At 34.2% G+C, this 72,089-nt stretch overlaps 3 protein-coding genes and 1 pseudogene across 3 annotated transcripts in view; 1 reads left to right on the top strand and 3 right to left on the bottom strand.

Annotated features, from left to right (window-relative positions):
- AFM (afamin) overlaps positions 1–4,325 on the bottom strand; it is a 19,539-nt gene extending 15,214 nt beyond the window's left edge. Inside the window, exons 1-4 of the mRNA XM_023530852.1 lie at positions 4,227–4,325; positions 2,001–2,049; positions 1,568–1,700; positions 715–926 (exon numbers count right to left, since the gene is read on the bottom strand). Of these exons, the coding sequence (XP_023386620.1) occupies positions 715–926; positions 1,568–1,700; positions 2,001–2,049; positions 4,227–4,314 (482 nt within the window). The 5' untranslated portion in view covers positions 4,315–4,325. The remainder of the gene's footprint in view (positions 1–714; positions 927–1,567; positions 1,701–2,000; positions 2,050–4,226) is intronic.
- A 13,885-nt stretch (positions 4,326–18,210) lies between these two features.
- Positions 18,211–36,366, bottom strand: AFP (alpha fetoprotein). The gene is made up of 14 exons (XM_011360524.1): positions 36,253–36,366; positions 35,396–35,447; positions 34,343–34,475; positions 32,176–32,387; positions 30,934–31,066; positions 29,599–29,696; positions 27,106–27,235; positions 25,285–25,499; positions 23,632–23,764; positions 22,992–23,089; positions 22,302–22,440; positions 20,494–20,717; positions 19,221–19,353; positions 18,211–18,266 (listed from the first exon to the last, which is right to left on the bottom strand). Exons 1-14 carry the CDS (start codon positions 36,332–36,334, stop codon positions 18,222–18,224), a joined length of 1,827 nt encoding a protein of 608 aa, XP_011358826.1. The 5' UTR covers positions 36,335–36,366; the 3' UTR covers positions 18,211–18,221.
- Positions 36,367–38,209: 1,843 nt separating this feature from the next.
- Positions 38,210–44,031, top strand: LOC105292409 (annotated as a pseudogene).
- A 5,065-nt stretch (positions 44,032–49,096) lies between these two features.
- ALB (albumin) lies at positions 49,097–63,819 on the bottom strand. The gene is made up of 14 exons (XM_011360523.1): positions 63,741–63,819; positions 62,982–63,039; positions 62,011–62,143; positions 59,671–59,882; positions 58,930–59,062; positions 58,092–58,189; positions 56,481–56,610; positions 55,344–55,558; positions 54,014–54,146; positions 52,809–52,906; positions 51,633–51,771; positions 50,786–51,009; positions 49,757–49,889; positions 49,097–49,138 (listed from the first exon to the last, which is right to left on the bottom strand). The coding sequence occupies exons 1-14, from the start codon at positions 63,817–63,819 to the stop codon at positions 49,097–49,099; spliced, it is 1,827 nt and encodes a 608-aa protein (XP_011358825.1).
- Positions 63,820–72,089: the final 8,270 nt, after the last annotated feature.

Below are 72,089 nucleotides of genomic sequence, written 5' to 3'. Positions count from 1 at the left end.
AAGCAGGAAAGAAATGAAAGAATGATAGACAATTGAAGGAAAGAAAATGAAAGGGAAAAGAAAGACAAGAAAAGACAAGGAGATCCAGTTGTAAAAATGAAATTACAGAAAAGGCTTTCTCATCATAAAAGTCTTAAATATAAGGTAGCATTATCCAGTTTCCAATAAAAATTTTTAGAGTCTTATCATTGAAATTGGCACCTCCAAAATAAGAGTGATGATTGCAGCTCTAATCCTGAACACTAAGATGACTATTGACCTTTCCTCCCAATGCTGCCAGATGATCAGCAGCTCTCTCTTCCAAGTTTAAAGAATAGCTACCTAGATACACTCCATCTGAGATTCAGGAATTATATTCACTTATGTTCAAATGAACTAGTGATTTAGGTTTCAATGAGTATACCAGCTTTCCAGAAAAAGTCTCTGTTTCTTTAATTACTGCATTGTTGATAACAGATTTTTGCTAAACTTCTGTTCTAGGGCTTATCACGTTATGAAATTAACATCATTAATGAAAGAATCTTGAAAGCAGATTTTATATCGTATTCATATTTATATCCTCAGCACTGAATACAGAATCTGACACATAACACATGTCGAATGAATTAATCCATCAATGAACACAACTATGTTCTTTTGTAATAGAGATTAGATACTCGTCAGACTAAGAATATTTCTTCAATTAGATCATTTTTCTACTAAAATGAAACTTACTTGTTTAGAAAAGATTCACTGTTATTTTTATAAGCCTGGCATTTCTCTTCAGGATCCAGAGTAAGGGGAGAGGGCAGAAATTCTACACCAGCTTTCTTATTACGAAAGAAACAAAGTCTTCTTTCAAAGTCAACCTTATTGCAGCAGTGTGAAAAATTATGCTTTTGTGGCAGCCCCTCTATAGCACATATCATTTCCTGTAAAACATCATTCTAGACAACAGAGAAGTAAAGAAAGTTTTCATTCATTGTAAAGTTTCTCAACCTTCTGAGATGACATAATAATTAGTGAGTATCACCCTTTAGGAAATAGATTGTAATTTTCTCAATATCATCAGCAGATCATCTTAACCCACACCCTTGACAACTATTCCACATTTTGGGAAACTTTCTATATCTATCCTGAGGTTCATCAAACTCTTACTTTTTATTCGCTGCCTATATTTCTCTTAAACTACAGCTTTTTTTCTTCCTCTCCCAAGGTGACAGAGTCAGAGTGTGAATGTAGTAGTAAAGTATTTAGTAGTGATGTTTGGTAATACTTTTCTAGAGATGCAGATGGTGACTATAATTGAGAAAAGCCAAGAAAAAAGGGTATGATAGTAGATAGTAGACATTGAGACAGGAAGCTAAGGAGGATGCCTCTGTACTTCTGTGTGTTTTGCCAGGTTTTTGGCAAGCTCATGGCCAAGTTCTCCTGTGCATCATAATACCGAATTGCATCTCTCCTAGGAAACTAACTTATCCTAAATACCTAGGCCAGGCAAAATAAAAATGAGGGGTACAGAGCATCTCTCTTTTTACATTTTCAAGCTGTAAGAAATTTGTTTAAGAAATACAAACAATTTACTTACAGGTAATTTTGAGCACATTGGGAGTGTCATGTTAGCCAAGCATTGATCTTTGTATTCTGTCATGGCTTTCCTCAACATTTCTGCTTCTTCAAAGGATGCCTCCTGAATATACTGAGCAAATGCAATGATGGTGCTACAACAATCCACACAGAGTACAAAATGATTACCTGTAGAATTTCCATATATGTCCAATAAAAACTCACAGGAGCATCTACTTGTTGACTAGCCTCAGGAAATTATCAAAGTGTGGGGCTGTAAATTCTACAACTTCTTAACAATTCAATTGCTTCATCTGAATTTTATGATTAATGCTGTATTTACTTTTTTGATATGATTTCTATTTAATTGAATTACTTTTAAGAAGCATTAACATTTCTGGAATATATCAGATATGATTATGGTAAACATCATCATCATCATTAGAAAAACTCACATATATCCAACATTCTCCTCTATAAATTTCTGGGTAATCCTGAAGTCATCTGAAAAGCAAAGAGTTTTAAGTTATTATATACCCTGATATTTTAACATTTTCCCAATAAATAGCTACATATGATATTTAAATTTACAAAGTATGAAATAGAGAACTGATGGTAGAAAATAATTTGACATATTTAACAAGAAGGAAAAAAGTCATATGGACCAAATACAGGATTTTGATCACATCTTATTATGACCTCGAGATATATTCATTAAATTGAATTGACTTGAATTAACCTCAAACTGACCAGACTTTAGATTTGCCATTGATGGCTCCCCAGCCACAAATGTCAAATACAAGCACCACTTCCATGTTAAGTATTCATCATGTATGAATAGAAAAATAATATGAAAGTTAATTGATATGTGATGTAATGCTACAACAAGACACAACAAGAGATGCCATAGCATGCTGGTGGTCAGTTTACACAGTTTACAGGGCTAGCCCAATGTCAATATTTAGGTAATTTCTTAGGACTAGTCTCAGAGCATTGATTCCCTCCCAACAAGCATATACTAATCAGAACACATTTACATTTGTCCATGTAGACAACTTTTATGGAATTCTTACTTCTGAAAATCATCGTGCTGGACACTACAAGGCAATCAATAATGAAAAAGACATCTTCCCTAGACTTCAGGTCGCTAAGTACTTTCACAATGCAAGTAACTCTTGAACATAAGTATAATCTAATTTAGAATGTAAATGGCATTCTAAAGTAATGTAGGTAAGCATATGACAGGCTTTCTTCATGGGCGAGAAACGAGAAGTAGATTACAGGAGAAATGGCATATGAGTCAAACCTGAAAAATATACAAGATTTCAGCTAGCAGAAAAATAAGTCTCATCTTTCTGTGTGGATAGATGATGTGAATAAAAGCACAAAGGTGAGAAATCTTGAGATTTATTAGGAAAAGTCAATTAATCCACTACAATGAGAAAGTGAGTCATAAAAAAGAATAATGGAACCTAAGATAGAAAGGACCTGGGTCGATATTATGGGAGTCTTGCATGTAAACCTGGGAGTTTGGGCTTCAATTGGAAGCCATGAAGAACCAGTGAAATGTTTACATAAAATAGAAATATGATCGTTTCTATATGCTAAGAAATACCAGCCAGGTAGTGGTATAACTAATGTGCTAGGATCTCTCATAATGCCTGATAAATAAAGAGGGATAAGAACTATGTCAAGTAGATGGAAGAATGAATGGATGAATAGAAAAAAGCAAGAAGCCCATTAGGAGGCTTTTGCAATTTTTCTATTGAGAAATCAGCAGGACACAAATTTTGGTAAAAGTAATGAATATACAAAATGGATATGCATGGATGCAAAAGATATTAAAGACAAAAAATCAACAGGAGTTTTGAACAAATTATAACAAGGGGCACAAGAGAAAGAGAACTCAAGAATGACCACTCTTCTTCGAGCCCTGTGACTAGTCTCACTAACAGGCACTATGGGAGGTACCAAATTCAGTAAGATATAATCCACATTTTCAGGGCCACTGTGACACTTATGGAACCTTTGTGAAAGTTCCAACAAGGTGCACCTTCCGGTCTAGAAGAAATACAAAAAGACACCTCCTCCGAAAGATGAAGTTCAAAATGTTCTCTTTTGGGTAGAAGATACATAAAAGTCACCCTTTCCTCTAGGCTGATATTGCCTTTGCCAGACTTAGAAGGGATGGGGATGGGGGATGGGGAAAGCCTTGGGGAGATTTATAAACTGTACAGCTGGAGAAAGCAGGGTCCTGCATACCCTAAAGGTGTTTTCCACCTGATCGAGAGATATGTTAAACAACTAAAGGTTCCACAAAAATCCCAGCTCAAATTTAGTGTTCAACTGTTACCACACACTATACACATTTGCAAGGAATATAAATATTTTCACAGCCAAATTATACCTCTCAGCAACACTTTCTCTACTGACATAAGGCTGGTGACCATTTGCTGGGTGTGATAACTGTTTCTGTCTATAGATTGCTTAATATGATCACAAAAACACCAAAATACAAAATCTGGGAAGGTTAGTTTAGGATATTTGATCAGTATTTATAAACTAGTGCTGTGGGGGGAGGAACAAGTGAAAAATTAAGTTGAAAGAAAACAAAGTTAAAAGAAAATAGAAATTATCCCAACTTAGTCATTACTTAGCTGGTATAGAAGTAAATTTCTTACCTACATCTTGAGGCTTTGTGGGCAAGGTTAGGGATTCAGTCAAATAGAACATTAAAATAACAAAACCTCTGAGTTCTAACTGTTTCATTGCTTTAGAAGTCACATTCACAAAGGAAAATAATGTGATTGAGGAAAGTCAAGTTTTTATATTATTCTTTGACACTATTAGTAAAAAAGTAACCCGTTTAACCTATTTCTCACAAACCTCATATTTGATTGTTATTTGATCACGCTGCAGAAATTTTGCTAATTATTAACTAGGAAAAAATTATCTCTGTGTTTCACTGGAAAAATCTATAGAGTTAGAAAAAAAGTCCACAAGTTAAGTATATACAGTACCTAGTTAAATAGACAACTACAAAAAAGTCTTGAAATATTGCAAATGTTAAAGGAAAAAGGGCTAGAATAAATAATTTGCCAAAGAGAAACACAACTAGAAAGATGTTAAATTTCGCTGATAATCAAAGGAACCTCAAAAATAATAATTTTTAGACACTTAATAGAATTTGAAAAAAATAAACAACTAATATACAACATATATATAATATATAACAAAGAAAATGCCCATGTAACCAAAGCTTTCAGAAAACAAGTTTATAGTAAAGATCAATAGTCTTAGAGATATTCGCATTATTTGAATCAATCATTCAAATTTTTAAATCTTTCCTAAGAACATGATTCTAAATATGGAAATATTTTTAAGTACATGACAAAGAAAAATAAATCTATTTCTTAGTTACATTTACTAAAAGGGCCTGAAAGCAATGGCAACCAAGTAGAAAGGAGCACATTTAGTGTCCACATCTTGGGTTCTAAACATAATTCTCTACTAAAAGGATACTGGGCTTCTAAGAAAAATTCATGGTTCCAGGGCTGAGATATGAAAATATAAGATGAGTTGAGAACATTGTGTCAGAAACTAAGGAAGTGATCAAAAATTGAGGGGAGCATGTCAAAAGGAGATAGAAGCCAATGGGACAACTTGATAACTAAAATAAATAATAATAGGAATGCATTATACTCATTAAGTTTTTGAAGAAGAATTTATGAACCTATATCAATATAAAAGTAAATAAAAATGGAAATAGGAAAAGTTCTTCTCTACAGAAAAATGCCAACTAATAAATGCAGTTAAAAATAAAACATATTTCTATATAAAACATATTTGTAACTAACTACCATAGTAATAATTAATTTAGGCCAGTTTCATGAATGGACACTAAAGTTACTGATGAGAAATTATTGGGCAATAGCATATTTACAGTTTCAAAGTATCACTCTACAGATTACTTATTCACAATAAATGGAAAAAGACATCTTTATAGGTATATAAACAAACAGTGGTATAGTCACTCTATAGGTTAATATTTGTCTTTATAACTAATGAATACAAAGAATATGTAATAACAGAAGGAAATAGTTTCTATGTAATATTTGAAGAAAAAGCAGAATCTAAAATTTTGTATGTTATGTGTAGAGGATGGTAGAGTTAATAGACCTATTAAACCAAAAGGAAGGGGCTAGGAGTGAGAGTGAGAAAGAGAGGAAGTGGAAGAGAGAGGAGAAAAGAGAGAGACTTATTTTGTCCCCAGACTGAGAACCAGGCAACTGGTATGGTCAGCATCTAATATGATCGTTTCTATATGCTAAGAAATACCAGCCAGGTAGTGGTATAACTAATGTGCTAGGATCTCTCATAATGCCTGATAAATAAAGAGGGATAAGAACTATGTCAAGTAGATGGAAGAATGAATGGATGAATAGAAAAAAGCAAGAAGCCCATTAGGAGGCTTTTGCAATTTTTCTATTGAGAAATCAGCAGGACACAAATTTTGGTAAAAGTAATGAATATACAAAATGGATATGCATGGATGCAAAAGATATTAAAGACAAAAAATCAACAGGAGTTTTGAACAAATTATAACAAGGGGCACAAGAGAAAGAGAACTCAAGAATGACCACTCTTCTTCGAGCCCTGTGACTAGTCTCACTAACAGGCACTATGGGAGGTACCAAATTCAGTAAGATATAATCCACATTTTCAGGGCCACTGTGACACTTATGGAACCTTTGTGAAAGTTCCAACAAGGTGCACCTTCCGGTCTAGAAGAAATACAAAAAGACACCTCCTCCGAAAGATGAAGTTCAAAATGTTCTCTTTTGGGTAGAAGATACATAAAAGTCACCCTTTCCTCTAGGCTGATATTGCCTTTGCCAGACTTAGAAGGGATGGGGATGGGGGATGGGGAAAGCCTTGGGGAGATTTATAAACTGTACAGCTGGAGAAAGCAGGGTCCTGCATACCCTAAAGGTGTTTTCCACCTGATCGGGAGATATGTTAAACAACTAAAGGTTCCACAAAAATCCCAGCTCGAATTTAGTGTTCAACTGTTACCACACACTATACACATTTGCAAGGAATATAAATATTTTCACAGCCAAATTATACCTCTCAGCAACACTTTCTCTACTGACATAAGGCTGGTGACCATTTGCTGGGTGTGATAACTGTTTCTGTCTATAGATTGCTTAATATGATCACAAAAACACCAAAATACAAAATCTGGGAAGGTTAGTTTAGGATATTTGATCAGTATTTATAAACTAGTGCTGTGGGGGGAGGAACAAGTGAAAAATTAAGTTGAAAGAAAACAAAGTTAAAAGAAAATAGAAATTATCCCAACTTAGTCATTACTTAGCTGGTATAGAAGTAAATTTCTTACCTACATCTTGAGGCTTTGTGGGCAAGGTTAGGGATTCAGTCAAATAGAACATTAAAATAACAAAACCTCTGAGTTCTAACTGTTTCATTGCTTTAGAAGTCACATTCACAAAGGAAAATAATGTGATTGAGGAAAGTCAAGTTTTTATATTATTCTTTGACACTATTAGTAAAAAAGTAACCCGTTTAACCTATTTCTCACAAACCTCATATTTGATTGTTATTTGATCACGCTGCAGAAATTTTGCTAATTATTAACTAGGAAAAAATTATCTCTGTGTTTCACTGGAAAAATCTATAGAGTTAGAAAAAAAGTCCACAAGTTAAGTATATACAGTACCTAGTTAAATAGACAACTACAAAAAAGTCTTGAAATATTGCAAATGTTAAAGGAAAAAGGGCTAGAATAAATAATTTGCCAAAGAGAAACACAACTAGAAAGATGTTAAATTTCGCTGATAATCAAAGGAACCTCAAAAATAATAATTTTTAGACACTTAATAGAATTTGAAAAAAATAAACAACTAATATACAACATATATATAATATATAACAAAGAAAATGCCCATGTAACCAAAGCTTTCAGAAAACAAGTTTATAGTAAAGATCAATAGTCTTAGAGATATTCGCATTATTTGAATCAATCATTCAAATTTTTAAATCTTTCCTAAGAACATGATTCTAAATATGGAAATATTTTTAAGTACATGACAAAGAAAAATAAATCTATTTCTTAGTTACATTTACTAAAAGGGCCTGAAAGCAATGGCAACCAAGTAGAAAGGAGCACATTTAGTGTCCACATCTTGGGTTCTAAACATAATTCTCTACTAAAAGGATACTGGGCTTCTAAGAAAAATTCATGGTTCCAGGGCTGAGATATGAAAATATAAGATGAGTTGAGAACATTGTGTCAGAAACTAAGGAAGTGATCAAAAATTGAGGGGAGCATGTCAAAAGGAGATAGAAGCCAATGGGACAACTTGATAACTAAAATAAATAATAATAGGAATGCATTATACTCATTAAGTTTTTGAAGAAGAATTTATGAACCTATATCAATATAAAAGTAAATAAAAATGGAAATAGGAAAAGTTCTTCTCTACAGAAAAATGCCAACTAATAAATGCAGTTAAAAATAAAACATATTTCTATATAAAACATATTTGTAACTAACTACCATAGTAATAATTAATTTAGGCCAGTTTCATGAATGGACACTAAAGTTACTGATGAGAAATTATTGGGCAATAGCATATTTACAGTTTCAAAGTATCACTCTACAGATTACTTATTCACAATAAATGGAAAAAGACATCTTTATAGGTATATAAACAAACAGTGGTATAGTCACTCTATAGGTTAATATTTGTCTTTATAACTAATGAATACAAAGAATATGTACTAACAGAAGGAAATAGTTTCTATGTAATATTTGAAGAAAAAGCAGAATCTAAAATTTTGTATGTTATGTGTAGAGGATGGTAGAGTTAATAGACCTATTAAACCAAAAGGAAGGGGCTAGGAGTGAGAGTGAGAAAGAGAGGAAGTGGAAGAGAGAGGAGAAAAGAGAGAGACTTATTTTGTCCCCAGACTGAGAACCAGGCAACTGGTATGGTCAGCATCTTTAGTTGCAGCTAGTAAATGTTCCTGGTCATGCTGACCTCTAATTGGTCTTTTGTCAGGGAATAAAACTTGCTTTTAGGTATATTCAATGATTAGTCAGAGATCAATTTGCTTTTTATTTTCTTCTCAGATATGGTAATCCCCTCTCATCAGTGGTTTCACTTTCTGTAGTTTCATTTACCCACAAACAATCTCAGTTTGAAAATATTAAATGGAAAATTCCAGAAATAAACTATTCATAAATTTTAAATTCCATGTCATTCTGAGTAGTGTGATGAAATCTCACACTGTCTAACCCAGGGTGTGAATCATCCCTTTGTTCAGTGTGTTCGTGCTGTATATGCTCCCTGCTGGTTAGTCATTTAGTAGCCTACTTGGTTATCAGATCAGTTATGAGAGAGAGAGAGAGACACTACACTCACATAACTTTTATTACAGTATATTGTTATAATTGTTCTATTTTATTATTGTTGTGAATATCTTCCTGTATCTGATTTGTAAATTAAACTTTATCTTAGGTATGTATATATGGGAAAAAACAATATATAGGATTCAGTACTATCTGCAGTTTCAGGCTTCCACTGGGGGGTCTTAGAATATAAATAACCCCTACAGATAAGGGGAACTACTGTAATTATTGTTTGTGATTACTGGTTCATGCCTGGCATTTATGATAAGAGAGCTTCAATCTACCCATTTCACAAATATAACCCCCTGTCACTGATAAGAATGGATTTTTTATAATCATATAAAGTAAAACTGCAGTCTGTGCCTAGTTAAAAACTTAAGGTTTTTAAACTAAGTTTTCGTCCTGGTCATTTTGAATTTGCTTGGAATTATCTAACTGCTAACTCCCTCATTCATAGGTAATAAATTTTGAAACAGATAAACATGCCTAGGAAATTTTGCTTCAACAATATAGACACATACATTTACATATAGACATTTGAGGAAAAAAAAAAGAGCCAGACAATGATATATTCAAAAGATTAAGAAAATCCTGGAAACCATAAAACAGAGGGGATCAAATTGATGAGGAACATAGATAAGGAACTTCAGCTCAAAGTGTGGAAGTTGAGATCAGTTTTCCCAGGAGCATGTCAGAGAAGCTCTGAGTCTGAAGAATATAAAGAACATATATAGGATATAGGGAAATAATCAGGAGACTAAAAAACGCTAATTCTGAGCAGCTAAGTAGAAGATGACACTACTTCCTTTCTCTGCCTTCACACACACACACAGAGATAACAGAGTTGGGCAACTATGGTTGGTGTTTTTTAACTTTAGATCAAAATTCAAAAATGACTCTTTCTTAGTTTGAGTTTCCCAAAAGCAGCCCTCCAAACAAAGACTTGCAATTTGGAAGGTGATGCAAGGAGACACAAGTGAGAAAGTGAGGAAGTGAAACCAAGAAGGGAGAAAGGTAATAAAGCAGGTGTTAAGAAGAGTAACAGTGTAGGCACCTGGGTGTAGTCCTATTTGGAACTGTCTAAGAAGTGGAAGATTTCCTAGAATTGTCCTTCCAGAGAATTAGGAAGCTAGAGAATTTATCTACTGACTGAAGTATACATGAGCAAGAAGAATAATCATGAAAACCCTAAGAAGAAAAAAAAAAAACAAAACGCTACTGGCATGAGGGGTTGTGCAAAGCAGCACTACCCGATAATAAAACACATTCTAAAACATCATAATAATTAAAATGATGCGGCATTGGCAATCAAGAGAGAGACTGATACAATTAACTAAAAATCTAAAATTATATTCCAATACCTATCCATCCAGTGGGATGATTCGAAATATACCGGAGATCAAAATGTAAAAAAACAACAACAAAAACAAAACATCAAAGTACCGGAAGAACTACAAGTGAAGTGGAGAAAATTTTCCCAACTGTGATGCAAAACCTAGAAGCACTAACAAATCAACAGTATAAAATTTTTTTCTAAGACTTTATATGGAAAAATGCTAAAGGCGGAGTCAAAAATACAGAGGTAAAACCGAGAAAAGATAGCTGCAAACTCTACCATAATATATAGAGTTCCCAAAAATTTGAGGAAGAAAACAGACCAACAGTCTTATAGAAAAATAGTAAAATAATATAAACAGGTGGTACACAACAAGAAAAAAAAACTAATGGAACTTAAACATTAAAAAATGCTCATAAGATAAATGTACATGTAAACAACACCCAGTACAATTTCTTACCCATCTGATTGGCGAAAGTCAAAAAGTTTGACAACGTACTTTGAGGATAAAACTCTGGGGAAATAGGTCTTCTCACCCATTGCCGGTGAGAATGCAAAATTGTGATGCAAAATCTATGGAGGGGGATTTGGCAATATCTGAAAAATATGTTTATGTCCTTTGAGACAAAAATTTTCTAATGGGTACATATCCAAAAATATACAGCCACTATTACTAAATGACTAAAACACTAGGTTATTCATTGTGGCATTATTTGCAGTAGTAAAAGATTGGAAATAATCCAAATGTCCATCAATAGAAGGTCGGTTAATAAACTATAGCATATCCACACAAAGAAAGTCTATGAAGCTGTTGAAAAAATTGAAGAAGAAACTTATGCATAATATCAAGTGATTACCAAGATTACATTTTTAAGTGAAGAAAGCAAGATAATATGTAACTTCTTGTGTAATATAGAATAGTGTAATAGGATCATATTTATATACATATTTGTTTGGATATTAAAAATAAAGAACAGATGAGTAAACCAGAAACTTAAAAAAGCTATTATTACCAAAGGAGAAGAACAGGGTAGAAGGGATAGTGTCTTAGTTCAGACTGTTCTAAAAAAATATTGGGTGGTTTATAAACTACAGAAATTTATTTCTCACAGTTCTGGAAGCTGGGAGTTTGAGATGAGTGCCAGCATCTAGTTGTATCCTCATGTGGCAGAGAGAGGGTATCAGGGTAGTGTTACCTCATACAGAATGAATTAGAAAATATTCCCTTCTCTTCAAGTTTTTTGAAGAGTTTGTGTCAAATTAGTATAATTTCTTCTTAAAATGTTTAGTAGAATTCACCAGTTAAGCCTGGAGTGTTCTTTGTGGAAATGACCTTAACTAAATTTGCCATTTCTTTAATATATACAGAAATAATCAGATTGTCTGTTTTTTCTTGAGTGAACTTTGGTAGTTTGTGTCTTTCAAGGCATTTGCCCACTTCATATAAGATGTCAAATTATTATTGGAAAAATATTTTTCAAAATATTTCCTTATTATTATTTGAATATCTATGGTGATATCATCCCTTTCATTTCTAATATTGGTAATTTGTCCTTTCTCTTTTTTTCCACTAATAAATCTGGCTAAAGATTTATCAACATTATTGATAATATTCTTCTCAAAGAACTAGCTTCATTGATTTTATCTATTTTTTGCTTTCTATTTTATTGATTTCTGCTTTTATCTTTATCATTTTATCTGTATTATTTTCTTTCTTATGCTTATTTTTTAAATTACTTTTTTTTTTTTTTTTTTTACTTTCTTAAGGTGGAAGTTGAGTTCACTGGTTTGAGACTTTCCTTCTTTTATAATATGTTGCCCAAGGATAACAGAGGGTTATAAATTATAAAAAAGAATGCCTTCCATGCTATAAATTTTAATTTCTTTTTTAGTGGCATCCCATAAATTCTTATATGTTGTATTTTCATTTTCATTCAGTTCAAAGTATTTTTAAATGTTCTTTGTACTTCTTTTTTGATTTATGAGTTCTTTAGAAATGTGCTATTTATGAACATTTTGGTATTTCCAGACACTGTTATTATTACCAATTTAATTCTATACTCTCAAGCAATTCTCTGGACACTCTCTTAACTCTCTGAAAGTGACATCATTGGAAGGAGACAAATTTCTTATATGCTAATCAACCATAGGAAGATAGAGGGGAGAGCTAATTCTTTTTTAAAACTTTTTTATTTTTCAGTTACAATTGGCATACAATGTTATATTAGTTTCAGGTGTACAACATAGTGATTAGACATTTATATAACTTATGAAGCCAACACCCTGACACTGTACATAGTTATTACAATATTATTGACTATTTTCCTTATGCTATACATTACAACCCCATGGTTATTTTTTAACTACCAATTTGTACTTTTTAATCCCTTATCCTTTTTTACCCCAACCACCTCCCTCCATCTGGCAACCTCCAAAATGTTCTCTGTATCTGGGAGTTTCTTTCTGTTTTGTTTATTTATTTTGTTCTTTAGGGTACACATGTAAGTAAAATGACATAGCATTTGTCTTTGTCTGACTTACTCCACTCAGCACAATACCTCCTAGGTCCATCCATGTTGTTGCAGATGGCAAAATTTCATTCTTTTTTTCATAACTGAATAATATTCATTGTATATATGTACCACCTCTTCTTTATCTATTCATCCATTGATGGACACCCAGGTAGCCACCATTTCTCGACTATTGTAAATAATGTTACAATGAACATACGGAAGTAGTGATTTCGGTTTCTTAGGATGAATATTCAGAAATAGGATAACTGGGTCCTTCTTTGTCTCGTATACTCTTTGTTTTAAAGTCTATTTTGTCTGGTATAAGTATTGGTACCCCAGGTTTTTGTTTGTTTCCATTTTCATGAAACACCTTTTTCCATCCCTTTATTTTCAGTCCGTGTGTGCATTTTGATCTGAAGTGAGTCTCTTATAGGCAGTGTATGTGAGGATCTTGTTTAGTTATCTATTCAATCACCCTATCTTTTGATTAGACCATTTAATTCATTTACATTTAAAGTAATTGTTGCTAGATATATAGTTATTGCCATTTTATCATTCATTTTTTAATCTTTCTTTTCTTTCTTTTTCTTCTTAAAGAAGTCCCTTTAATATTTCTTGTAATACAGGCTTGGTGATGATGAACTCCCTTAGCTGTTTCTTGTCTGGGAAGCTCTTTACCTGTCCTTCGATTCTAAATGATAGCTTTGCTGTGTAGAGTAATCTGGGTTTTCATCACTTTGACTATTTCTTGCCAATGACTTTTGGCCTGCAAAGTTTCTGTTGTGAAATCAGCTGACAGTCTTATGGGAGCTCCCTTGTAGGTAACTACTTTTCTCTTGCTGCTTTTAAAATTCTCTCTTTAGCATTTTAATTATGATGTGTCGTGGTGTAGGCCTCTTTGGGTTCATCTTTTTTGGGACTCTCTGCACTTCCTGGGCTTGTATGTCTATTTTCTTCACCCGGTTAGGAAAGTTTTCAGTCATTATTTCTTCAAATAAGTTTTCAATTTCTTGTTCTCTCTCATCCTTCTGGTACTCCTATGATGTGAATGTTGGCATGTTCGATGTTGTCCCAGAAGCCCCTTAAACTATCCTCACATTTTTGGATTTTTTTTCTTGCTGTTCTGATTCGGTGATTTCTGTTATCTTATCTTCTAAATCACTGATTTGATTCTCTGCTTCATTTAATCTACTGTTGATTCCCTCTAATATATACTTCATTTCAGACATTGTATTCTTCATTTCTGACTGATTCTTTTTTATATTTTTTATCTCCATTTTTATGTTTTCTATTTCTTAAAGTTCTCACTGAGTTCATCTACTCTTCTCTTAAATTTATTGAGCATCCTTATAACCAGTGTTTTGAACTCTGCATCTGGTAGATTCCTTGTCTGCATTTAATTTAGCTCTTTTACTGCAGCTTTGTTTTGTTGTTTCATTTGGGACATGTGTCTTTGTTGTCCCATTTTGGCTGCCTCCCCATGTTTGTTTCTATATATTAGGTAGAGCTGCTCTGTCTCCTGATCTTAGTAGAGTGACCTTATGTAGTATGTATCCTATGGGGCCCGGTGGCACAGTCTTCCCTGGTTACCTGAGCCAAGTGCTCCAGGTGTGTCCCTTGTGTGGGTTGTATGTGCCCTCTGTTGTAGTTAAGCCTTGATTACTGCTTGCACATCAATGGGAGGGATTGACATGCAGGCTGATTGGTTGTAAAGACTGGCCATGACTACAGTAGAGTAGCTGTCCTGCTGGGGCTGACCTTATGGAGCAGGATTTGCTTAAGCAGAGCTCATGTGCCTGCCCAGTCTGCCTTTTGGGTGTGTCATTCTCGATGTGGCCTGGGGTGGTGCTCTGGCTCAGACCAAAGTTGGCCACCAAGTGTGCAGGCTGGGGCCTCCTAGGAGGGACCTTGCTACAGGCCAAGTTTAGCTGCAGCATATACCCTGCCCTGGGCCACCTAGCATGAGCCATCAAGCAATCCACAGATGGCCTCTACCCACATTGGGCTTGAATATGCCTGAAGCGGGCAAGATGCAAATTGAAGCTGGCTGTCATTAGTGCTGGCCTTGAGACTGCTTAGCAAGACGTATGGGGCATGCCAAGGCCAGATGCTGCTTGTTCAGGTTTTGTGAACCTTTGAAAGATTTTAGGAAAAATTGCAGCATGAGCCAAGACAGGCCATTTGTAAGGAAAAGTTACTGGAAGCAGCTCTGGTGGGCCTGCAAGTTAGGTGGGGCAGGATCTCAGGGAATCACCAGGGCAGGTGGAATGGTGTTAACTAGGTGATGGAGACTCAGATATGGTGGCCTCCCAGAACAGAATGCCGGGAATGGGGAAAGGCTCAACAAAAAAACAATGGTTTCTGCCAGCACTTCAGTTTAGTAGAAAGCTGCCTCTCTAGTTCCTGACGTGAAGCCAGACAATTCAGTTTCTTTTCGTATGTCCCTGGAACCTTTTGAGCTGTTGTCCCTGTGCTGGAGCTCAGGGCAAGTGAGTCTGTCAGCAAGTAATAGCACAGGGCCCTTTAAGAGGAACACCTGGGACTAGCAGCCCTCCTTCTCACTAAGCCACAGCCTCCTCTGGTTTTTATAATCAGGAGTTGTGGAATCTTTTAGAAGAGCTAATTCTCATGAGTAGCTACTCTGTGCTTACTTGTTTTTAACAGTTTGTCACTCCCACAGGAATTTTTAATATCAATAATGAGCAAGGTAACATCACTATTAAAAGGATAACATAGGACTAATTTGAAAAAAATTTTGCCAATAAATTTGACAACTTAGATGAAATAAGCAAATGCCTTGAAAGACACAAAATACCAAATAATAAAGTACTATAAATAATCTAATTCCATTGACACCAGACAATCTGGGCTACTGCTTCTGATTTATGTTTCACAGTGGTAATGGGGCAAAGGACAGTCTTCTTTGCAGTTTAAGAGCACAAGTTAGAATTTCTTACCCACTCCTATCCACCTATCCGCCTATCCACCCTTTTTAAAGACAGCTATCCTAGACTGCCTCCTCTCCTCACACACGCACACACACACACACGAGATCTTAAGAGGCTTTAACCTCTTTGATGGTTTCTTAGATATTTTATGTTAATTTCTCAGACCCAGGCTTCTCTCTCTTCCTGATGTAGGTTTTAGAAGACGGAGCTGGCAACTCCTTTGGTTCCTTATAAGAATATATGGCCGTGTGGTGTTCACCTACATATCCAACGAATATTTATAGAATAACTGTTATGTTCCTGCACTGTTCTGTATGCTGAGGAGAACAAAAGTGAGAACAAAACAGACTGAAATGTCTGTCCTTATGGGGCTTACACTAGTGGAGGTAGACAGAAAAATATACTAATAAGCAAGTAAAATCTAGTGTATATCAGATGATGATAAGTGTTGTGGGGAATAGGGATAGGAGTACTACTTAAAACAGGGCAGTATAGAAAGACATCATTATTTAGCAGCTAATAATGAGCCTGAGGAGTTGATGGAGTGAGTCTCACACATATCTGAGGGCAGTTTCCCAAGCAAGAAGACTCACAAGGGCAAAATTATGAGCAGGAAATTAATTGGTAACTTGTTTTTTCTGTATAATGTTTTCATATTCAATTCTACTTTATCTTATTGTGATTGCTAAATTAATACTTTTCATAATTACCACAAAATCAGACAAAATCCACAGATGTTGCAACAGAATTGAAAGAAAAATGTAAAGTGCGAAGCAATTGATTTAGAACTGAAAGCTTATTTTATTGCTCTGAACCAATTGTTTTCTCCTGGTGGAGAGGCCAAAGCCTGAATGTAATTTTTAGGTTCCTATTCAAAGCTGATACAATAAACAACCTCCCTACTGGTAGACTGATCTTTTTGTCACCACTCGCTGACCTTGCCCCTCTCTACTCCTTCTCCTCTCCCTACTCCCTAGCTTCCATATCATGAGTTATCTTTCTAAAAGCTAACTACTGATGGCTCTCCTCTGCTTAGACATCACCTTGGTCCTCCATTACCTATGAAATATTGTCCAAAGCCCAGGAGAATCTGGCTCAATCTCACATATACATAGCTTGCATATCTTGCCTCATCTTCCATACCTATACCTTTTCTACCCAATCTGTCCTCCCCTAAAATTATTTATCTTTTGTGATAAGCTGTTATACTCTTTCATAAACTGGGTTTCTCTTTTACTTGAACTGATAAATACCCACTCATTTTCTAAGACTCTTTTTAAGTGTTTGTCTCTTCCAATGAGAAACTTTCCCCAATCAGAATTGGTCTCACCTACTCTTTGATTGTCTCAGCAATGTGTCATCATATCTATTATAACACAATTCATTGCTATTAGCTGCTTCCTTCTGTACTGAAGCAACAGGAGGACTGTGACCCAGAACAGGACCTTGTACCCAGTGATTGTTCAATAGATATTTGTGAAATAAAAGTTAATTGATAAAAATATTAATTATGTTCACTCAAAACAACTACAGTACAGTTAACAATTATGTTTTAAAATGTCTGTGAATAGAAAACTGAACAAAATTGAGAAAAAAGTAAATATTAAACTTTGAGTAGCAGCATTTTTGATGGATCCTCTAAAAATATAACAATTTCTTTTCTCATCCCTAGATTATCTGTTAAATGAAAGTGGTCATTTAATGAACGATGTGCCACAGCAGCACCAAACAGTTCCCAAACAGCTTAATTTGGGAACATTTTTTTTATTTCACCAAATAATGTAGCCTTAAGTGTTATAAATCCATCCTTGAGAGGATTTAATCTCCTACAATAACCAATGCTCAATACTTTTTGACTGCAATCTGCTTCAGACTATGGTATACAAAACTATTTAAAGAAATCATCTTTAAGTTTTCATAAATAAGCAGCCTAGGAAAAAAAAATCAGTTGAAGATGTTTTATTTCTAAGGTAAGGAAATCTCACATAAAAGTTTTCATCATTTTATTAATTCATAAAAAGTACTAAGTCATTTAGAATTAAAGAGAAAATTTCACACCAAACCATAAAGACGTATTTTGTCTTCTCTTCCCCCTGTAATATGAACAAAAATACATTAAGTACTAATTAAATGAATAGATGCAGAAGGTAACTGGTTCTATTATTTTATTTCAGAAATATATTAGAGAGGAAGGTATTCTGATGTCCTTTTTCTGAAGCCTTTGAAATACCCTAAAGAATTTCAAGTTAGTTGAGTCACTAATTTAACATTGTGGGCATAATTTTGTTTCAGCATCTTTAAAATAAATTTTTTTATTAAATTGCATTTATTTTTTAATGATATTTAATGATAGCTCTTAGTATATATTTCATTATGAATTGATAGGGGGAAAGTCAACATATAATTTAGCCTTGTCTAAATTTTTTGTTACCTGAAGTCATTTAAACTTCCAAAGCTGCACGAGTTTTTGAAATCAGTTTTGGACCCTGCAAATTAAGAAAAGATAAGAATCATTAGATAAAGAAATAAATGAATGTGCCAGTCATACAGTTAATTCTCTACTATCCAAGGGTGAATTCACAGATTTATAGATTAACGAAATCAAAAATCGAGATATACAATTCTGATGCCTACAAACTAGGACAATGAAAGCCAGAGAGAAAAATAATCTACTCATATCAATAGTAGATTTTTTTTTCTTGTACTAATCTCTAAAACACTGTCACATACTTATAAGTGTACACACTCAAACACACTTAGTTATATTGCCTATTGAAAAACTCAACACTTCTAAATGTTACCTATCTTTATATTAAAAATATAAACTTTTACATTATAAAACAGATAAAATTGGCAAAAAGGCTAAGTTATAGAATATATTTAAAAATATAGTGATGCTATAGTCAAATATATTAAGTAACACAAACTAAAGGCTTACAAAATGTAGCCAGTTTCAAATATAGCTAACATTGCTAAATATTTACATTAAGATAATTCCTAATTACTACTCTGTTGATATTTAAAGGCATGCTTCCAAATGAGTTCAAATATATTTTCTATAAATATTCCCCCAGTATCCTGTTTGGACAATTCATTTGTTATTAAATCTTTTTAATCCAATTAACTAAACTGATAAATTTTAGGTCAGAAATTAAATTATTATCAAGTAATTATATATTCACTTTATCATTTTCTCTACTAGAAAATAAATCAAAATTACTAATTTTATTAATGTGTTTTAAAATTATATTTCTTTCTAATATTTGTTGAGAAAACTAATTATTTTTAAATGTTATAAAATTCTTCAATCTCTTTCTAAATGACATTTAAATCTCTCTGGCATTTTTTTAAAGGTATAGGTTAGTGGGGTATTCTTTTCATTATTCATTGTAGAAAATTCTGTACCAAGCATTTTGAGTGTGAAAATGAGTTGTATATACCTCTTCTGCAAAGCAGACTTCCTGTTCATGACCCTGGCAGCACTTTTCTAGTAGGGCAGAGAAATCTGAAATGACAGCCTCAAGTTGTTCTTCTGTTATTTGTGGCTTTTGCTTCACAAGGTTAATGAGAAACCTATGATTCAAAACAAAACAAAATACAAGAGAAGTCTGTTATTCAATTACATTTTTCTAAAATCTTCTTAATAGAGAATTTTCAGAGCCCTAGAAACCCTCACTCTAAACCCTCATTCCATCAATACATCGTCAGACTTAGCTCATATATCTAGTCTAACACTCTCATTAGAAAGACTGAGGCTAGAAACATGGCCAAGTGTCTCACTGGTCTGTACTGGTGCAGATTATAGATGAAACATGATTTCATAGTTTCACCATTCCTATATGTATTGAAATACAGTCTTTTTCTTACTTACCCAGAATATCCTTTCCAGTTCTCTCTTCTAAATTATGTCTTATCCATACTCAAAGGTCCAGATTTCCAAACCCCTGCCATTCATAATTATCACATCCTTACCTGAGCACTGGCCACACTAATTGCCTGCACTATTCATTTAGCAATACTTTCATATTGGAATTAATGTTGAATAGGACAATAGAGAAGACTTGCCAGAGGAGGTAGCCATCCTACTGTACCTTGAATCATGCCCTGAATTGTGACAGAGACAAAAGGGAAGAACAGGTTTTCCAAAATGAAGGAAAACCATTTACAACGCAAGCAGTATTAAAATGCATGGGAATTTGGAGAACATGAATTGCATTGACTTACACCGCCATCACCATTTCGGAATGCCTCCCACAATGAACTGAAATGTGCCTTCTATTTCTTAACACTCATATTTCATAGTTCAATCAAATATTATGATTATTCTCTTCAAAGAGTAAATAATGTAAAACTAAAAAGGATGCAATAGTATTTTTCTAGTACTTTGGAATGGAAGTACTCAGATTACTGCAAAGATATTTCCTAATTCCTCCAAATAGATTTCCCATTTTCTCTCAATCTCTAAATGTATTACAATAGTTATAATGGAGACTATTTTTAATAACAGGAAATTGTCCTCTTTAGTGATTTTTTCCAGGCCCATGTCTCGGTGATACTGCTGACACTGAGACAAAACTATTTTAAAAGCCACTTTCAGTGATTTGGGGGTACTTCTCCTAATGATGGCAAGAATGTTGAATGTGTAAAATGGAAATCTCAACTGCTATTTGATGTTGTCAGTCTTCTCCATGCTGGCAAATAACAATTTCGTACCGTTGCTTCATAGTTTGCAGTGCTACACCCTGAGCTTGGCACAGATCTTTATGGAAGATGAACTTGTCATCAGAGAATGGTGGAGGGACATATGTTTCATCTACCACCAAGCTGCTGAAGCATGGCCTCCTACTGGCATATGAAGAAGTGCAGCACTGGCCAACACTAGGATTTACAGGAGTCTCTTCATTCCTGATGCATAATTGTCCAATAATAAGGTCAGCCTAGTTAGGAGAATGAGAAAAAAGAAAGAAAAGAGGTTGAGCATTAGCCATAAGATTGATTCAGGTTTCCAGAAAATTGCTTTCTTCATTCTTAATGTCTAATAATTTTTAATTAACATTACAGGAAAATTCGCTGTCTGTGCAGAACCGTGTGCTGCCACATTGTGGGTTCTTGTTTATCCATTTGTTTGGAATAAATCTCAACAACATTTAGCGACAGATGTTCCCAGGTGATGTTGAAGAAAGTCCCTTCAGCTATTTGTGTCAGCTATTTGAAACATGCTTCCAAAGAAGAAAAAATTTCTGCCCTGACCTAGGAAATCAATACACGGCTTACATTTTCCATGTTTATCTAGCTGAGTTTTCCATTTTACTTCTGAGATCCAGAAAATCACTTTCTGAAGGTAAGAATAGCACAAACCTGGTCCTTTCATGTATGTATAGAGAGAGTCCTAACTGAATAGAGTGTGTGTGTATGTGTATGTGTATATGTATATGTGTATGTTTAAGGCTTTCCTAATGTAGAATCCTCTTACCTTCCACTACTCAGAAATATTTCTTAAGTACCTACTAATAACTTGTAATAAAGGCCAACATATTTTGTGTGCATACTATATATCAGGCTAGTGCTGAGTGAGTTAGGTGGATTACCTTGTGACAGCCATTCTATGAGGGTGGTACAATCTTTATTCTCAAAGGTCTGATGATAAAGCTCAAGCTCAGTGAGATAACTAACTTCCCCAGTGTGACATGACTAAGTGGTGAAAGCAGAATGGGATTGTAGACAGGAATACTCCAGAACCTACACTTCTGAGCTATTACATCCTGCATCCTCCCAACATGTAGAATTCAGTAAATGACAATGATGATGCTTAATCACAGGAAATTCTCCTTCTATTTACTTTTAGTCTTTGGTAAAAAGTTCCAAGCTATGAAGACTAAATAGCAAATAACTCTTCATCATCAAAAAGAGGATAAGGAAAAAAAATTATATAGAGTTTTGTTCACATAGTGACTTTAAGAGAAAAAATTAATGAAGAAAATCAACTTGTAATCATATGTATGATGTTAGTGACATTAATTATTTAACTATTGGGAACATGAAACTTACCCTGTTCTGAACCTTATACCCTGTACAAATTGTTCCTAATATCATAAGATTATACTACAAAAAGTAATAAAATGGGTATGGCTAAAAATAAAATGACTAATTTTTATCTATCAGAGATGAAGTTTTTCTTTTTTTCTTTTTAAAGTTAAAGTTAATATTTAGTGAATGAAAAAAAAGAAATCATGAAACGAATGAAGTGTTTGGTCATTCTACCTTTCCTGTACATAAAGCTTCCTCAGACATTGTTGAATACACTGGTTGCACTTCCACCAGCCAATCTAGAAGGACAGAAAGCCTGGACACATGCTAACCATTCAGAGCTGAGTTCTTGTACTCCTTCCAACTGTAATTAATTAAACAAGTCTATTAAAGTCACCTCTACCTTGGTTTTTGCCATTTTCCCTAAATGAGAATTATGAAGCTATTTTAATCAAACAAAACAGAAACAAGATGGGACTAAACAAAACACTCACCGCTCCCTCACCACAGGCCAATTGTTTGTCCTCACTGAGCTGGCAACAAGTGGCTGCTGCGATTGCCATTTTCCTGGTGGCAGCCATCAGTTCAGGTGGGGTCAGCTGAGGAGCTTTCTTTGTGTAAGCAACAAGAAACCTGAAAAAGGCATTATTTACCAAATCCTGCTGAGCCATTTATGAGCTTTTGGACTCCTCACTTCTTCTCAAAGACCCTCTGTTGTTATCAGAAGACATGAACTCGGCTCATTTTTTTATCCACATGGTATCTGTACCAAACTTTTGAGATGTATTTACTCTAACAACCACTCCTATACTCCTGTTATACCAACAAAACACAATGGGAAAACAAACTCTGGCCAGGTGGACTCCTATTCCCAACCTCAGAAGCTTCATTGATTTTGACTTTGATCTCTTGGTGTTTTAACTATAATAGACTATGACAGAATGGCTTTATTGCAAAAATCTGCATGACTTAGTGAAACCCAAAGCTAGTGCCATAGATCAGATTTCATGGGCCATTGTCATTTCCTAAATGAGGGGAATGGGAAAAGTTGTCTTCTCTCAGGTGAAATTGGGTGATCGACTTCCAATCTGAAATACAGGCTGAAATTAGAATAGCCACGGTGACTAATTTACATGCAGATTCCCCTCATCAATTCATAATTTTAAGTTGCTAAAAAAACATACGCATTTTGTAAGTAATATTCTCCTAGTTTCTGGAAGAGGCCACAGCTTCGCTTTGCCAGTGCTTGGCTCTCCTGGATATATTTCTCTAATTCTTCTTCCTGAAAATACAAGCATTATTAGGTATATTTTTTCTCTTCCTGGTCTTATAACTTTGTACGTAAAATTGCTCAATAATATTTTATTCTATTATGATACTAGTCTTAAAGAAAGCAATTTTGGAGGGTTTTTTTTTTTAATATTAAAGATGGCAAAGTATGAATTGTGAGAATTAAAGCAAATGGACTTTGAGAATATTAAGTTTAAAACTTTGTGAATCACAAAGTTATTTGATGACAGAATTTAATCTTTGGATAAAGGATTACATTTCTTTCTACAAAAATTCTTGCCTTTCTGGAGCTGTTCAAAAATTATTATTATTTTTATTCTGTGTGTCAAAGAAATTTTGGGTAATATTTTTATTTATAAAATAAGCCACTAGTGGTTGACTGCTAGTTAATAACTATTTAATATCTAGGTGACTAGTTAATAGATAAAACCAGCTAACCACTAGATAACTAGATATTTTCAAACTAAAAGCATTTTTAATGGATAATATCAGTCCAGTCTTTCAGATTCTCCCTAAAAAGCTAAAACAATTTACCCCTTTATCCTGGCATTCAAGAGGGTTTTCAGACTGGGAACACTTCTCCAATAACTCCTGGTATCCTTTAGCAACTCTGAGAATTACCGGGACAGCAAGCTTAGGATGTCTTCTCGAATATTCGTAAGTAAATCTGAAATACGTGTGAAAAAAATCATGTTATTAGAATTAAGAGAAAAACTATCATTTTGTTATATGGCATGCAGAAGTTAAAATTCATATAAACAACTCAGAATATCAAATATGATTTAAACTATATGCATCGCAAAACTATTAGTACGAATTATAATCCCTCAAATTGTTTTCAAATGATGCTTTCTTTTCTTTTGCACCCTTCACTTTGGATTTTTAATTGTGCACTTCACATTTATTTATTCAACACATATTTTTCCAGTGCCTACTCTACGCAAGCATTTCTTTAAGCAGCTAAACTGCCTGACCTCTCAAAAGCATATGTTATAAGGAGACAAAACGGAATAAGCAAGAAATAGGTCATCTAAGTTCCGGTAGTGATAAATCTATGAAGAGAAATGAAGATAGAAGAGAGGGAAAAGGGTGGCAACTAAGTCAGAGTGTGTAGCCAAGGAAATTTTCTTTGGGTAGCTCTTTTGGACCAGAAACCTGGGCGAAGGAAGCCACATGAGTGTCTTAGGAAAGATCATTCTCAGCTGAGAAAATATCTACTGCAAAGAACCTTTTCAATGGAAGAACTGCTTCTATTGGATAACTTTTTTTTTTAATTAGCTGTGGATGTGTATGGATATTTAAATTTAAAGATAATTCTTGAATTTACTTATTGTAATCCAGATTATAGAAATATGTTATGTTAGTTCTGCCACCAATAATTTGTCAGTATGAGTTTCTTAAATCTGGATTCTGTTCTCATTTGCATAATTTTATTTAGCTATGCAAACAATGTGTGAATGTCTAACTTTAATGTAGCAATAGAGTAATATCCTCAGGGAATATTAAAGAAAAAAATGGGCCATTATTTTTATTACTACATTAGAAGCAGACTCTTACATTTAGAAAGACCCTTGGAGATCATTAAGTATAAGAGCTGCAGAAATCCCTCCTCTAATAGTGTCCATAGATACACACTATACAATAAAGGAAAATGTATAAACTGCTTGCTTCCCTTAAAGGCAAACAGAATGAGAACATGTCCTATCAATTACATCATAACAAACTACCACACTGTAAGTGTCTCTAAACACCATTTTATTTTCTTACGAAAGCAAACGTGTTCAATAAATAGCAAACAAACTATTCCGATAAAAGCTCTTCTACCTAGCATTATCTATTGAGTTATATTTTGGAGAAAGGTTTTTAAAACATGCACAGTGAAAAAGCACACACTTAATCATCAGCCCTTTTTATTACAAAAATATTAATATCTCATGTAGAAGTTCAATTGTGGTCTTCATATGAGTAACCCATACAGTAATGGCCATGCTTCTGATTCCAGAGAAATTCATACAAAATAAAATACAACCTAAAAAGCCAGCCAACTAATTATAGTAATGGCGAAAGTCTCATCACTATAAGATAGGCTCAAAAACCATAGCCTTCCTTCTCCATTTCAACAACACAAAGCTATCAACCACATAATAATCTTTACTTGTGTGAACATACATTTACAAAGTGTGTTACCTTGCCATGAAGAGATCTTTATCTCTTGAAGAAAATTGGTTGAAATCTCTCTCTCCTAAAAACCTATTTATAGTCGGAGATAACCCTTCAGGTTTGTCATCATTTTCTGCATGTATTATGCATTGACCGAGTTCAAGAATGGGCAATTTGCAGCATTCTGCTATTTTGCTTGACAGAGTAGCTTGTTGAGAGCATATGTAGGACATAATTTTTCCCTGTAATAAGAAAAATAAAGTATAAGATTTTAAGATTTGTTCTTTAATTTAGGACCTCGGGGTCATTTTAAGGCAGGAAGCTTGGAAAGAGGGAAGGAAGGAAGGAAGGAAGGAAGGAAGGAAGGAAGGAAGGAAGGAAGGAAGGAAGGCAGGCAGGAAGGAGAGATGGAGGGAAGGAGGGAAGGAAGGAGGGAGAGAAGAAGGGAGAGAAATAGGGAAGTAGGGGTAGGAAGGAAGGGAAGGAGAAAAAGAAAAGAAAAGAAGGAAGGAAAAAGAAAGAAGACATTTTACCTCATCTCCCATTTTTGCACTTTGTCCCTACTTTGCATTTCCTCACTCCTTTTCATTTACCCGTTTGCTCAATTCTTTTCATAGTTGTCACCTAAAACCTACTCTTTTATTTTAATAAGAAATTTTTTAAAACAAGAGAGAAATGTACTCTTCAAATCAAATGACATGCACACTGATGTATATCTTTCTATTAGTGTTGAGATTTGCTAATACATAACATTTGCTGTTGTCATAACACATAGAGCAAATTTTCTGTTCCATCTTAACAGAACAGTCTGCAGTGACTCACTGTGACCTCCAGAGGGCAGTCTATAAATAATGAAATGGCAGCACACCTAAGTGGCTAGAAAGAAGCAGAAGTTATATATTCCTGTCACAGGACTGAACATTCTGTGCATTCTCAGTAGGGACAGTTAGAACTCATTATTCAGCCGTTAAAATTCAACTCACATACCATACTAAAATTAATTTTTCCACTTTAAAAGAAAAGGTGATACTGAGGTCCAAAAATTGAAAAACTAATATTTTTAATGACCATACAAATTAATAAATGTATCAATTAAAACTGAGAAAACAGACTTCAAAGAATAGCAAAATAGATCTTATTACTGTCCTAATATGCAGATAAATATTTCTAAAAAGAAAAATAAATGAAATAGGTAAATTTGTCTTTGAGTTGGCCGCCTTTCAGTTCATCTTCCCTAACTCCTTACGCCAGGACCTCTGTCTGTACTCAAGCCTGTCACTCTCAGGCCTTTCCTGCAGTCTCAGCTTTTTTCTGACTTCGAAGACTATCTCAGCCAAAGTGCCACAGGACTGGGCTGAAATGAGCATTTAATTCTCACTTTCGACCTTCTGGAAACCATATTTAAGCCTCCTTGGAAAAGAAGGTATATCACAGGGGACCAGAGAGGGAGTAATTTGGGAATAGACAGGCCTCTTGTCCTTCTCAGTGGCTAGTGCATAGAAAGTATTCAATATATATTTGTCAAATCAAAGAAAAAGTGGATAAAAAATAAATACATTAAAAGTAAAGAGTCTGTTCCCCAAGATCTGATGTGGAGGCCTTCTGAGAACTTACTATCTTCTTCGGAATTAAGAATGAGCAGAGAATCCCTTATGTAAAAGGCAGGATCAATAAAACAAAACAAAACAAGTTTGTTTCTCTATCAAGAAGTCTGCAACTTCACTGAGTCAGCTACTTGCCATAACCTGTGATGAACTCAAGTCAGATAGCCTTCTCCCATTTATAATGAAAGCAAAAGAAAGAAAAGGGAGTGAAAATATCTCTTTTTTAGGAAGCAAGACTTGTCACCCCATCCTGCAGACACTCCAGCACGTTTCCTCTGCAACATTCCTCATGTGTGTGAGCCACGTCCAGGGCCAGTTTCTGAATTTCAGTAAAATTAGCTTTGGAAAATTTTTGACTCAGTTTTGTAATGGTTCTAGAAGGGAAAGAAGAATTAGAAATCAATCTTGGTTATCTATCAAAATTAAATAACATTTATAGAATATTCATATAGTTGAAACTCCAAAATAAAAAAAAAAAAAGAAGTGAAATGTTCTTATTGCTTAAAAAGAAAAGGAAAAGTGTAATAAATCTTGTTGATTCCAGCCCTGTTTTTCAAGACAGTGGCTCTATTAACTGAGACTGGCCCTACCAATGATTTGGAAGTAATTTATCTTTCCCTAAAACCTTTCCTGTAAATGAAAATAAAATTTATCTTTTTGCTATTCGACCCTGACATTAAATGTTTGGAATCATTGTAGTGAGTTGCATGGAAAAAATAGAAAAGGATAAACATTAAGCAATGGTAAATTCCATGAGGATAATAATCATTTTTTGCCTGAAAGGGAAAAAAATACTTCTGAGAATATAGGGAGAGGTGCATATGTGCAAATCAATAAAATGGGACAAGAAAGTGGAGCAGACTAAACATTCAGATGTGTCATCATGCCAGATATGTAGTGTGACCCAAAAGGAAGTAAGAAATAAAAAATTCTTATTCCTTCTGCATATTCCATTATGTTTAAGAGCTGTCTAAGTAACACTGCTGCTGCCAGGGAAGTTGGTAGTGTTGCCGCCACTGATGAAGATGGATTGTCTTCATAAATTTACAACATTTAAGTTTAATCACTTATGGATATCAAATAATAAGTCATTATAATAATATCTAATTTATATTTTATTACTAAGATAAATTTAAATAAACCAGTTCATGAGTCAATCTTTAAGTTTCTAATAGAGAGGGTTAAGCATAAGGTTGATCTCTTCCTAGAAGAAATTCCAGTTAATCCTGGAATTAACTCCATGACTAAAAACTTTAATCTAGGTCTCCACTGTGTACAATATTTTTAAATGTGTCATTTAACAAACAAATAAAGAAAGAAAGAAACTTCAAATGCATATACTTAATACTCTGATTAGCAGCTCAGATGTTTTCCTATACTAGAAATAATTCATCATAAAATTTGAAGAGTACTTTAAACCAGATATGTAATTTAAATTTTTCTTGTAGTCCCGTTAAAAAATAAAATGGAACCGGTTATATTCACTTTAATAATATATTTTAACACTACATGTCAAAAATAATATCATTTTAATATGTAATCAACATAAAAATCTATTAATGAGATATTGTACATTGCCTTCTTCATACTAAGTCTTTGAAACTGGTGTATATTTTACACTCAGAGCACAGTTCCTCATTTGCACTAGTGTAGGAGCTACATGTGGCTGATAGCTCTCATATTTGATAGCACAATTCTAAACCACTGGTAATTCTGATTTCCACATCTGACCTCAATGTCTCAATTGTAATGACACAGACAGTTAGAGATTACTGATATAGTAGACAAACAGGAATAATGAAAATAAATTATGATAAAGAACTAGAAAAACTGGCTTCTGATGTCCAGTACTGTGGTCTTTAGCAAATTATGTTAATATCTCTGGCCCTCGGGGTTACTCATGTGTCAAAATGAAGACGTTGAATTAGATGATTTAACTGGGTTTATATTATATTTTTTTCGCCATAACAACAAAGATGAGAAAGAGGTAGATGAGAGAGAGAGAGAGAGAGAGAGAGAGAGAGAGAGAGAGAGAAAGCGAGAGCGAGAGCGAGAGAGAGAAATAATTGGTAGACAAAGACAATTAAGAAAAAAAGGAGAAGGAAAAATGTAAGTGCTAACATGGGCATTGAAAAATTCCAAATTTCCCTTTTAGATTTTTAGCAGCTGAGACAAGAAAACAAACTTCAGTGAGTCACATTGCTTTCATCAGCTAGGAGAAAGAACACATGCTAGTTCTTCAAGCACAATTTTTTTTCTCCTGACATTAGATTCTAATATTATTGACTCAAGTGAACATTTTCATAGTAAGCAACGATTGATATAATGGACTTCATAGGAGACTAGGAAGCAGAATTAATATAAAAAAGTTTCTTCTTAAGCCGAAAATATTAAATGATGCACATATAATAATTGATGCACATTTAATAATTTGAAGGAAGTTTAGGAAAATGTTGTCTATGTGGTATAAATTGATTATAAGCCAGGACTTAAAAATATCTAGAAAAATAGTGTAATCTCAGAAGTTCTCTAAGTATTATCTCATCTGGGTTAACAAGTGTGAAACAGCAGACTGATCTGTTAGCTTCCTTCCAAGCCTAAGATTTCATGATTCTTAATCACACTAGCTCTGATCAAAGAAAACATCATTCTCTATAATAGTGACAAAGAGAAAATGGACACAAACTGCAAAATGGTAGTTCTGCAGATCTCCTCTTCTTCCCTAGAGAGAACTTACATGGCTTGGAAGGTTCGGGGTCCAAAATTTCTCATTACTGAACATATATGTTGATTTAGCAAGCTGCTTTCTTTCAATTCTTTTGTGATTGATGCTGCCTAGATATAGAAAAAACAAAGCATTAAGAAAGCATGTATTTTCTTTTACAAGTTCTAATAATTATAAAAACAACAGATAGCTAAAATATAAAACCTATAAAAAATTTTTACTAAAAATTGTAAATGTAACACATTTTTACAGAACTGTATTATTTATTCATTCTTTTGGGTTGGTTTATATGCATCTATGCCAGACAGATTTTTGAAAAAATACCTTGAAACAAAGCTTTGTAATTTTTATGTTTGAAATAATGAATAAACAACTACTTTTAAACAACTTTAAGACAGACTTGTAATTTAAGGCTTATAATTTAAGGCTTATAATTTATTAAATGTTTAGTCACAAAACATAAGATTGTATCATAGCCTGATATTCTGAGAATAGTCAAATTCTTAGGGAATTTTTATTGTAGGACTTCTGTGACAAGTAAACTGTGGATATTTTCTAACTCTCTGAACTTAAGTTTTCTTGTTTGTTAAATGACAATAATATAGTTGACTCTTGAACAACATGAGTTTGAACTCTGCACGTCCATTTATACGTGGATTTTAAAAATAAGTACCTGTATTGTTTATGGTCCGTGGATGTGAAGGACTGACTATATGTGTTGATCTAGGCCATTTTACATAAGGGACTTGAACATACATGGATTTTGGTATTTGGGGGGGGGGGTCCTGAAACCGATCCCCCATGGATACCAAGGATAGTTAAGTTTTGGGAGAGTCAAAAGTTATGTGCAGATTTTCAACTATGGGGATCAGAATCCCTAATCCCCATGTTGTTCAAGGGTCAATTGTACTTACACTTTAAGTTTGTTCTAAGGATTAATAGAAATAGTGAATATAAAGCATTTATCATAGTTTTCTTTTCACTGTTTTCTCTCTCCTTCTGCTCCTTCTACTCCATCTTCTTTCACTTCCTTCTTTTACTTTACTCCTCTCTCATTTATGTCATTATATATATTTCATTACCTTTACTTTTGTCTTTCTTTAGTCCCACAAAACTCACTTCCTTAATAACAAAATAATGTTGGCTGAATGAATGAATAAATTAATGATTAAAAAGAAAGCAAATCTAGTTTTTTTCAGCCCAAAGAATACCAAACTGCTGAAATGTGCTCTATTCTGGAAATAATATTCCACGCACAAAGCATATTTCCATTTTTAACTGTGCTTGGTTTTCATGAGTCATAGCCAGATGAAACTATTGGTTCAGATATTCACACAAATATAACACCTTTGTTTGGAAGCATTCAACTGCATTTTCAGCTTTGCAACAAGGTGGAATTATTTTGTCATAGTGAGAAGCCAAAGAAAGAAGTGTAGGTGCATACAGGAACGGATGCCTTCTTGCTATCTCATAGATGCATCTGTAAAATGAAATAGAACTGTAAGATTTACAATCACATAAAATAAGACTACTGCTTGGAACTGGACTCTGGACTATGTTTAAAATTTCATATTTTTTCCGTGTGCTGACAAAAATTTTCCTCACTACAAAGCATGGGGGCGGAAAATCTGACAACTGATACTACATTCTAATTCAAGAACAAAATGGTCAGAAAAGCTGACTATAATTCTTATTAAAGTGTCCTTTTCGATAAGCCTACTCAGATATGTTTCAGAGGTCAGCAAGGTCAGACCGCCACCAAGTAAAACAGAAAGGTAGATTTTTTTTTTTTGTCCCTCATCAGTGTGGAATAAAATTATCCAACTTGGAGACTGCCAAAGCAGAAATATTCTAAGGGCAGTCTCCCTAGTTCTCTGGTTTAGGCAGCAACATAGGAGGCAGAATTGATTAAGCGTTAGATACATGCTTCCCCAACAGAGAATCTGAGTTCAAACCCCAGCTTGGGGCTGTACTAGCAGTGTGCCCTCAGCCAATTGTTCTAACTCTCTAATTTTAATCTCCTCATCTGCAAAATGGGAAGAGAAAGACAGGGGAAGAAGAAGACAAGGAGATGTCAAAAGTTGTTTGTGAGCATTAATCTTATCATATGTGCCAAGCCCACATCTTCCTATAACATCCTAAGTGCACAATTAGTGTTAGCCATGTTTGTATTTCTTAAACATTCCTGGATTGTTGAAATTGTTTAATTTCCAATATATTTGTTCAACACATACACCAAGTATTTGGCTCCAGAAGGAGCCAAATTTGTGTGGTACTGATATATTCTTGTGCAAGCTAAAATTGAAAGATTAGAAGGGAAAAATCAAGGTGTAGCTCGAGACTAAAGAAACAACTGGTGGGTCTGATGCGAGGTTTCTACTGCATCTATCTAGCATGCTATGAAACAGTAAAACACACTGAAAGTTGCTCACCTAATTTCCTAGTGCAGGACCTCAGCAGATCAAAGACCAAACATTACTTCTACTTCTCCATGTTTTAGAGTACATCTGTAAATTGCAGAAATACTAGATTCTGCTTGGTACTGCTCCCTTTCTGGGGTGTTAATCTACTTTTAAATTGGATCCTTACCGGTTCATGAATATCTCCCTGCTTTCTTCATATGCTTTACAACTTGTGACAGGTTCTGGAACTTGGAAAGGTGGGATGGATGCTGGAGCAGCATTTTTGTGTGTGAGTAAACAATTATGTCTTTCCTCTTCACGTTGGCTGCAGCAGTCTAAAAGTCCATACTTTTGAGGAATTTCCTTCTCATGGCAAATTTCTTCCAGAAAGGCAGAGAGCTATAGGAAAATTTTATTTTTAATGAAAAACAACTAACATTAGTTAAAAATTCTGCAATACACATGAAAAGTTTTCTAATATCTAAAATAGGGACTATAAATTAAGAAAATAATTCTCCATACAATTGAATATATTTAGTTTTAGCTTGATGAGATAGCTTTTTTTTTATGCTTTTTGAGAAATGGAATTTTAGTTTCCAATCTTGAGTAACACACAGGACTATTAAACAAATTTTTTTTATTTTAAAGGAAAAAAGGCCATGCAATATTTTGTTTCCCCCCAATTTTTTTGAAATATTTTGTTTTTTCCTTTTACATTATCACTAATTTGGCCTCATGATATAGGTTCTTCTTTTTTAATATAAGCCACTTTTCAGACATAGATTCTCATTCCACATGGAATTCTCATAAGACATTAATCTAAAATTGTATATTATTTTTAGATAAAAATAGAAATAATTTGAAACGGAATAAAAATAGCATCAAACACTTTTCATGGGTCATAATTATAGATTTAGCTAAAATGTTTTAAAATGTACATTTTAAATATTTAAAATCCTTTTTTGTTGCCTGAATTTTACCAAAATCAGGTGACAATACCAATATTATGGAGAACGACCATGAGGAATACATGTGTTTTCATTATTTCAGGAAACTTTATTTAGCTTTTATAACTGCTGATATTTAGAGAATCCTGGATATCTTAAGACTTCCAGTTCCCAATCTACATAAAAATCATGACTTTAAGTCATGAAGATAAATCACCAATCTGTAACATTACCTTGAATCTCTCCGTGGAGGTTAAGTTGCAATATGGATTTTATATTGTTTAATTTATACTCATTTTTAGAAAATTATCAGGACAAGCCATAAATAGAGATGCAAAACAGAGATTTTTATTAAATTGTCAAATTCAGAGTTGGAAATTATATCTTTAAAAGGGCATCTCCTCTGCAATATTTCAAACACATGGTTTTCTGGCCACTTTATCAACCCACCACAACAAAGGCTTCGCTGGGCATTTTGTTCCATACTTGGGTAGCCTTAATCATTATAAAGTTCTTTTCTATATTGAGGTAAAATAAACAATAGTAATTATTATTTATTAGATTTTCTACATTAGGATATCCTTATACAAAAAAGTATTCATTATTTATCTGAAATTCAAATTTAAGTGGGCTTCATGTTTTGTTATTGCTGTTTGTTTGCTCAATCTGTCAACCACACATATATGCTATGCACCTCATATTCACTATATTGTAGGCTACCAAGGTTTTTAGTTCTGGAACTTGATGGCCTAGTTTAAATCCTGGTTCTGGGCTCCCCTAAGCAAGTTACTTAAACTTTCTGGGCCTTAGCTTTCTCAACTGGAAGATTAGCATCTATACCCTGGGATTATTGTAAATTTTTAATAAATTTATATTTGTAAACAAAGATGATATTCTTCTAATAAGCCCCAGACAGAGTCTCTTGGCTCACTGGACGTCCATTCTGATTCATCAGTGCTGTGTTCTATGTCTAAAACATTTTGATTATCAATGTGTATATATCACTTCCTAGAATAATACCTGTCACTGTGTGTTTAATAAAAATCAACTCCTACTATTATATCAATCCCCATGACAATCCTGAAATGCCAGCTATTATTATTCCTTATTTCATAGATAGGAAACTAAAACTAAAAGAAGTTAAGAAATATGCCCGTGGTTACGCAAATACTCTTATTTCAGAACCTTAGCTCTTAGTCACTATACTTATATTCTCTTTACAGTAGGCACTCGTTGTTTTCTCTTTTACCATCTTCACTTCAGCAATTCAGAATTAATCTAATGCCTCTTTCATATAACAGTTCTTCAAATATTTACTAGTATTTCTCATGCCATCCTTATATCTTCTCTTCTGCATATTAAATTTTGGTCAAATATCACAGTGTTTTTTTAAAATAATTCACTCACTTGGTTTTCCAGACATCCTGAAGGTTGCTCACTGCCATTCGGTTTCTCAATTACAGTCAATACATCTTTCACCATTTTGTTTACTTCCTTATAAGTAGCTTCTTGAACAAACTGGGCAAAAAATATGGTAGCTCTAAAAAAAAGTACGTATGAATGCTTAAGGAACAGACATAACAAGCTTCTTCTTCTGTTTTTGTTTTCTGTTATGTTTTGACCTGTTTAGGGGGGTGACCATTGCTAAAACTTTATGTGAAATTAGGTTCTACTCATCCAGGAAAAATGTCAGTCTTTTTCTTGACCCTATGCCCACAAATATAAATATATCTGTTAAGAATCAAAATAAATGTATTTCCCTTAAGAATAGTTCTTATTTTTTTTGTAATGCAACTCTAATTGAGTTTATCTATATTCTTTATAGTTCCTCTTAAATTTAAGCAAAGAATTGGTCATCAGACCTCCACCTGTGTTTACTCCCAGCCTAATCAAGTTATGTTCCAAGACTATAGAACTCATGGTTTCACCCAAAGCACTGCTTTAGCGGGATTCTGTGTTCAAACAGTAGTAGTAACACATTACTTTAAATTCCCTTATTAGAAACTTCAGAAGTGTGGAACAGAAAGATAGCATTCAAGAGAAAAAACATAACCTCTACACAAAAAATAAAATAGAATATTTTACCGCCTCTTTTTTTACTACAAAGATTTGAATAGTATTCAGAATAGAGAATATTGCATATCATCTTATTGGTATTGATGAGAAAAATACCTGAATTCATATATTGTTGCCACTGATCAGATACTAATCTTCAGTTTCTAAAATCTGATTTCTCTCATGGAATTGCAAGGAATCTAGAGGTTCACATCGAAGGCACAAACCAACAGCTCGACCTCTTCATTGTCAACTCAATATTCAACATAAATGACTTTTTTGACATTGTCCAATTTGCTTTTATACTTTTAAAAATTCATAGGGTTATCCAATTTCATTTAATTACTCAACTTAAATTATCATTCCTTTGCATATTTAAAGTGAATTAATACAAGCAAAACTTACAGGTCAACTAAATTCACTTCTGCAGAACATTGGGAAGAATTCAATATGGAAGCTAGAAAGAAAAATAAACTTTATGAGAAATGATGTTTTCGATTGCAATCAGGAAATTAATCATTATCACATGTAAATGTTTGTGATTATAGTTAGAACTATATAATTTTCAAAATGAGAAGACATTAGGGATCATCTATCCAAACATCTTAATTTTGTACCTGAGAAAACTAAGAATTAAATTAAAAATAATTTATAGTAGACTTGGAACTAAAATCCAAATTTTTCTATCTTCCAGTTGTTTGGTTCTCCCCTGTACTGTGACATTCTAATAGGCTTGGAAATCAAATGATTAAAAATATTAATTTTAGTCATCCTTTAAACATGTTCACACCACAGTTTGCTGCCCGTTTGTATCCCAGTCACAGTTTCTCTTCAGTCAAATAATGACCCTTTTTTTCTGAAGTAAAGAATAAAGGTGTTGCCTACATTACTCATTTTACCAGTCTGAAGGGTTTTTTTATGTGAAAGAGCCAGGATTGTGGCCTAGTGTGTGTGTGTGTGTGTGTGTGTGTGTACACATATATATCAAAATAAATATGTATACCAATTAAATAATTTACCAAGAAAATTAATTCAATATGGAGCATACAAACCACTCATAGATAATGTTAAACAATGCCATACTTTGTAAATTTCTCATAAATTTACAGGGTTATCATTCATTTAAAGATATTCATTAATTAAATATTTTTCCTCTGTGTGGAACAGTGTGATAAATAAATCAAGACAAATGAACAAATTCAAATTTAAGAATTTTGATATAAACAAAAGACAAAAAAAAAAAATGCCACAAAATATCTTACCCATTCCATACATATTGCTATGCATTGTTCTGGATTCGGTAATATTTAGTAAAATTAAAAAAATTGATAAGGCCCACTTCATGGTCGTTGGTTATTTCGTTGTTGTTGGCAATGATGAGGACAGAATATTGAAAATCATGCTGAAATTCTTTTATACCCTTCTCAAGCAATACCTGTTAACTAGTAATCTTTTATTGGTATATCTGTTACTTTATTTCCTTGGGTTGCAAATGGACAACTTGCCAATAATTAACAGCACAAGGATTATTTGTATTTAATGTTCAAGGACACAGGCTTCTTTGGGGCAGAAAAAGAAAAAACTTGTAAATTCATTTCATGTTGCATGTATAACAAATATTCCTCTCAAACCACAGAGTATTCAGAGATAATTTTTCCCTAAAGTGTACAATAATCAAGTTCTTTCAAATTAAAAAGTTAATGAGGCTATAAAGAAAAAAAAAACAGATTTTATATGAAATTCAACTAAATGAATTAACTCATTAAAAAATATTATTTGACTACCTATCATATGCCATGTGCTGGATACATTATTTGACCAACTCGGATTTTAACTGAAGAATCTATTGCTTGATTATTATGTCGTTGTTTAGCTTAAAAATCTTTTTCACCCAAGTTGTCAATAAGGTCCATTTTTAAGTATTCAGTATACTGTGTATGGCTTAACATGGAAAACTTAGAGCACAAACCCTGATGAACCAAGTCCTATAATTTTGTTTGTTACAAAATAATTTTGCAGGTGTGTCAAACTGTGAAATAGGTCAGATTCACTGTTCATTTAGCAACTCATAATATCTAGTATTATGTTAATAATAAATATAGGGTACTTACAAATGCCACCTGATTCTAGGAGTGATTCACCTCATATCTCCTCTATCTATAAAGGTACTCAGTCTTGGCTGCACATTAAAATTGTTAGAGGAACTTTTAAAATTCCCAATTGCTAGACTGCACTCAGCCAAATTAAATCTGTTTCTTTGAAATTGGGACCTACACATCACTATTTTCTAAAGCTTCGCAAGTGATTTACTATTCTAATTAATATTAATATTAATGCTAATGATATTGATAATTAATATCTGTTAATGTTAAAAATAAAATAAGCTACAATAGGAAATAAATAAATATGATACATTCATAAGATGGAATAATATGCAGTCAGGAAAATAATTTTGTGGAAGAATATTTAATGACGGAAATATGCTCAAGGTTAGGCAATTCGATCTCATCGTTTCATCAAAAGCTTAGAGGGGACATATGTAAAAAGCCTGGCAAATAGTAGAAATTTATGAAATGGTGATTATTTCAATATTATAGATGTACATATAAATAGACATGTAACTATAAGTAATATGCGCACATCAAGCTAGAGGTTGTTGTGTCAGCCACCAGTCTCATTCATTGAGATGCCAATGAGACTAAACCAGGAGTAACCACCTTACTGTCAGTCCAGGTCTGATTTGTATTTTTGCTCTAATATTGTGCTGGTTTTGTGTCTTCCTTTAATCTTCTTTCACATTCTCCCTTACCAAGCAGATCTCTGTAATGCCCTGCCATATGGCCAGAAAGACAATGCAATATCCTAGTTAAACAGGTTTGAATTTTTCCCTGCCCCTATTTGCTATATGACTTTGGTTGAGTTATTTAATTTCTCTGGGCTTTATTTTTGTCATCTATAAAATGAGGATGGTAATTGGACCTCCTTCATGAGTGAATTAAATAAATTAATGAGCATAAGTGGCTAAGAACAAGGCCTTGCACAGAGTAGTACTTAATAGATGGAGTTCTATTTATTCTTTCAACAAAAAGATGAGTCTGCATACCAGGCACTGCAATTTGATGTGAATAATCAGCAACAAGAAGCAATCACCATCCTGCTTTCACTGCATTTACCATCTCATACGAGAGACAGCAATCACAATGTAGTATGATAGATACAATGATAAGTGAAGTGAAAAGAGAAACACCTGACATCTTCGAAGGGTGTCAGGTAAGAATTCCTGGAGTAAGTAACATCTTACCAGAGACAGGAAAAAAATTTGGAAGCGAGACAAATAAAGAGGTAAAGAAGAGTGTCTGGGCAAATGTAGGTAAGAGGAGACTACAAAAGGAAGCTAGTAAAAATTACAGTTGTGTTTCGAAAGCATCTCTCTTGTTACGGAGAGGGACGAGATTGTGATAAGGAGACAAGCTAGGAAGTTTTTGCAATAATCCAGTAAGTGGCCTGGATGGAAGTAGTGCTAATAGGAAATGAGAGTTATGGATGAAGTTAAGTGGTATGAATGAGATAAAACCAAAAGAACTTACCTATTGAATACGTGTTCAGTTTGGGCTGTACTGAGCTTAAGACAGACCAGTTTATTCAAATAGTCCTGGTTTATGCCTGTTGACTTAGTGTAACTATTAAGCAGAACGCTGGGGTTTGCATGTTCAAGTGTCTTTAAGACCCTGAAGTGGAGAAAATGGGCATTTGAATAGTATTTCTTAATTGTAGCTATAAACAGAAATTCAGAAATTATTGTCTTGTAGAGAGTTATTGTAGCCATGTGATTGGAGGAGAGATTGCAGTGAAAAGAGGGACCAGAGGAACACCAAGGTTTAAGAGACAAGCATTAAAGAGGAGCTTTGAACCAGAGTTTGTCTACTAATTGCAAACAACCCTTGATCTGTAAGCGTCTTTGCTCAAAGTTTAGTCTAAGTACATAGTTCACATCAAATGCTTTTCCATTGCTCTAATTCTGACTTTGTTTACTTTTTCATAAATCTATGAAACTGCTCAGAAGCATCAAAGCACAGTAAACTGGACTTTGGTATCAGACAGATTCTAATCTTGACTGTGTCAATTATTAGCCATAAAGCTGTATAAAATTAGGCAAATGATTTAATCACTCTGTTTCTTCATTTTCTCACATATATAATAAAAATAATATTTCCCCTGAAGTTTTTTTAGATATAGATGAAATCATGTAATTAAAGTATCTGATAACCTGACAGACATTTTAAAAAGATAATAATTACTTCTATGATTAGCATTGCTATTAACGTTGAAGATTAGATATACTCTTCTTCACAGAAGTTAAACTATACACGTGGTTGCTAGAAAATGCCATCTCTTCAGATAATGATGGACTACTTATTCTTTCTGGGATCCATCTTTTTTTGTTGTTGGTTAGTGTGAGTGGTTGGTTATATGAAAGTTTATTTGTTTGTTTGTTTTATCTCTTTTTCCCTTCCTCATTGATGCTCTAAAAAACTTTATTCATACTTAAAGTTTTCTATAAAATAATTCTTCTTGAATGTATATCTGATTACTCCCTAACTAGAGTATAACCTTCTTAACTTTGACAACTCATAACACTTTTTAGATTGCTTTTTCGTGGTACTTCTTGTGTGAACTTATATCACAGTCACTTATAACTTTATGTAATTCTTCCTAGATAGGTGACTTCTTGGATTCAAGGACTCATCTTTGTGACTCCTGTAGTGCCTAGTACAATGCCCGACACAAAGCAGAACCTTAAGTGAAAAATGAATGGCACCGAATTAGATTGTTGTAGTCAGAATCACTAACTGCCCCCACTTATTCATTTTACACAAACACCCTTCTCACCACAGAACATTACTAAAATGTTTGCATTTATATTTTCTCTGATATTCAGGATCTAGAAGCCCTGGGACAATTTTGAGAAGTAGACAGTGCCTTGAGTCTTCAGTGGAAGCTAACGAGTCTGGTCGCAAGTCGTAGAGCTTAAAACACTCCATAGAGCACAGAGAATTCACATTCTAGGAGGACGAATGTCCTCCAGCCCAAGAGGGTCTTCTTGTCCCTTTAGATTTACTACTTTCAGTCCCATGCTGATCTCATCTATGGAGAGCATCCAGAATTGCCAACATCACCCTCTCCAAATTTCTAAGAATTCAGGAATCAGGGAGGACTGCTTGCGTTTATCTTTGGCACCTCCCGCTCTTATTTCGTGGTGCTGCAAAAGTCTATCTTTACCTAGGCTTTATCCTCTCTCCTATACATGCTATCTCTTCTTTGTCATAAGCCCTATATTGGTTACCCCTCAGTCACTTTTTCAAAGAACCCGCAACACAAGTTTGTATCAAGGAACTTAAAATCAAACATGAAGAGGCTTGTTTTATCTTGTGTCAACACTACCTGACTCTCCTCATGCTGAACCCTGACCGATCTCCTTTCCTAGTCTCTCCCCCTCTTCCTTTCTTATACTTTCTCAACTAGTCCCAGCTTTTACATTCCTTTCCTATTATTGTTGTCAGGCAGAGCAAACAATCTCTCCCTGTGTTTAATCTGAGCCTTTATAAATCATAAATCATGCTCTGGAGGGAGGAGACCACCTATCACATTTGCTGCCACCCAAAAGTCATGAAAGTATCTTTCTCAAAAAAAAAAAAAAAAAAGACAGTTTTCCTTCATCAAAAAGATTTTACTTCTTTTTTTTTTTTTTTCCAGGAGGAAAGAGCACTTTTTACTCCCTTCTACAACAGGAACAAAGTGAGAGGGATTAAAGAAAGCAGCTAATCTGCCTGCCACATTTAGAAGACAGAAGTGTCACGAGGTCAGCAAGGTGAAGTAAGACATCAATATAAGCAAATCAAGCAGAGATAGAGCAAAGTAAGTCAAGGGCCAATTGGAAATAAATTTCACTAAAATCTATGATCCATTAATAGCATTTCTCCTTATATGTGTTGGCTGCTCATGCTAGGCTAGACATGGGTCTGTAGCTGAACTGGTCTACAGACTGTAAAAGATTATAAACTGCTTGAGGAAAACAATATTTTGAAAACATCTCTTAAAAGTCCTAGAATGATAACTTACACAGAAAAAGCCCTTTCTAAATACTTTTTTTGTAATGATATATACTTTCTCTGATAAGGAAATATTATAAAACCTCTCTTCCCAGCTTCTATAGCAATGACAAGGTACGAGAAATGACAAAGGAAGTCTCTGGCCTTATGCCATCATCGGCATAATTGCTGGAAACTCCCTTTTCTCAGCAAGGCCGAGAGATGTCTGATTGTCATAAGAGATTCAGAAAAACCTCCTACATGGTCCAGGGATTTCACAGACTATTATGAGTTAAATGTTTGTTCTCCCAAAATTCATGTTGAAGTCCTAACCCCCAATGTGAACCCTGCAAGAAACTTGATCTTGGACTTTCCAGGTTCCAGAAGTGTGAGAAAATAAATTTCTGTTGTTTAAGCTACATGGTCTATGGTATCTTGTTATGGCACCCTAAGCAAACTATCACACACACACACACACACACACCCTGTATAAATATACATTCTTTCATGTGAAACATATAGAATAAAAACCTGGAATTATTATTTATTGTTTTTTAAGCAAAGCCTGCTGCTTTCCAGAACATAGACTATATTTCTAAACAATTCCTCTTTAGAGAAATGCTGCTTGATATTTATGTTCCTAAAGAAGAATAATGTATGTGTTTGCCAGTATTCTGTAAGCGGTAAGAATTTGTGAGTGGATGGCACTGTGGTCCCACACTTTTGTCATAAAAAAGGTAATAAAATAGGTCAGAGCACTTCTCCATTCCTAGCCTCGATACCTTGCAATCATTTTTGTGTTGAATCAGTTTTGTCTCAAGTAATGGTTTTGTTGTTCACCCCATCACAAAGTTAGGGAGGCCAGCGCTCTCATTCGATACTTTTCTAAATAAGAAAGACCCACAACTTCAGCACTGGAAACAAGCAGTGGAGCGAATACCTGGGTATTTTTCGCGGTATTCTACTTTTTTTTTTCTTATTGTAATTTTTTTTAAATAAAGAGATTATCTTTTCCATAATGTAAAGGCATCTTAATTTTGGCACACATTCTTTGTAACAGGCACTGGAGCAAACTCTACACTCTGATCCCTTATAGACCCTTGCCCTAGTACCAAGCCCAAAAATATGGGCTAAGATTATCTGAAACTTTCGAGTATATCTGCCTTGTTGATGTCTCCTTCCATCACTGGAAGATGTCTATGACTCCTGATACTTAACTGTGTGGCTCCTCAAATCACCAAGCAAATTACTCCACCTGAGGTAGGTAAGGGTTTTCACTGACCCAAATATTTCACTCTCTGTCTCTTACAACAAGCCTCGTGGTACCACTCCTTACTCTTCAGTACTACTGCTCTTTAATTCAATTCTTCCCTTGAAATTCTTAAGACCAGTTTTTTAAGGAACCAGTCCTTAAGGTCCAGATATCAATTGACTAAGTGAATAAATGAAGAAAATTTGTGACATATATTCAGACCTGAGTAAGACCTGAATGGCTGTAAAGAGTAAATATGGAAAAGTCATCTGTTCATTTGCATGCAGTATTTTTCATATACTAATCCACCTATTTATCAATCATCACCTGTAACATTTTATTAACATAAAATCTTTCATTAGTCATGATTCTACCTTTTCCAAAAGATATATCCAAAATATATCATGCAATACTTGGTGTCATGCAAGTATTCATGTATTTGTTCATCAGTTACTCACACAACAAGGATAATTTAGATAATTTTAGATCAGATGAACTGATACAAAAATGATGCCTTCATATGGAACATTACTAGATTTATCAGTTTTGAATATGCAATTTTTTATGTACTTTAATTTGAGAGAATTTTCATTATTTCACATTTTTTAAATAGATTGTCCCATTATTATTATCTTAAAGCATGATTCAAATTTGCATAAAATTCAACTTACAGTATTTACTATTTGGAAGTCTAGGATATTATTATAAGTCCAAATTCTGTGATTTGTAGTTTAGAATATTTATAGCGCATAATATAAATCAATTTATTTATCTAATTGTTATTAAATACCCATTATGTATCAGGTTATGCTAAGTGCCAAGAGAGACACATGGGCTTCTAATTCACAGTCCCTTTTGCTGAGAAAAGCTATCTAGTTGAAGAGAAAGATAAATAAATTACTGATATCATTAAATAGGCTTGCTCTCAAGAGTCGGAACCATGTGTGTTTAAATTCCAGCTCTAAGCACAGTGGGGCTGAGAGTCTGGAACTCCCAGCACTTAGACCCCTGCGGTTCTCGGCATTCACTTGGCCTCGGGTGCCCTGCCTCTCGAGGTCCAGGAGGAGACACAAATGTTTCTAAGCACTCGCTCCCTCCTTATCCTGGAGGCCCCACAGACCCCTTCTGGGGGAGAAAAGTGGAGCCTTGCCTACCTCAGGCCGTACCTCTCCAGCTGTGATGCAGCCTACATTGGGCTTATTGCTGCCCCCTGAAGACATTGGCCCCCCCACCCTACGAGCCCCCTAGGTCACCCAGTGCCCCAATCTGGCTTCATTCCCCCCAAATGTGAATGCATATGGCGCCCATATGTCTCCAGGTTTCTACCGTCCTCCAGAACCCCACTCACCCATGGGTGACTACTGGCCGGGGCCTACCCACCAGGGCCCTACCCTGACCCTGGGAGCCACACTGCTATGGTCCTGGTCCCTTCGGGGGCTGCCACCATGGTGACAGTGTTACAGAAAGAAACCTTTGAGGGCATACCCATATAGATGGTGTGTTCCCACTGCCAGCAGGCCATCACCACCAAGATCTCCTACAAGACTGGCCTAATCTCATGCTGGGTATTGTTTGCTGCTTCATGGGGCATGGTCTAGGCTGCTGCTTGTTTCCCTTGCCTCATCAACGACTTCAAGGATGGGACGTACACGTGCCCCAGCTGCAAAGCCTACATCTACATGTACAAGTGCATATGCTAACCGAGCCAGGACTGGACTCCCTGCTGTCAGTCTGGCCCCATGTGTTTTGCTTCCAGTACTCAGTGGCTCGTGTCCCCACTCCAACTTAAGGATAGAAGCCATTCCACTGGTCCCCTGGAAATCTTGTCCTCTTTGCTTTGCCCTTCCCTGTGTATTTGACTCTTCTGGTAAAAATTCTGTTGGATTTAAGGCCAAGGGTTAGATAGTGTCAAGGAGCTGGCACTGGGCTTATGTGTTGCTGGTTTGCTTGGTGTTTGTGATCAGGAAGAAAAGCTGGGGGTCTCACTCCTCTAATTCTGGGGGTCTCACTCCTCCAATTCTGTATGAAGTAAAGGTTTGGTCCTGATTTTTCCTGGGACCAAAAGCAGTCTGAGTAGTGGGGGCACCCTTGACATTTTATTCTGCATTAATGATGTTCTCTGAATTTATGCAACACCAGCATGAGCCAATGTGAAATGTACTAATTTATCAATTAAGATTTTGAAAAATGAGTGGAGAAATGATACTTACATACTTGTTTATTGCCCAATCTGTGCACATAAAGATTCTTCCTAATGTTGAGGCTCCATAACTTCCTGTTCAGGTCCAGCTACCCTCTCTTTATTGGTACTATCCTCTTTATTATCAAATGCATCTCATTTCTGGCTAATTTTATATCTGCTCTCTCAAGAAAAAGGCAACGGTGCTGTTATTACTCATGATGCAATGGTTCTTTGGAGCCTGTTTGTATTGAAAAAAAAATAGATCTTGCCTCAATAGTTCTCTATTACTATTTATTTAATTTAATACTGGTTATATCATTATTCATGATGATGCATCATCCATCATGTCACCATAAATTCTGGCTCCCAATGGCTCTCTTAATTTATCATTATTCTTCATTGATGGTAACCACAAATCCAAGTTTCTGGTCATCTTAAATTTACTATTATGCCTTCCTTAGCATAAACACATCTTCCAACTGTGTTTTCTCCTGAATTCTTAGACCATAAATGCTGCATTTATAGAATGTGATCTCTTTCATTGTTAACTGCACCTCAGCCTTCCACATATAGCCACCAACAGGGAGAATAGGTGAAGCAAGAAAAGCGATTCAATTTCTTGGAGGTATGTTTGGCAGGGCTCAGGACCAACCCAGGAGAGCACAATATGACTGCATTGACAGAGGCAAGAGAGGAGATCAACTGGATGGACCCAGGGGCATCAGAGAGCAACGGCCTCTAAAGCCCTTGAAAGAGATAGACATGTTCATCTGTCTATCTGCATGACACTTGATGTAAAGTTTGTGGAGGAATTGGAGTGACCACCTTGGGTGCCAATGTCAGGGAGCATACTGGGTAAAGGATACCTGCCACTTTTGTGTCCTGTTGACAGAGGATGCCCTGTTGGAACACAGACAAGAAAGAGCTATCCACACATACAAACCATGCCAAAGGTCAGTCAGCAGCTCAAACCCCAAACTCACCTGTCTTGGTAAGTCACCCAAAACTCACTAGTCATAACCTCACTGAAGAATATGGGAGAAAATTGGAGCTGAACTAAGTAACTTTGAAAAATGATGTTTCAACTAGAAACTATAAAACTAAAGACAAAAGGAACTGTACATAAACCCTGTACTCTGGTTGTAAAATTGTTTCTCATGGAAGTACGGGTCAACAATTCCGAAACTCCTTCACATGTATCCTGGGGTTGAACAAATAAGTAAATAGATGGTAGAAGGTGGGAGTCAAGTTTTCACTGTCAAAGAAGGAAGTTACAAGTAAAAAAGGGGGAAAGACTTGAGCAAACACTTGAGCAGACTTGAGAAGAGTCAGAGACATCAGCATGAGTTCATATTTAGCCAGAAAGATGGACAGATAGATACAAAAATAATTACAGATATGTGTACATATATGAATTAGTATACAAACCTACATTTCTTAGCCTTGTTCCCTGAAACAGTCCAGAAGCGTGATACCTCATTATCAATGAGCACACCCAGTGCTCAGAATTTTGTTTCTAATCCTATTCTGTTTAGACAGAACCAGGACTCCTTGAAGAAATAGCAGTTTCCAGGTCTCAGGCTGGGAAAAATGCAAGATAAGCCTGGAACATCTCATAGTGCCAGAAGTTTAAGAAGCATTCAAAAAACAAAGTTTAGGGACATGTCAGGGGTACACAAACAACCAACTTGAGAACCCCCAAAAGCCAAAGCTGGAATGATTAAAGTCACAAAATAAATAAGATAGCATTGGTTTATAACCTAATGTATAAAGTAAATATACATGAGTTCATAGTGCTATAAATAATTGAATGAATAAATGAATGAATGAATGAATAAATGGAATGATGTGATGAATTTTTTTAAAAAAGGAATTGTGAATATATATGTTGATACTTCTCCTTCTAGGAGCTTCATCTCCTCTCACCCTCTCTGTGAGTGTGAGTTGGATTTAGTGACTTGCTTCCAAAATTAAATGTAGAAAGGGAAAAATAATTTTATGGTGCAGGACCTTGGCAAACACTACCTTAACCAAGTGCTAAATTTTAACATCCTGGTGATAAATCATGTGGATATCATGTATCTTTCGATAGAAAATGAGAACATGTCTCACACACACACACACACACACACACACACACACCCCAGTGCATTTGCACCATTCTGGTGGCCCAGTCTCCCCCATTGTATAGCAAAAGCCATACTGTGAAAGCCAGACAGCCAGAACAATGCACTTGCCAGGCTGTCGTCTCAGAACCACAGTGTGCTGTGGACTCCTGGACCACTCTTAGGTTCAAGTGACTGGTCAGCTCTGGGAATCTGATTGACTCTGCAGGAAGTTGGGAAAGCTGGGCTCCAGGAGTCCTGCCTTTTGCAACATCTTTTTCCAAAAGTTTAACTCTGTCTTCAGTGTCTGGACTACAACACCATCCAGGCAAGGGTGCCCAGACATAGTCCCATGTGGGTCCAATTGTGTGGAAATGCCTTACTCAAACATTTTTAGGTCTGCCTCCAGGACCCTCAACAAGTACCCCATTTCCTTCCAGGCCCTCTCCAACCTTTGTGAGGATTGCAAAACTGTAGAATCTTCAGTCAACGTAAGGCCAAAGTGGCAGTTAGGAAAGGGTAGGGGACAGTGTGGAAGGTAACATTCCAGATATGGACGGAGATTTTTTTAACTTGGTACAAAAATCTTTTGTAAACATCATACTTAAATTAAACTACAAAGCATTATAATTAGGGACAAAATAAACAAATTGTGCAATAGCATGTATAGTATGAAATTAATTCTATAAAAATTTTTAAAATACACAAACTAACAAGGTTATAAATGACTTTAAGTATGTAAATTCATAGACAATGGTCTGATATCAGTGTTTACCACTGGAACCAGGGAAAAGGAGCCCAATATTGAGATTAACATCTTAAGTTTTACAAGAAAATTTTACCCTCCAACTCTTGTACTTCCTCAATTCAATATACCTTAATCACTCCTTACTATACTTTTGTCCAGATCTCCTAATCCCCCTTTCCAAATTTGTTAAACTTTTTACAGTCTTCATGTATTGTCCTCCTAAACTATCTTAAATTTCTTCTAGAATCAATGTATTTTCCCCCATTCAATTAACTATTTTTATAATCATTTCTACCTTCTTTGTTCCTTACATTTCTGAGTTCTAGTAGTAAGGAAAAGCCTTGTTTTATATGCCTTACCTATACCACAATCTTTATTCTTTTATTCAGAATTATCACAAGTTAAAATATTACTTTAAATGTTTATAATTCATAACCAGAAGAGTATCAATGTTTATTTTAATTAATTAGCCCATTAGAAACTAGAAGTCTTCTGCTGAAGTAGGGAAAGAGAAAACGGTGGGACTTTCACAGAACTTAACAAAATTTTCAGAATGGGAACCATTCTTGAAAAATAGCAGTCCAGAACCATTATATTAGATTCTTTTTATTTTTTATTAATTTCAGCACAGAGAAAGCAGGCAAAATGTTTAAAGAAATTTGTATTCTTTCGACACCAAACAGAAGGAAAAAAAGTTGAATAAGCTCTGGGTCTTCATTTCTCTATCTCTTATTCTCAGGGTGAGCTGAAAAAACAAAAGGACAAATATAAGTACTGTTTGTAGAATGGCGTGTGCTTTTCAGGTCTATTTCAGTGAAGGCCAAATTGCTTAGACTGTCTTTCTGCACTTTCCACCAATGAAAATAATTCAAGCTTGCCCTAGACTTGTGGCAGCTAAATTCTTCTGTTGAGCTAAGGGAAAGGACACCCCAATAAGTACTATAAAGTCATCTCTTCATCACTGATGTTATCAGAATCCTCAGGCTTCAAAGTCACGGCTTTCATCATCATGCCTCAAAGTCATTTCCTTAACACCTATTTCTTACCTAAGTTAATTACAAACAAACAAGGTGTCTTCTTCAAGTTAGAACTTTAAGAAGAATATCTTGTCATTTAGTACTAAAACAAATCATTTTTGAAATTACCAAATTTCCAGAGATGCAAAGTTGCTTTCTTGCCTAAATGCACAATAAGGTGGGTCTACCATACTCTCCAATGAAATGAATGTGTTATTAGGTTGAATTTTATAAAATCATTGTCATTCACCATTTTTTAACCTACAAAAATGTACTTTCATATCGTCCAGCCTACTACCTGAAGTATCCCACTGTTGAGCTATTGCTTAGTTGAATGGTTCTCTCTACAGTGTCTGTCACATTAGGTCAGAACAGAACCATGATTAACTATCAAGCTCTGGTTTGAATTTTTAATTGTAGCTCCAACTCTCACTAGCTGGGTGATCCTTGGGTAAATTCTTTAACCTATGCATTGATCTGAGCCTTCATTTTCTCATCTGAAAAAAGAGAATAATAATGGAACTCAACTCAAGCAACTATTTTGAGAATTAAATAAGTTAATACATATAAGGAGCTTAGAACAGTGGTTGTCACTGGTTTATATGGCTCTTAGCAAATGCTCGATCTTTGCTATTTTAATAATAACTATTACAATTACTTTTTAAAGAAAAATCCAGAGCATAGTTACCTGAGATGCTTGTGATTGTGTTATTTTTAGGCAAGGGTAGCTTGACTTGAAGCAACAAGTTTCGGACCCTGAATAAAAAAGAAATGACAGATTTGGGGAAAATATTAGCATCACTATTAGAAAAAGAATTAACATTTATACAGCAATTGGTGATTACAAAGTAATTTTATATGCATTACATTCTTTAATTCCAGCTTAGTACTAGAATCTCTAGAAGGAAACTTACTGAAATCCATTGCCCCAACGGAATAAAAATGATTGTCAAGTCATAGGAGAAAAATGTTAAATGATTCAGACACTTAAATATAAACTTCCTTACTAACCTGTAAGATTAGATTCAATCAAATCACAAACTATCACTTTTAAAGAAAATAGTTAAATAAGTTAATATTTTGGTTTAATGATTGCCTCTACCAAAAGATTTCAGAACTTCCAAATATTTCTATCTATATTCATAAATATTACAACCTTGGAAACAGAACAAACATTACAAACATTTAATAATATGCTCCAGTGCAGCATACAAGAGCTATTTAAGTCATCCTGTGAGACAACTGTATGTAAAATAAGATTCCTGTCCCACATGTACGGAGTATCTTTCAGGTACTTAAGCCCCTAAGCCCTAGCTTGATCAAACACAACAGCAAAGGAAATTAGACATATTAAAATGAAGACAACTACAGCACCTCCTCAGCAAAGCAGGCTTCTTTGTCATCAGCTGTGCAGCACTTCTCTATAAAAGCTGAGAAATTTCCCATAACAGTTTTCAGTTGTTCATCAGTTGCTTTGGGCTTGTGTTTCAACAGCTCGACAAGTGCACTGCATTTGAATTAAAAAAAAAAAAAACAGGAAAAAGTTTACTCACATACAAAAAGAAAATGGAGATAGTGAAGACAGTAGCTCTGTTGTTTGAGATTGTAAGCCTTGGAGTCACTTAACTCTGACCTTGATACCCAGGCTTACCACTATAAACTTCAATATTCTCATTTGCATATGAGGAAAATAAAATCTACCTCCATTGGATTGGTGGAAGGATCAAATGAAATCATCAGTGTAAACTGCTCAACATCTGTAGTGTCAATAAATCTCAACCAATCAATCTCTTTTCAGTTAAATCTTTGGAAAAGATTACATAATTGCATTTATAAATTATTTAGATTTTGGGAGTTAAACCATATTAAAGTTTATAGCAATTTAAGAGCTAGAAATGATGCTTAAGAGCTTAATTATCTTGGACTCCATTTAAAAGTTTCTAATATGAGAATTACATTTGGTCTTTGAAATTTGGCTCATTCAAAGTGAATAGTGGACAATAACACTATCCAAACTCATGGGAGCTGGTGGTTCTCTTTTATTGACATCTGCTGAGGATAGTGCTAGAAAGAGTCATATGGGCGCAGTAGGTTTTACAATATTGCTCTTATGTCTATGGCTACAATCGGAACACACCAGAGATGATAACAACTTGACGTTGCATTTCTAACCCCTTGTGACAGTAGTAGGGAGTCAAGCCACAGAACTTGAATTTTTAGATTCACTAAGAAAACAAGAACTTATCCATTTTTTTATTGACACTTTCATCACCTTAATAAGCCAATACTTAAATACTCTTTCTAAGGAATATAATAATCACACTGGTTCAGAAAAAGTTACTCATTTCAATTTACAGTTCTCTCTATCAAGATTATGAATGCATGCAATAATGAAATACTTACGTTTGTTCCTTGAGGTGTTTCTCAGAGTCAGGAAGTGTGCATACATCTGCATGAAAGGTGAATGTTTCAGCATTAAATTCTTTGGGGACGTATGTTTCATCGGCTTCCAGAGAAGAAAAGCATGGTCGTCTGTTCACCAAGGAGTCTGTGCAGCATTTGGTAATTTTGTCACTCACTGGTGTCTTCTCGTGCAACACACACAATCGGTTCAGGACCAATGACAGCTAAAGAACAGTGAGGAGAATAGAAATTCAAAAGAAGCATAATTAAAAGTTTTCCATGAAATCCTACTTTCCTATGGATCAAAAAAAAAAAAAAGAAATGTTGAATTTTAACTAGCAACATTGAATCCAAGGTTGATTTGAGACAGTGATTTGCTTATGTTTAGAACTACAGATATAAGGGACGTGTAAAAGTCTTTTCTTTTTAAAATATGTCTAAATGAGAATTAAATATTCTCATTTGAGAGAATAAATGATTAAAATAATTTGAATTGAGTCCTAAGATATGTGTTGGAGTGGGGAGGAAACAGTCTTATACTGACACATTAAGGGAAAAATCCCAAAGGAAGTGAAAATATTTTTAAATGACAGAATGAAACATTGAAACTTCATGGAATTTTTTCAAAACAATTTATCATCTTTGGAATCTTATCTAAATCCTCATTCTGATGGTCAGGATAATATAAGTGACCAAGTCTTGGCAACCACTACCACACACACGCACATACACGTGTGCACACGCACATGCACACGTTATTTCACTCCTGCTTCTGAAAGCTAGCTTTGTCTTTATCCAAAGGCAAAAAATTCATCATTATTAACTTATTGTATTTTAAAAGACTCACATAGTCTTCAGCACAAGCCATTCTTTTGGATTCAGGAAGTGTACAACACTTGTTGCCCATGTTTGCTAGTTCTTTTGAGATTACCAGAAGAGTTGGAGTTGACACTTGGGGCATTTTCTTGGTGTAACGAATAGTGAGCCTATAACAAAATAGTCCATATTTTTTCAGCCAGGCAAGAAACTGTTTGTTTGTTTTTTCCCTAACATAGTAGGTAAAGCAGAAAACACTTAGCCAAAATTAATTTAAATGATTTTCCATTCATAAAATTATCTCTATCTCTAGGTTGGTGGAGTAGTGTGGGGGAAGACCTAATCCTGAACAACCAGTTAAGCCTAAATTCGAGTTCCTGTATAATCTTAGGTAAGTGACTTATTATAGTTCAGAGACATTAATATATTTATCAATTTCTTCTTTCTTTTAATAAACCCACTGAGAACTTAATGTATATCAGCACTGTGCTAAATTTGAAAGATATGGATGAATTTCCTCATCTACAAAATTGTAGAAATATACTTGACTCAATAAGGACAATGCAAGGTTAAAAGAAATAAAATATGCAATCAACATGGCATGGTATCTAGGATGTAAAAATCATTTACTAAGAATGCCAAACACCACTGAAAGTCAATGTATGACTGTAATTTACTTAAGAGAACATACTTATTCATTGTTCTTATCCCTAGCACCCACAGTTAGAAGAGTGTTGCTAGGTATATTTTGAACAATAAATATCTACCTAATGATGTGTCCCTTATTGTCTTTACCTCCCTTGATAAGACTTTATTAGATCAGGACATTAGTCTATCAACTTATATATTACAGTACTTCTTGAGCTACTGCTATTCGAGGCCAACTATTTCCTGTTCTGTAAAGCATTGCTGTCTTTTGTTTGCTCCAAAAGTATTTCTTAACCTTCAAAAGGTATCCCAAGATTTGGTATTTTCCTTCCCAGTCTCAAGAGGCTAATTTTTCAAACTGCACTCAAATATAAGCTTCTTCGTCCCATCCCATCACCTGTTTTATCTCTCCTTCTCCAGTCTTTCTAGATGTAGAGGGATTAGAGATATATACTGTATTTGTATGATTAAAAGCTCTGTAACAGGTGGTCTCTATATTAAGTCTTAAGTAATTACAGGTCAACCAAGAAAAAAATTGGTTAGTAAATAAAATACATACATATTTTGGAAGCCATATGGTCCAAGGTTTTCAAAAAATTCACAGTTTTGTTTCATTAACTTCTGAGGCTCATCCACAAGAGGTTGAAGTTCATCAAACTGAAAGGTAAAAGAATTGCATGTATAGGATTCTACCAGAGGACCATTTGCGGGTTGTTTTTAACCCCTATAGACAGAATGAGATCCTTCTTCCTTTCTGCACAAAGCCATATAAATAGATCTTTGATGTCAAATCTATTACAATATATCCAAACTCCATAGTATAAGTGATTAAGAATATTCAGACTCTGGAGTATAACTGCTAGTATTTGAGCCAGGCCATCTGACTCACTTCCTAGTTATGCAACTTTACTTCTAATTGCCAAGTTTTAGAAACCTCACTTCTAAGATGGAGATAAAAACTGTACTCGCCTCAGAGAATTGCTCTGTAAATTGCATGAGCTAATGAAACTAAAACAATGCCTGGAACATCTCAGTAAATGATAGCTATGATTGTATTATTATTATTAAGCCAACTCTTTAGTTGGATCCTGAGTTCTCTGAAATAAGAGATTTTATCTTGGTCACAGGTTCCAGTGTGGTGTCTGGCACATAGCAGGTTCTCGGTAGAAGAAAGAATGACTTTCCTCTAATTCTAAAGCTTCGAAACCACTATGTATGTTAAAAGTGCTAAATATCCTAAACATGCTAAAATCCTATTTTAGCACAGCTAAGTTTACTAAAAATCCTTCAAAACAGATTTCCTCTCCTTACTTAATTTCTTGTAAAACTATTCCTAAACCTTCTCAAAATATTTTGAAAATATTCTAAATGAATAGATTTCACAACCTCCCTTAAGATACTAATTCTCGATAGCTGATAAGTCTTGGAATCATATTAACTATATGTCTAAGTTAAATCTCTTTTACATTTAAATTCGCTTTATCTTATTTTGTTCTCAGGAGTATAAAAAAGAGAAAAGACATGGTCAAGATTTCATGGAATTAGAAATTGCTCTTTTCGGATCTTTTCCTCTAGACTATTCTGTTTTATTAGCCATTCTATTAAAAGCTATTTTTCCCTAAAATGTTTAAGAGCACAGAATCTAAACCATCTCAATAAAATATCTAAATTGTAATATATAACATCTTCCATTCTTGCATTATTTTTCTTTCTTGTTATTGAAATCACCAAAAGTTACATTTTTTATTCCTTCAAGAAACCTACCACTTTGGAATAGCACGCATGAGCATCATCAGTGGCACAGCACCTCTCCAGTGTAGCTTCATATTCCTTGGCAATCCTCAATAGCATTGAGATAGCGTATTCTGGATGCCTTCTTGAGTATTCATACAAAAACCTAATTAAGATGAAAATAAAATAGAGTTAGTTGGACAAATAATCAAGAAATCACATAACTAACCACAAAGTAGTATATCCCTAAAGTCTCAATTTGACTAAACTGCATGCAGTAAAGCTTGGAGGCTAAGGGCTTGGGGTTCAGAGTAAAGCTACCTTTATTCAAATCCTGGCTTTGCCACTTATTCTATTATATCGTCTTAGGCAATTTATTAAAACTTTCATAGCTTTAGTTTCCCCCTCTTTAGAATGGGGATAATAATAGTATCTATTTCAATAGTATCTATTTCAACTATCTAAGGTAGTTGTGAGAAATACATGACATAACCTATGCATAACACACACTGTCTAGCACATATTAAATGTTTGATGACTTTTGTTATTATTATGTATATTTTGTTTGATTTAGACTGTATCTCAAAAAAGTTGTGCTAGATAAACAAAGATATATTCTTAAATTCTTCTTTTTCCTCTCTGTATGAGTGAAATCTTGAAGGGTTCACAATTTTATGAAATATTATTTAGCGCACAGAATACTATTATAATCCAAGAATAAAAATGCAAAGTTTATCACCAAACTTACTATACATACAATCATTTATTTTGTCACTTAATTGTATGCTGCCTTGTCATGCTACTGGACTTCGGTATTTTCAAACAAATATAAAGCACTTGGTAGCAGACTCAATACATCTCTTTATACTTCTTTGCTGCCATCAGATAGGTACATGTATGATAGACAGATAGATAGATAGATAGATAGATAGATAGATAGATAGATACAGAGATATAAAAATGTATTACATATATTCACACATGTATGTTAAGTTTAAGATATAATCTTTGAATGAATAAATAAATAGGTATATAATTTATACATACATAATGATTCTAGAGGTATTTCCAGAAATATCCCTAAAGAGTAAGAAATGAGCGTTGGGTAAAAGTAGAAAGTTTACTTATTACTTTGTACTCTTCTCTATTGACTGAGCTTTTGCCATGAACAAGTTATTATTTCGTGACAATTTTTTATAACTAATTAATTTTTTCCAAAAAGTGTAAAGCCTGGGAGAGGAAAGGATAAAAAAGCATTGTAGGCAACACGGAAAGAGTAACAACTCTAAAGGAAAGCCTAGAATAACTCCCAAATCCTCAGACCATATAAAGGCTATGAAAGGATGATCCCTCATCCACTTACGTGCCCAGGAAGGCGTCTTTTGCTTCCTTATAGTTTTTGCAAACGTCTTTATCGTCAACAAAATCAGTAGTTATTGAGGGCAGATCATTAGGCAAATCATCATTTTCCACCTCAGAAAGGCAATGGGATTTTTCCAACAGAGGCTTATCACAGCATTCCTTCAGCTTACTGGAGAATGAATCTTGATTGTCACACATATACTTGACGAGATCTCCCTATAAGCAGTTGATAAAAATTGTTCAACATAAATTGACATCTCTACACTTTCCCACTTTCTCTTCAGATTTTTATTATGATAGCAGAACACCTCTATTGTATTCTAAGACCATACACATACCAACCTGCCTTCTGTGAACATTTTTGTCTGTGCTCCTAAACCTGGAGACTTCAGATAGAACTACTAAAACATTTCCACTTGATTAAAATACTACTCAGTAACAGGGACCCCTATCAGTTATTTATTAATTTTATATCTCTATTGTTAAGGTATTAAATTTTTTTATTAAAACCCAGTACTGTTTTTCCAGACATTCCTTTAAATTAAGTGCAGGCATTTTGAAACCAAAAAACTAAATAAAGAATGTGAGTTTTGAAAAATATAGTCAAGATTACAGTCACAGGCCCTATTTACACATGTAAAATATCTGCCTTAAATTTTCCAGAGTGTTCTGAGAAATTAGGATTCTGGTATTTTGTCATATATTTCAGTTTGGGGAAAAGAGATATCATGCTAAATATTTTTCTGTTTAACACAGAGAGTTAATTAAGGTAAACTAGAGAGGGAAAAATTACATAATTTCCAAAGGTCTCTTTAGGTACTAGCTCTTCCTCAACTCTATCCACCTCTCCCAAAAAACTTAGAAATCTGCCTTTGTAGCTATTCTACTTCAGTTTAAGTCTTTGTTCTCACTTAGAATATGACTAAAAAGGATTAAAAATTAGTAAATGTGTTTATCAAATCATTTAGTGAATGAGATAGCTAGGTTTACAAAACACACACACACACACACACACACACACAACTCAGGGAAAGGATTGAGCAGATTAGGCATAGAAGACAATTTCAACTAAACTAAAATTACTAAAATACCAACTAAAGCACATAAGTTACCAAAAAGAATACTGAGGATTCCTTACCCTGTCATCTGCACATTCAAGCAGGTCACCATGGCAGCATTCCTTGTGGATTTTGCTAAGATCTGACACTATCTTGGAAAGTTCCATAAAATCAGCCTTGGGAAATCTCTGGCTCACGCGAGCCATGCTCCTAAAAAGAAAATTCCCCCATTAAAACTTCATAAACATGCAATATTTTATGTGGAAACACTAGGAAAGTAGTACTCATAACAAGAAAATTCAAGACAAAATAACATAGAAATAATTTGTAAAATTTATTAGTTCTCATTTACTGCTAGTTCTGAACCGAGTTATCTTAGGAAGAAATATTTCCATAGGGCAGAATTAACCATTATAAGAGTGTGTGGTGGATAGAAAGAAGTCCAGTGATTCATAAAGTCATAAATCAAAGAAAAATTCTAAAAGAGGCGGCATACTAAGAAGCATCATGTTTGGAGTCCTATCTGACTTCCAGATCTGACTTTGTTGCATGTTAGCAGTGTGATCCCAGGTAAATTACTTAGACAACCTGAGCTTCAGTCCCTAAAGAGTCACAACAGCCTGGAAAATCAAAAGATTGTTGTGAGGATTAAATTAGGTAATACATATGAAAGCATTTTATAAACTGGAAAGTGCCATACAAACTCCAGTTAATTTTTTACCAATTAAAATTCATTCTTCCTGACTTTCTGAAGGACTCTGATAAGAGAAATTTCATAACCTCTGCAAAATTAGGGAGTTTGATTAAGAGTACAATTACCAAGAAATTTATTCAGCATAATCTCTAAGCCCCAGGACAAGATATAAAAGGTTAATATTCACATGCTTTCACAAATAATTTCAGAGTTGCCTAAATCTGATAAAAGCTACTTACTTCTTCCCCAAACCAATCACAGCCTATTTAACTGTGTATTGTTTCACATTGGGGTTGTTTTATTTATTTGGTTGGTTGGTGGTGGTATATAGATGGTAGAGGTGACAGGCAAAGATAGTTCAAATGACAGTCTTTAGAGATTTTGCAAAATGTCTATTCATTTTACCCTCTGTTTGTTTTGATTAATTGTTGACTAGCAAGTGAGGGATGGGGGTGAGGGGTTGAGTTCTTGGCTCAGATAATGAAGGATACTCCTAGTACCAACTAAGTAATATAAAAATAGAGACCTAGGCAAACAAGAAATTAAGAACAAAGCTGAAGCTATGAGAAAAATGAGAAGTAATCCTGATGGCTGAATTTAATGATCAGAACATAAAAGGACAAGTAGACACTTCCAAGTAATTGCAGAGGGCAGGGTGAATTAAAAATAAATAAAAGACCTTGAGGACAACTCTATGAAAATAGTGTACCATTAGAATAAGATCCCTAGTCTTTGTAAATAAATAAGAGTTTAAATACCTGTCCTAGAAGGACAAAAATGATATCTTCTAAAATTTTTGACTATTTTGAAAAAATATGATAAAAAAAGGACAAATTGTCATCTATGCTATGATTTTCGCTTTTGTTAAATTTCTACCTTTTAGACAACCAAAAAGATGTTTATGAAAGCACTGTGTGAAAAGCCACGTAAATATACAATTTTGTCAACTGAACCATCATCATTTACATTATAAAGTACAAAACTAAATTTAAATTACCATGCTTTGAAAGCTCTCTCTCCAAATTTTTGGATACTGGCACACCTGTGTCTCTGTTTGGCACTTGAAGCCTGTAGTTTCTCCTTCAAAACTTTTGCCTGCAAAAAGAAATCATTTTGAAAATATTTTTTAAAATTCTACATGAAACACACCTTCATAAGTTCAGGCGAGACTATGTCAAATTAAATTTTAAAGAGATAATATACACTTAAATTCCCAAGTACTCACTATTGGCAAATAATTATTATGCTCTCTAAGAAAAGGAAGAATTGGTCTGGTTATAGTGGAAGCCTCCAGCTAGCTAAGAACCAGCATATAGGCATTGCCAGTTAAAAGAGAACTGAAGGGAAAGTTGTAAGAACAGAGTACACTAACATCCCTGGGAATATAATTTTACTGACTTCTTAATTTATGGAACGAATGAAGAAACCCAGGCTACCAGATGCAGTGAAATTCTCCACTTCGAAGTCCCTCCCTAGTAAGGAATTCTCATAGAAAGATAAACAAATCTGTGGCCCTTTGCTGTGCAATTTTACCAATAAGTTTCTGTATTTCACTATAGTGACCAGCACCATGAAAAGAAGAGGAAAATGTAGGCACATACACAGTAATTCCCTTTATCAGATCCACTATGACAAAACTTAAAAGGAGAAAATGAGGATGTCGGAGGACTTCGGAGAGTGTGAAAGATCCTTGGGGTGGATAAGTGTGAGGAAGGCTTTTCGACCAGATCAAGAAGTTTATATCAGAGGCTTAGGTTTCCTAATCTAGCCATAAGGTGCCCCAGATCTGAGGTTTGGGGCCGAACTGGTTCTTTCATTCTTCTTCTAGGACATACCTTTGGTGCCAGGCACGTAGCTTTATCAGCAGCTTGGCAGCATTCTGTTAAAATTGCTTTATATTTTTTAACATAGTAAAGGAGTTCTGGGCCATAAAAGTAAGGATGTCTTCTGGAAACTTCATATAAGTAACTAAATTTTTTAAAAAGAAGAACAGGCCATCATTTTTCTATAGCAAATGGTATTAAGAAACAATCAAAATCAACATTTTCCTCAGAGACTCCAAAACTCGAAGACATCTAATTTACCAGTTAAGCACTATTTGCACAAGATGATCTTGCCTATTTCATTAAGTCAATAAAAAGGTTAAACTTACATATATATATAAGTTTATATATATATATATAAACTATATATACACATATATACACATGTAAAATAGTTATTTATGATATAATATAATTGACTAAAATAAGGTTAATTCTGAGAATAACTAAATATATCTTCATAATATTTTAATACATGTCAATCTCAATTTTTATACAGATCATATTCTGTTTCAATGAAGTCTAAAAAATCTTTGATAAAATTTTTATTGTGTAAAATTTTATAGTGTCAAGTATTACCTCTTTGAAAACTGTCATTAGAAAAGTTTTCTAAGTCTTCTTTAAAAAGAACAGTTTTCTAAGTCTTCATTAGAAAAGCTTCTAACTCTTAATGTTGAAAACATTTTTATTATAGTAATCGTTGATTGAGTTGACCTATTCATAATTTTGAAGCATAAAAATCTGATTACTTACTTTTCCAAAAACTTATTATTATTTTCTTGAAAGGCAGTGCACAAAGCTTCGGGCTCTGGTTTCACTATTGGCGGGAGGTTTGGGTCATCATCTTTGTGTTTCAGGAAGCATTCGTTTCTCTCAGGATCTTGTTTTTCACAGCAGTCAGCCAATTCACCATAGGTCTCACGAAGAGAAGCAACTGTACACAATTTATCTCCAAAAAGAGTATGCTAAATGGAAGACAGAAAGCTTCAAACTGGTAGGCAATATTTTATTTTCTTTACACATGAGGAATAGTATTAAAAATGTAATACTCTGGTTAGAAATATCTTCTTTAGAAAATCATATAAAAATTCACTTTTTTCTCAGATTTAGAGAGTTTTCCTTGATTTGAAAAACTATGTTTAATTTTTTAAGAATTAACTGATACTATTTGTTATAGTGGATAAAACAGAAAAGCAAAAAAGACAGTCAATGGCTTTAAGGAATGAGCATTACTCTAATTTCCACCTGAGGCTAAAGACTAGAAGAGCAATCGCAATAGAAAAATTAAGCGAAAATAGTCCTGTAAGTATCAGGTGAATTCCCATTAGGGAGGAAAAGATTCAGATGGTTTCTCAATTGATCTGCTTTGTGAGACATCCAACTTTTTGGTAGATACCATTCAAAAACTGAAGAGTAACACAATTTACTATATATTAATTGTTATTGCATTAAAATATAGATCTCTTTGTTCTAGAAATATTTGCCTCAAAGAACATTCCATTAAATTAATCCTGTCCATCCTCATTAATATTTATTATAAAAGTAATTGTAACTCCAGGGAAAATAAACTGCTCAAGACAGAATTTATTAATTTTCAAAAAATTCTTTTTTAAAAATTCATATTTAGAGCCATGACATTGTGTGGAGTTAAAGTACTGATTCTGGCTTGATGAAGAGATACATATAAAGAAATATAAGAGCAGAAAAGACTTCAGTGATAAATAAAAAATTGACATGCCCCCAGAAAGTATATATAAATCAAATGGCAAAAGAAACATTATCCTCTCCTTGCATTAAAGACCTTTCTGAAAATACCAAAAGCTCAAAGTCCTTTAAAAGAAATGAATACCTCGATATATTATTGAATGTAAAAATATGACTATCCCTAAAATGAGGAAAATATAGCTGTACTATTACTATACCCAGGTAAGAAAATCAGCACAAAAATCAGTTGAGCATTTTCTGAAGATTAAAAAACATGCTATTACTATTAGCCTTTATGTAAAGAAATCAAACTTTAGATTCTAAAAAGAGACTTTTACAAACAGAAAATTTCCATTTAAATACGGTATGCCATCGTGTGTGGTCTCAATAAAGAAATGTTTTTAGTCCATTATATACATGTACCACATCTTCTTTACCCAATCATCTATTGAAGGCCACTTTGGTTGTTTCCATGTCTTGGCACCATGAATAATGCTGCAATGAACATTGGGGTGCATATATCTTTACGGATAAATGTTTTCAAATTTGGGGGGTAAATATCCAGAAGAGAGATTGCTGGATTATATGATAGTTCTATATTTAATTTTTTGTGGACCCTTCATACTGTTTTGCATAGTGGCTGTATCAATTTACATTTCCACCAGCTGTGTATAAGGGTTCCTTTTTCCCCACAACCTCTCCAACACTTGTTATTACTTGTCTTGTTGATTATAGCCATTCTAACAGGTGTGAGATAGTATCTCATTGTGGTTTTGATTTGCATTTCCCTAATAGCTAGTGAAGTTGAGCATCTTTTCATGCCATAAGAGATGAAATACTGCCATTTGCGACAACGTGGATTAATACTGAGATAATCATGCTAAGTGAAATAAGTCAAACATAAAAAATTGAGAACCATATGATTTCACTTCTATGTATGATATCAAACTGAAAGCAACAAACAAAAAAGACAAAAAAAATTTATGAACATAGAAAACAGTTTAGTGGTTACCAGAAGGAAAGGGAGTGGGAGGTAAATAAGGGTAAAGGGAATCAAATATAAGGTGATAGAAGGAGATATGACTTTGAGTAGTGAACACACAAGGCACTAAATATATGATGTATTATTGAAGTGTGCACTTGAAAGCTATATAACTTTATTAATGTCACCTCAGTAAATTTAATAATAAAAAAATGTTTTTAAAAGTATGGGTATAGCTAGAATGTCTCTATCATAGGAAAAACGATGGCTCTACCCACTTTTGAGTGTTGCTTACAAATATGGTCATTTCGTAATAACTGAGAAAACTAAAATAGAATTTTTTTCCCTCTGAAATGCTCAGGATTACTTAAAAGAAAAACTAATATTCAAAATCAGAATGTACTTACAAGCGACTTGTCACAATTTGCAGCTGACTCATCAGCAGCACATGTTTTTGCAAACTCAGTTACTTCATTTGTTAATTTGCTATGCTCATCAAATGGGCACTGCTGGAGATACTGAGAAAAGGTAATCAGTACCCTGAAACAAAGGACATGGAAAAATTGGTATAATAAAATTTTAGTATAAAGTAGGTTGTTATGTTAGAGAAAACATTGGCTATCAGTATATGTTCTATATTTTATACATCTTATTATTATCCAGAAAGCCTATTCATATCAGCTATTATCTGATGCCTAACCAAGCATATGTGGCTTTCTAAGCAAAGAGAATATGCATTTCCATCATGTTTAAATAAGCGTGTGTGCCTGAGTAGATGCACACATACAGAGCAAGCAAGCATAATGTTTTCTAAATAGATCTAATTGTTAAGACAAGGGGCATTACATAGTCCCTCTGGCTATATAAAACAAGAAACAAAAAACACACGCATACTTCATTTAGTCAGGCTATAGTATGAGATTGACCTTTAAATAATAAACTATTTTCTCATTTTTACTAGATTAAAAAATATTAAAATGCTCTCAAGAAACCACAGATCTATTTGCTAGGGAAAGGAATTTAATCAGTGTGTTGTGAAAGGAACCATATATGAAAGTCTTTCCCATCATCCAGAGCTACACTTTCTAATATGCAGCCATCTGCTACACATGACTATATAGAGTTAAATAAATTAAAATTAAATATAATTAATTTGTGATCCTCAGGTGCACTTGCCATATGTAAGGTACTCAATAACCACAGGTGGCCAATGAATACCATATTGGACAGCAATGATATAGAATATTTTCTTCAGTGCAGAAAATTCTATAGGACAGTACTGTTTTAGAGTCTGGACTTTGATGACAGGAATGTGAGAACTTCAGAAAACAACCAGTGCTATTAGAACATTAAATTTGACTCCAATATTTTAACTTACAGTTCTCTGAATTGTTCTTCTCCCAAATCATTATACCGATGGGCAATCTCACTCTTGTCTAGAGGGAAAAAAGATTTGTTTAAAGTCTGATGAAAACAACTGGTTATGATATTACTTTTTACGTTTCTCTCTATTTGACTTAGGTATTCATTTGCTCCAAAATACTGGGCTCTGATCCCTACAGAAAATCTTAGGATGATGGTGGACTGCTTCTGCTTTTAAACAGAAGAGTTATTCAATACCAATGATAATGTCTGAAAAATCATTAAAATAATTAAGTATTTATAGCTTTTTGTACAAATTTTGATAAGCTCTAATGCTCTTAGTATATATTAACAGCTACTGAGAGGACAATCTGAAAGGAAAAATATAAACACACATTCTATTTATAAGATTAACAACTCAGGTTTTGTTGGTTTTTTTACTACATCAAGGTGCAATGAATAGAGCTTTGAGATTTTGGAGCTATGAATTTTATCTTTAACTATAATCTGTAAAGGTTAAATTAATTTAAGTTCCTTCAGCTGCAAAATAAAATTACACTTACTAAACAATTCTCATCATTTTTTTCATGCAGGATATTAGAAATATATTAATAAGGTAACTTCCTAAGTGTTCACAAATACAAAATACTATGCTAGTCTAGAAATAAATGCTAAAGGAAAACTTTAAAGATGCAGTAAACTTTAAAGTTTACTGAAACTTTCTTTTACTAGGAAAATAAAATAAATTAGAACAATAGAAAAATAGAATTCTTACGTGTATCTCGACGAAACACACCCCTGGAATAAGCAGAGCTGAACAGAAAGAGAAGGGAAATAAAGGTTACCCACTTCATTGTGGCAAAGGCTTGTGGAGTCGAAAGAAGACAAAAAGTAAGATAAATGGAGGGAAATGAGTATTAATATAGTCCTTTAACCAATAATTGTAGATTATTAACTAGACTCATCTTTGTGTTTCTTTGACTCCCAACTGTTTACAAAATTCATAATGTTCTTGCCAAAAAATTGTTTGACTAAATCTCTTGCATATGTTTGCCATCTGGAACTCATTTCCCTACAAGACCTTGTCAATTCATGAAATTATGTAAAACATCTTACCAAATGTTACCTAAGAATTTAAACAATCCGTATCAATTGTTCATTATCATGTTCTTTATCTGTGATTTACCATTTGAACATTTGAGTTTTAAATCTTGACAAAAATTTAGCCAAAGCAATGACTTAGCTTGGAAATAAGACATACTAAAAGAGCTCCACTCTGAGTTGTATAGATTACTAATTCCAAGTATGCTTTTATCATGAATAAGGGAAATAGACTTGTCTTTCAGGCTACAGATGAACAAAATAAAAGAATGTCTGCCTATGGAATTATTTTTATTGGAGAAATCATTTTTTTAAAGCTTAAAAATTTAAATTAGAAAAGAAAAAAGAAAACCATTCTAACTTTCTAAACAGAGGGAAAAAAAATTTCCTTTTGTATAAATTATGTCAACCTTTATTTTTTAGTTTCCAAGAAAGAGTATGCACTTTGATCTAAAGACAGTGTCTAACTCTAGCCTTTTCTTTATATGAGAAAACTTGATCAAACGTGCTATCCTTGTAATTGAATTTAATTGTGTTACTACTTCACAAAATTCGGCCTTGTCATGCACACATATACTTTGTGCATATTTTTCATTTAAAAAATGAAAAGAATAATATTCTTTTCTCCATCTACTTTGCAGTACAATATCATATTGCGATACCATTATAAATATAGAAAACCAAAAAAAATCAAATTTGTCACGATTTTAGAAACTAAGAAATGATTTTCCTATATTTCATGAAGATACTATAGCTTTCAAATATAAAAATTAAAACACCTGAACTTCTCCTTACAGTACCAATAAGGTGTTTTCCATGTGTGTATCCTTATTAAACATTAGTAGATGGTTGAAAAATTAAAATATTTAATTCTTAACACTATCCGCATATTTAAAATCTGACTTAATTAATAAGCAATCGTTTAACACTTGCATTTTGTGGATTTCCAAGGGAAGAATTCCTACATTTTTCTTCTACTAATTCTGCATGCTCATTCTATACTGAGAGGAATAAAACCACATAAGTGTTGATTATTTCTAAATATTCTGTTTTCAACCTTTTAAACTCTTATGTTTAGTTTAGTCATCAAAGGACTCTGGCGTGAGAGTAAATGCATACAATTAAACTAAGAGTTATAAATATGGCTTACAGAATCTAGTTTTCTAATAGGAAACTAGCTGCAGTGATTTTTAAATGTTTTCTCATTTTATGAGAGTTTGAAAAGAGAGAGTAGTTTAAAAAGTTACTTCATATGGAAAGAACAGTAGTGTGCTGATCATTTAGAAGAGAAAAAAAATACCTAATTGAAATATAAATATAACTGGCAATTAAACCTGATCCTTTATCCCTTTTGTTCTTTCTTTTGCATTCATTTCGACAGGATAGAAAAGACACAGTTTTGAAGCAGAAAAAAATATCTCTTTGGACCAGTCCTCCACTTTCTTGCCACCTTAATCATAATCTTAAACCTATACCCTCTTTCTGCCCTCTGGATTCCTGAAGCTTCTCACCAAATCATTCAAAATGTATTTCTCTCCATTTGGCCATCTTCTTGGTCCAGCTCTTATTGCCATCTCTTTCTGTGATAGATTACTACTTCTGAGTCTCCTTCTGTTAGAAATGAAGTAAAACCTATGCATAACAATGTGACAATACTTGTTATGTAATAACAGCCACAGTATTTTAACCGAAAGTCATTCAAAAATGTGAAAAATTTGGATTCATTTGGAGATGAAACTAAGGAAGGAAAATCTTTTCTTGTCATTCTTTCTTGTTAGACTATGGACTTATGTAGATCTTACCTATGATGAAGGGCCTGGACTGCTTTCTAAAAAATACAGAAGGGTAAGAAAGTGAAAGACTGTTAAGCATCAAACCAACCAATTGAAACATATAGGCAATTTAATTTATTACTTATTTGTGAAGACACATTTCCCATTTTAAAAAAAATAAGAAAATTGTCCAAAACGTATGAACTTATATAGGAATTTCTAATGCAAATAAAAAATAGTAATGTAATCCAAATATCAATTGTCCCCTCATCTCCTTCCATAAGTCATCACCCTAAAATATCCTCTTGCATTAGTGGGAAATATAGAATTTGCTGAAAATTTCAGAGGGGACAAGAAGAAGAAAGTTTACAATATAAACCACATTAGATCACCATCTTTGGCTTGTCCCATCTTTTAGGTCCCTCTCTCCAAATTTCCAATGGCACAAGGGTCCCTTTTTTTGCCTTTTCTCATATTACACTGGGCCTCTGGAATTTTGTCTACCTCCTTTTAGACATTTTAACTATTTATTTCAAATTTCTCAACTCTTTACCATGTGGTTTAATTGAGCTCAATGTCAATTTCTAGCTCCAAACTTGAACATGCGGGTCTATGTATATATCTCCATGTCATTTGGGTCAAGTTGGATTAAATTATTTTTAAGTACCCTTCTACCTTGAGCATTCTATGATTTCATATTTCCAATGTAACAGTCTTATAGAATTGAGAATAGGGACTGACTGGTAAGAATGAAGGTACAAGTATCCCCCGCTTTTTAAATTTTGCATTATGCCACTTTACTTTTACAAAAGACCTACATTAGTACCTGTTTTTGATAATGAAAGAAATACGAAGAGGATTTTTGTTTTTACTTAAAAAAAAAAAAAAAGATGAAAAGCAAAATGGCATTCTGCATTTTTTTTTTTTTTTTTTTCATAATCAGCCTTTATAGAGGCAGCAGGCACTCTGAGCAGCAAGAGTGGCCCTGCCAAGTTTCTTCTCTGGGAACTTACTACACTCAACATCTCAGCACCAAGCTGCCATAGCTTTGAATGGTGTCTGTGAGCATCTGTGCTTTATCTCAATTTATTTTGTGCATCCATTAGCAAGATGCGTTCCAAGGTATGATAAAAGCTTAACAGAGTCTGTAAGGGTGCTATGCTTAACATAAAACTGAATGTAATTACATTTCAATCGCAGTGAGTGAAGTAAAGACATTGTGCATGTGGTGAATTTGGGGTCTGGGAACACACTTTTCCCACATATATTAATGGTAATCACTTCTTCTCTTTATACCATCTTGGCTTCCAAAAGATTTCATAGGAATCATCTACTTTTGGACAGCAAGAAAAACCTGTATTAAGTTAGGGATTTGGGGTGCAAATTTGAGAATTTGTTCATTGCTGAGTGACTGTCCAGGGGCTCCTCAAGCATTACCCTTTATCTAGCTTAGGTTAATATTTTTTAAAAATAAAATTGTCAGTTAAACTTATCTACACTGTACAAATAAAGTGACACTTTCCCATAGCTTTTTATTGTTTTTCCAATTCAAGAAAAATATAAATACATAAAATCCATGCTTATCCATTCTTCATATAAGTTAACAACAAATAGAATCTATAAGCATTTAAATTAAAATTAATGCTAGTAACTACTCTCTTGTAATAATAGCTACAGATGGAAATCAAACCGAAATGAATATGCTGCTGAGAGTTTAAACGTTCTATTTATGTTCTGTATTTTTTCTAAATGTAATACAACAGACTTATTACCTAAAGGGAGGTTAATTTAAAGTTACAAAATCGTACTTTTTAAAACTCCTTGTAAAGCAACAAAGGTTGTGAAGCTAAAATATTCCTATGTTAAAATTTCAGTGGGTCAAGTTTAGAAACTTTTCATTAGAAGATAAATTATTTTTCTCTTCGGTGTCTTCTAAAGCTTAGAATTTCTTAGCTGTTTTGTCATTTTCCAGTGCCAGTCTTTAGCTAAAAATTCTCTGGCCTACCACCCAACTGAGCCTTGGAATTTAAGTCTTGAATTTCTTGTCAGTTTTTAAAGCATCTATGTGCTTTAATTAATTAATTATTTCATCAAAAAAAAAATCTGTAACTTCAAGAAATACAACAAATAAATAGTTGACCGATGGTCTCCTCTTTTAAAAGAGAAATTTATCTCTAGGAAAATTAGACTAAACTATATAATATGAATGTTTTAAAAATAATTTTTAAATATTATAATTGCATATACACACATTGAATTTTTAAATTAGTTTTTAATTATATAGACATTGAAAAGAATAAAACTCTAGTAGAATAATATTCATAGGTTTGAAGATTTTGTTTGCACAAATAGTTTACTTAATAATAATGTGTTGCAACAAAAATATGCATTCTAACAGCATAAAGAAGTAATTTCGGTAATATATGATGTTGACAATAGATCTCTTTACAAAATGCTTCTGATTCACAGCTGTGAGATACCTAGTATATTTAGCATTAATAGCTTAAATTACTGGATGAAATACATACAGTTACTACTTCAATTCAATTTAAATTTTTATAGTTACACTAGATATTTATCATTCATTAAAATTTTATAAATTAGCCTCTTAGCATTTATTGTCTTGAGGGCAAAGGACTTGTTATCAATGAGTCCAAATTTCTCTCTGTTGTTGTGTTGTTACATGGAAAATTGGCCAAGAATACACATCAAGAATGATGATATCTAAAAACAAACATAGTCCTAGCATCAACAAACCCACTATTTACTTAAGAACACCAGTAGTCTTGCTGACACAGCGCAATCCAGAAAACAGTGTTTCATATTTATTTAAGTAGCACCACCTAGTCTTTCATTCATGCTCGATATTTATTGACTGCCCACTAAATGCCAAGCATTTGCTAAGCTATGAGGATACAAAAGATTAACAAGATATGGTCCCTGACTTCAGTGAGCCCACAGTCTATTAGAAGAGATTGACACATAGAAAGAATGCAACATTATAAATTTACTGTGTATGTAGAGTACAAGGTACTCCTGGGGTGAAAAAGGAGCAATAGTGGAGAAGCTCTAAATCCAATTGCATCTCATGCATAAATAAGATGTATGGGCTCTAATCTCTGTAACTACTGATGCAACTCAACAACTGTAAAACTTCAAGTCTGTATTCTCTGGGTTCATTTCTGCTTGTGAAGGAACTTTGCCTGGAGAAATGAAATGAATAGGAAGAAGACTGAGAGAAGTACATTTATGATGTGTAATTTCTAAATATTTGATTAAAACCAAAATACAGAAAGCAAAGAGACCCTGATTTAAAAGACAATGGAACTTCCTGTAAGGATAAGAAAGAAAAGAAAGACAAGCTAGCAGGCAGAAAAGAAAAGCTGAATTTGCAATTTATACTTTCAGGCAAAGTTAAGAATGAGAATTGCCATTTTAACATTACAAGTCCTAAAGAAAAATATTGCCCTTGTAGAAAGCTACCAGATTTCCATGGGGAAGTAGTTTTAGATGATTAACAAAATCAGTAGACCACCCAAATAGTAATGAAACAGCATTCCTGATTCAAACTGTATTTATTTAAAATACCACGTGCCTATAAGTCTGAGAGGGCTTTCCGGGAGACATGATGTTTAAATTGAGAATGTTTTATATGGGCATGAATAAGGCCGGGCATGTGGGGAGTGGGGAGAGAATAGCCTTCCAGTCACTCCCCACATGCCCAGCCTTATTCATGCCCATATAAAACATATGTACAAATGCAAGAAAGAGCATGAAAGACAAGTGAAGACCCAGAGTTGGCAAGGAAGCAGAGCGAGAGATAAGATATGAAAGTAAATGACACTGCATGTCATCCTAGTTACAGTAAATATTTTGGTCTTTATTCTAAAAATAATGAGAAGTTGAATGATTTTTATGAGCTCAGTAATATAACCTGATTTGTTCTTCAGAGAGATTAGTCCAGCTACAATGTAGTGAAGAGACTAGAGAGGGCAAGAATGTATAGAAAGACTATAGAAAGACTAGTTAGGGGACTAATGCAATAGTCCCAGCAACAAATGGTGAAATCTTAAACTGTATCAATGGTATAGAAATGGAGAGAAGTGAACAGATTGGAGACATCTCTAGGAGTGATCCTAACCATGGACCTAAACAAAAGAGTCCCTTCTCTAAAATCCATGCTTCAGAAAGCCCCCTCTAGCCTCTTTCAGCTACGCTCTGCCTCAGAAGACAAAAAGTCCACAAAACCAAGGGCATGTACCTACCAAAACCTTTCTTTCTCCTTTTCTAGACCTTGATTCAGGGACCCTGGCCCTGGAAGTCCCTGTTCAAACAGCTCAGAATCTCTCTCAGGGCTTGAGAAGTCCTCTTACATGAATATATTTATCCATGGGCAGACCATGTCACTGATGTATTTACTCTTAGGACTGAGAAGTGGCCAAGAGACAGCTGTTTGGAGGAGGTATAAACAGAGCTGGGACATAAGGGATGATTTCCACATGCACATTAATGAGGACCCTTCATAGTACAGAATGGAGCCAGTGGTAGGTAGAAAGAAGAGGTAAGCCAGGGGTGGGTGCTGGTTTCCCCCAGCACAAAACTCCAGGGGGATAAAATCAGCAGGACTTGATGGACTGAAAATGGGTGGTGGTAAATATAGAGGTGTCATAATCATTTTTAGCTTTCTGCGTTATACAATTTCAGTATGTGTGGTATGATTCACTGGTCTAAGGAGCATTGGATAAAAACCAGAGATATGTAGGAAGATCATTAGCATGATTTAGACATGTTTGCTTTCAGGCATCTTTGAGACATCTAAGAAGAGATGTTAAGTAGATAGTTATAGATACAGTCTAGAGGTCAGAGGTGAGGCCTAAACTTGGAATATTATTTGTGAGTCATCAAGCAGTGCTGGATTGAGATAGCTTTGGGAGAGAGCAACGTGAGACAAGGAGAGGCTCATTATGGAGTCCTGAGAAAGATCCAAGATCATAGAACAGGTGGCCAGAAAAAAAGAAAAATGTCAAAATAGTGTTATACCATAGAACATAAGGGAAGAGAATGGTTAACGTGGAATAGATAAAGAGTTAGAAATATTACTGACAGGGATAGTAGATGAGTATTGAAAAAAACCATCTGTTGCATGGGGATTACAGATGTCCTTAATAGAGCTATTTTGAAAGAATGATGAGACCCCAAGTCAGATAGTAGTGGCTAAAGAAGTGAATGGGAGATGATTAATGAATAACTGCACTATAAATGTCTTTTCCAAGAAATTTGGATATGAAGGGGAGCAGCTGAAGAGGATTGAGGGTCAATGAAAATTTTTATTTGCAAGCAGTTAGAAGGCAGTGGGAAGGTTTTCACTAATTGCTGCTTCTATTTTCTCTGTAAAGAGAGGGGACAGGGGTGCTAAGTATGATGATCTTGGAGTTGAATATCAGGAAAACGGGGAAAGTTGAAAGTTGATCTTTAACACAACAACCTTATTAAACTAACTCCAAAATATTTAAGAGTGTCTCTTTATCTCGTTCCCATGGTCTCAATCTCTTCAACACTGTATTTCTTCCACAAAACCACATATCAGCTTCCTAGAAATAGAGGCATTTTAGAAGAGACTGCTGTCCTGACAGTGAATTCCTACCGGGTGGGATCTCGGGCAGATAACAAAATGAAGAGAAGAACCTGAGGTCTGGTTCTAAAGGTCTTCATATCTCACCATGTGGGTCCTATCCCAGTAGGGCGGAGGTCAACTGACCCTTGTAAATAGCCCTTAGGGTCTGAACTTTGGTGCCTGAACTTTGGAATCTCTGTTTGGCAGTTCAGAAACATTTTCTCTTTTTTTTTTTTTTTTTTTTTTGGATCATGAGGTTGTTAGATCAATGTCTACATTAAAATGTTACAAGTTATATCCCACATCCCCAATGTCTTACACTCATTATATCTATATAAGTGCATGCCTTGTTTATAGGAGCCATTCAAAACTTTCATTAACTATCAGTTTAATTTGACCGATCAAGAGGCAACTGCAACCACGTGGTAGAAGCCATGAGCGACTTGACATTTTGTGTCCTCCCACATTTTTCTTTTCTCATTGGAATGCAACCTGGGAGTTACTTTAGTTAGAGAGGTAAAGTGAAGGCAAACAGGTTAACAGAACTGACTTCCTTCATCCTGGCCAACTGAAGAAGTCAAAAACGTTCTAGCCACTAGGCATTAGGGTTCTATTTAAATAGCCTAATGATACATAT

The sequence above is a fragment of the Pteropus vampyrus genome, unplaced genomic scaffold (assembly GCF_000151845.1).
Source record: "Pteropus vampyrus isolate Shadow unplaced genomic scaffold, Pvam_2.0 Scaffold56, whole genome shotgun sequence".
Taxonomy (NCBI): Eukaryota; Metazoa; Chordata; class Mammalia; order Chiroptera; family Pteropodidae; genus Pteropus; species Pteropus vampyrus.
The sequence above is the reverse complement of the archived record's forward strand: the minus strand, read 5'-3'. Positions and strand labels throughout refer to the sequence as shown.

Excerpts from the sequence above, each read along its gene's own strand:
- AFP (XM_011360524.1), bottom strand. The coding sequence starts at position 36,334 with ATGAAGTGGGCCTTATCAATTTTTTTAATTTTACTAAATATTACCGAA. Across the intron at positions 23,090-23,631 it reads TTGAATGCCAGGATAAAGGG|GAAGAAGAATTAGAGAAATA; the intron begins GTAAATTGTTTT and ends TTGTATTTTCAG. Across the intron at positions 18,267-19,220 it reads AAGTCTGCTTTGCAGAAGAG|GGTCCAAAACTGATTTCAAA; the intron begins GTATATACAACT and ends CTTAATTTGCAG.
- ALB (XM_011360523.1), bottom strand. The coding sequence starts at position 63,819 with ATGAAGTGGGTAACCTTTATTTCCCTTCTCTTTCTGTTCAGCTCTGCT. Across the intron at positions 62,144-62,981 it reads GAAGAACAATTCAGAGAACT|GGTACTGATTACCTTTTCTC; the intron begins GTAAGTTAAAAT and ends CCTTTGTTTCAG. Across the intron at positions 51,772-52,808 it reads CCATATGGCTTCCAAAATAT|GCTCACTATTCGTTACACCA; the intron begins GTATGTATTTTA and ends ATTTTGTTATAG.